Source organism: Gopherus flavomarginatus, chromosome 2 (assembly GCF_025201925.1).
Source record: "Gopherus flavomarginatus isolate rGopFla2 chromosome 2, rGopFla2.mat.asm, whole genome shotgun sequence".
NCBI lineage: Eukaryota > Metazoa > Chordata > Testudines > Testudinidae > Gopherus > Gopherus flavomarginatus.
This window is the reverse complement of record NC_066618.1, coordinates 165795721-165866012: the sequence shown is the minus strand read 5'-3', so window position 1 is coordinate 165866012 and position 70292 is coordinate 165795721. Positions and strand designations below refer to the sequence as shown.

Genomic DNA, 70292 nt, shown 5'->3' with positions numbered 1-70292 from the left:
TGCCTGGCCATGGTGTGGGCCCTTAAGAAGCTAGAGCCATATCTCTCTGGGCGACACTTCACCGTGTACACCGACCACTCTCCCCTGACCTGGCTGCACCAGATGAAAGGAGCCAACGCCAAGCTCCTGAGGTGGAGCCTGCTCCTGCAGGACTATGACATGGACGTGGTCCATGTGAAGGGAAGTGCCAACCTGATAGCGGACGCGTTGTCCCGGAGAGGGGGCCCTGAACTTCCCCAGGTCACTGGGCAGAGTGACCCCACTCAGTTCAGTATTGAAGAAGGGAGAGATGTGATTGGAGTAGGGGCTGTCTGTGTGGGGAGTGGGACAGCAGGGGAGGACTTTAGGGGATGGACGATACCGGAGCCTGTAACCTGAGCTAGGTAAGGGGGGGAAAGGTCAACACCTTTGCCCGGGAAGGGGGACAAAGGAAGGGAGTGGCAGGAGGGAAGCAGTTTGAGTTTGGGCTTGGGGCTGCGTAGGTGGAATTCAGGGTATCCTAGCTAGGATCCAAGCACCCTGAAAGCCCAGAAGGACTCGATGGAGGGGTCATAACTGTGCCTGCAAGCTCTGCTGTAACCTGGGTTCCTGTTGTCCAATAAACCTTCTGTTTTACTGGCTGGCTGCGAGTCACTGTGGGTCCCAGGAAAAGGGGTGCAGGGCCAGACTCCCCCACACTCCATGACACCTAGTTCCAAAATGACACAAGCCATGAGGCTCCATGTATTCCACAGTGTAACAGGTCTTGCCACTGGGAAATATTTCTGGACTCTTAGCCTCAATTGTCCCATTCTGGATAACAAGATTATCCATGAATAACAGGAATGGCCAGAGTTGGGAGAGTTAATGAAAACAGTTTTTGCAGAGATATGAAAGCTTCTGCTTCAGAGTTTAAGCTCATCTCTGTTAGAGACCCGGAGTGGGGAGACTATTCCACATCTGCTACTTTGGGGTTCTTACACCTTGAAGCACTTGGTGCTGGCCACTGTTGGAGACAGAGGACTGGTCTAGATGGGTCTCAGCTCTGATTGAGTCTGGCCATCCCTATGTCCCTGCTTAAGCTCCCTTGCAGCACCCAAACCCTGCCTCTCCAACTACCTTTGTGTCTTCACTCACTCAGTGCTTCTTTGTCATGGGTTCACCTGTCCCTCTGTCTCCTCCCTCTTAGCTATCTGCCCTGGCCTTCACCTGCCCCAAGCGGTTCTGCACAACAGCACTCCTGGCTATTCCAGCCCAGTTCCCAGATGAGACCACCCAATTCCTCTTCGCCGGTGACCCTAAGCACATATTTAATTTCTCTCAGAGGCAGTATCTCTCTGGGGGGCTCGCTATACTGCTGGAAGTATGTGATTGGTTCTCTTTCACCAACAGGCAATCCCATTCCTACCAGCAGGTTCCAGCAAACCCTGCCAAGCAAATGGTCTGATTCTCTGACAGCTTTGGATTTTTACAGAACTCATTTAGCCAGCTCCATTCCTAACACCTCGTGCCAAATGCCAGTGGCCCATGGGCGAGCAATCTCCCCACAACCAGGCAGTATTTACTTGTCCTATACCAGTCTTTGAGGCAGTAGCCTAAACCACAAGGGCCTCTAACACTGTTTCTTCCTGCTCCCACCTGGGCTGTGTCAACAGCTCTTTGGAATAAAAGCATTTTCACATAGTGCCTGTGTATTTTTTGCTGCGTGCTTTACATAGCAAATTGAAGTGAAAAGCTTTAATGGACTTTACCAGGGATTCAAGTCTCTGTGTCTCAGCAGCACCAGGGGAAATGCAAAGCATTCACCAGCTGGGAGGAAAAGCCCAAGATATTATCAGATTCCTAGGGTGTTTTTTTACTGTCAGAACTGTGTTTCTTCCACCACTGTGGGTGAATGAGCTCATCACCCGATCAGCTATCTTCAGAGAGTGAGACTGTAATGAAATAAACATCTCCTCCGGCGCCATGAGGAACCATTCCCATAGCCAAAGATTAACAGCCAGAGGTCTAGTTGAAGGGAAGAGGGACCCCCTTCTGCAGTCCATGCACTCAGCACAGACGCGTCTGCAGATTGGGCTGATTTCACATTTGTGTGTGTAGCTCCTGGACTGACGAAGCGAATTGACCCAACTGCAAGCCACGTGATGCGTGCCCAGATTCCACCACGGGGCAAGCCCTCCTGAATGGGCATTGCAGTAACAATAGTCTAGCGAGCCAAGGACCAGCAGGTGAACCCTTTACAGGCAGTGGTGAGCAGCTGCTCTCAGGACCAGTCCCATGTGAGTAGCATGCGCCACTGCCCAGCAATATCAGTAAGGGGATCTGACAACTTGACTGTGTGTGTTTGTGTGTGTGTGTAAAACATGTGGAAGAGGCTGGATCTGATTCTGTGCTCTGCCCTTTGGGGTGATTCCCACTTACACTAAGGGCACTGAAAAGGGGCCTTAGAGGGAGAGCAAATATAACTTACTCGCACTTGAAGGCCTCCTTGTGCTTTCAGAGCGATGTGTCAATGAGCAAAAATGTAAGGCCAGGCCTGCTGGAGGAGTGCTCTGCTGGCACAGCTATGCTGCCTACTGTGCCAGCACTGCATGCTGCGCAGGGACGGTGCTTATACCAGCCACATGGCGTTCGGCTGGCACTGCTAATTCCTGCCCCTCGGCGTGAAACAAGCCCAGTTTGGCTGACACAGCTGTGTCTGTGCTGGGGCATCTCCCGGCATAGCCACGAGGCTCACAAATTGCACCTTTTCGCACCCTTGACCAACAGAGCTGGGCCGGCAGACCCAGCCGACCTGCAAATCAGGCCCTTGTGTCTGCTCAATTAGACCAGTGCAAAGTGGGTGTAAAGTGCTGCCAGACTGATGCGGTAGCAGTTCACACCCACCTTGCACCAGTGTCCAGGGCCCACAAGAGTGTGGGTGAAGGCGGTACAAATTACTGGGGCCCGGTGGTCTGGAAGGGGGCCTGGGGCCCAGATTCCCCAGCTTTGTTGGCCCTATTTAGCCGGTCTGCCCTTGCTGGGGGGCCCGAACCCGCTCTCAGAGGCTCTGACGGTGTCAATGACCACACATGGTGCAGGGCAGTGGAGAATCATGGGGAGTTTGCCATGTGTGAGAGCGAGGGCTTGCATGGAAACTTGGGGGGAAGGGGAGAGAGTGAATTGTTTTGTTCTCTGTGCTTGCCGCCAGCAGCCCTTCAGCAGTGCTCTATACAGGAGGTGCAGTAGAACTGAATGTGCCGCACCGGGATTGCCCATCACCCTCACTTGTTACCCAGGTAGCAGGCAATGGTTAGTGACGTGCACAGACAGCTGATAGGATTTCACTTCTATGGACACAGGGCAAGCATCCCACAATTGAGCTATAACTGGCTAATGCTTTCCCAAGGTCTTGGATTTCTCTGTGAAACTGAGCAATGGTTAGAGACAGCATCATCAAATTGTGCCAATGTGCTTGTACCAAACCTGGCTAGCTGTCTGGGAAGTTTTACAACCTTTTTCATAGTTCTTGTTTGACGTGAAGGGGGGCAGACTTAAATTAAAAGTTTCTACTGCCTGCAGACCCAAGACAAAATGCCAGAACCCAAACCCTGAGATGTTGTGGTGTCCAAATCTAGCTCTGCTTCTGACTTTTATGACTTGAACGTATCCCCCGTTTTTACCATATGCTTTGTATTCATCAAAGATACTTGGATGTCCTAACCCAGCTGCCAACATATTAATTCCAGGTTCCCCGCAGTGCTAGCTTCCTATCAGAGGAGGGATGAGCTCGTGGTTAAGGCTCTGGCCTGTAACTAAGGATGTCTGGGTTTACTTCCATGCTTTAACATAAAGTTCCCATATGACCTTGGATAAATCATATACTCTCTCTCTGCTTCCATTCTCCATCTGTAAAATGGGATCATCCAGAGGTGTAGCGAGCGCCCTCCGTACCCTCCGACCAGAGGGGGCCCCGCTAGGAAGGGGGCCCCTAAAAGTGGCAAAAAAAATGTAAGGTATAACTAGGTAAGTGACATTTATTGATGCTATTGCACAATCCATGTCGGTTTTACTGACAAAACCTTGAAGTCATTATGATACATCATAATGCTATTGGCTACATCAGTTGTCTGTCGGTCAGTTTCGAATTTTAGTTGGACCCATTCAAAGAATGTGTATTTGCGTTCATAATGGCGGTTGGTGGATAAATGTTATTAATTTAGTTGTTTAGTTTTTTATCGTTTCCAATGCAGAAGCATGCTTTGTGATGTCTAAGAGAATGTATAAGAGCGGAGCTAATAAACGAAAGGCAGCAAAAGATGCCGAGAAGGAACTTGAGAAAATTCCAAAGTATTTTGCGCTGCAATCCAACGTACAGGTACAGGCACATGAAACGGACAGCGCTAGCAGCGACGAATTGTATCCAGAAGTGCTTCAAGTGAGGTCGAAGGTGAAGCCAGTTGCTCTACCAAACAAATTGTGACAGATATTCCAGCTGCTGCCGGGAAAGAAGTATCTGAATCTGAACCACTGACTGATGATCCAGGAGATTGGCAGTCTATAATATCGGACAGGCAAGTGTGTGACATTGTTGCACGTGGCCCACCGCAGCAGAATGAAAGTTACGAATTTCCATTTAACGAGGAAAGACGGAGGTTCACAAGTACTCATTTCTATCGAACCATGGCAAATGGCAAGAAAATAAGACGTTAATGGTTAATGTACTCAGTTCAGAAAGATGCCATTTTTTGTTTTTGTTGTAAATTATTTGGCACTGGTGACATACCGCTACGTCGTGGAACATCTGCTTGGAAAGCACTGTCAAAAAGACTTCAGCAGCATGAAACAGGCAAAGGTCATTGAGACTGTATGGTGAAATGGTTCGACCTTCGGTCAGGCATAGTAAACCGTACATCTATTGACCAACTCGAATTGCAGGCTTTTCTGAAAGAAAGAGATTTCTGGAGAAATGTTGTCAAATGCATGGTTGATATCATTATTTTCTTGTCCGAAAGAAACTTGGCATTTCGAGGAAGTAATGAAGAGCTCGGCGATCCTTCAAATGGCAACTTTTTGGGACTGTTTGAATTGCTTGCAAAGTATGATACTGTCCTCAGCGAACTTTTACAGAGGATTAAGAAGGCAGAGACACATGTTCAGTACCTCAGTCCACAGATCCAAAACGAGCTGATTCAACTTGTTACCAGTAACATTCAAGAGGCCAACATAGCGCAGCTTAAAAAAGCAAAATATTATTCAGTTATTTTGGACTGTACTCCCGACGTGTCACATGAAGAACAGATGTCTGTGGTATTACGCTTCGTTGAATGCAACGGTGAAGGTGGTGTCAATATTCCTGAAGAGTTTGTTGGTTTTCTTAATGTTCATGATACAACTGGCGAGGGCTTATTGGAAGCGTTTCTTGAAAAGGCAAACAACTTAGGAATAGACATTGCTGACATGAGAGGCCAAGGTTATGATAACTGCGCAAATATGAGAGGAAAGAATAAAGGAGTTCAAGCCTGCATGATAGAAATAAATGACCGTGCCTTGTATGTACCATGTGGAGCTCACACTTGGAATCTTGTGATCTCAGACGCGGCAAAGTCATCGAAATATGCCATTGACTTTTTCGGTCTGATTAACAGAATATACGTTATCTTTTCTTCTTCACCTTCATGTTGGGATATACTTCAAGAACATATGCCAATATCTGTTAAAGGGTTATCGGACACTCGTTGGGAGTTGAGAATTGATGCTGTGAAGCCATTGTGTTATCACCTTGAAGAATTGTGCAATGCTTTGTCATCTTTGCAAGAATATGCGCTCAAAAAGAAAGATGGCAAGACAGCAACAGAAGCCGATGCGCTTTTAGACCATGTTACTACGTGGCCTTTTGTTCTGACTGTGTACACGTGGTACGATATACTATTTCACGTCAATAAAACCAGCAAATTAATTCAGTCACCAGATGTGTCAATTGACGTACTGCAGGCAGAAGTCAGTGCTACAATGAAGTTTTTGGAAGACTATCGAAATACACGATATAACTCTGTGGTCACAAATGCATGTGAAATAGCAGAGCATATGGGTATTGAGCAGGTGTTTCCAGAAACCAGGGTGCTACGTAAGAAGAGAATGTTTGATTACGAATGTGCTGATGATTCGAGTCGTCTTTCTGCCGAAGAAAAATTCAAATCACAGTTCTTTCTTGTTCTCACTGATCAGGCCATATCTTCTGTTTCGTCGCGATTTGACCAACTCGTGGAGTGGTATAAGTTGTTTGGATTTCTGTACAACGCTAACAGCCTGAAGCAATGTCACAGAGAAAATGAACTGGAGAATCACAGCAAAAATTTTGAAAGAAAAATGGGAGACATTGATGCCAACGAACTCATAATGGAATTGAATTTTTTTATTTGTGTCATCGAGAAAGAGAGAGGACTTGTCAAGGCAAACAATTTTTTAACGTACATATACAAGAACAGCCTTCAGGAGATATATCCGAATCTTTGCATTTGCATCAGAATTCTTCTGACCACACCAGTTACTGTTGCTGGTGCTGAAAGGAGCTTCAGCAGAATGAAACTGATCAAGAATATCCTGCGCTCAACCATGACAGATGACAGGCTTTCTGCGCTTGCAGTTATCTCAATCGAAAACAAGATTGCCAGATCTCTGGACTATGACGTATTGATTAACCAATTTGCGGAGAACAAGGCTCGAAAGAAGCGCTTTGCGTAAATACGGAATACATGTACACTGTAGGCCTATGTATACATAATATGAACCCTGTATATTGTATAAAATAAATACCGCATTCCAGTTTCTGCATTGTAAGGGGCCCCGGACATATGTTCGGAGGGGGCCACGTTCTTTGTTGCTACGGCCCTGGGATCATCCTCCTTTCTTTGTCTATCTTGTCTAAGAGTGTCGACTCTTCATGGCAAGGACTGTCTCTTGCCATCTGTATGTGCAGCATCTAGCATGTTGGGGCCTCTCGAACCCGTGTCATGCAAAGCAGGATAACTAACGGCGTCATGCCCAGTGCTTAGATGTCATTGCTGGATGTAGTGCTCCTGCTTTCAGAAATAGCTCTGAAACATGGCACCAGGGGTGCTGGCTGTCCCGGAGGGGAGATAGCATATGCGGGAGCTGCGGCTCACTGCTTAGCGTGGGGTGTGGAAGGAGCGGGGAGTTCTTTGAGCCCTGGTCCATCATGAAGGTGTGAGATGACGAGACAAACATCTTCCACTTATATCCTTTCTTGAATTATTCTGAGAGTAAACTGCGAAGGAGCAAAAGGCAACTCTGCTGTCACTCCCTGAGGGTATCAACTTTTATCACTTGCTCTTAGTAGCAAATCTGAAAAGAACATGCCAAGAAGAAGGGTGGGGGAAGAGTTCCCAGCTATACAAAGCCTCTTTTTATCACAGCACAGCATCCCCCTCACACAGCTGCTGGAGGGATTTGAACATGGTGAGCTTGGCGATGCTGGAAATCAAGATACCACTTCCTCAGGAGTCCTCCACTCTTCCCTAGCAAAGCTTGGATGATTGTTCTTATCTTCCCCCAGCCTGGGATCCAGTACTGCAGCCAGTGACGGGGGGAATTCATGCTTTGCACACAAGACACAATTATAAATCACACATGGGGAAGCAGGATTAGAAGTCTGCTCCTTAACCGCCAATGTCACAGGCCCCTGTATTGCGTGGGCTACAGGAAAGCTCTGTTAGCAGGACCCTTATCCGCTCAGGGAGCCAGCATTACACACAAAGGGGTGTATTTCCAAAAGAAACGAAGCTCAGCCTCCATTTTGCAGTGGCAATTTGTACCAGCCAAATTTGGACCATCAGAATGAATTACAGGTGCAAACCAGAGAACTTGCACCTCTAACAGCAGCCCTGTCTACATGAAGGAAATTCAGACCGGGTATAACTACACCAATGTACCAGCAACAGTGCCAATTTCCTCAGTGCGGGGCCTAACTAGCTGACTTACACCTAGAATCTTGTAGCTAGAGGCACAAGCCTCAGGTTTATGAATCTCCAATTCACTTTGCAGGTGCAAAAGAGGCTGTGCTTTTCCAAATGTATCTCAAAGCCAACATCCTACTCAGCCAAGGAGGTTTAGGCTGAGCTCACCTTCCTAATCCATCAACCCTGTTTCTAATTGACCAGAGGGAAAACTGCTGAATGATGCAAATCCTGCTGGGAGAATGGATGGATGTGCAGATGCTGCAGCTGTCCCCAGCCCTGGCCAGTTCATTCAGCAGTTTACTCCCTGAGAGTTTATTCAAAGGATGATGTCCATGGCAAGGGAATGTACAGAGCAACAAATGGCGTCTGCAGCTTGTTGAATGCCAAAGCCAAGTCAAGGTGTATGATAACCAGTCAAGCCACCTCTTGCTGCCAAGATAACCCAGTACCATCAACACTGTTCTTGTTGAAGATGTGAGTAAAAACAAAGACATAGCAAATGAAAGAAGGGAACACAGTGGCTGCGGCCTACTCTGACTTTCGCATGAGGTCTCATGGTCTGATATTTTAAGCAGGATGGTTTATATTTCAAACCGGGGACCAGAAGCCAGGAATTCCTGGACGATAGGCCAGATGCGTGATCTGGGGGTTGGAGCTGCTTTCTGCTAAAGTAGAGCTAGTGAGGAATTTTCCATCGATATTTTTTTTGACAGGAAATGCAGTTTCTGCAAATCAAAATTTAGACTTTTTTCCCCAGTTTTTTTTCAGCTTTGTGTCTGGAGAATCAAAATTAATCATAGGAGATATAATTCTGCCAGTGAGCCCAGCCCATTAAAGGAAATGAGGGCATGAAGCACCCAAAACACAACTCCCATTAGGCACTGTAGCTCAGGTAGATGCAGTTTAATGCTGAACTGAGCCAAAAAGAAACCTTCAACATTTCCAATTCCAAATAGTGCAGAACTTTTGGTTTGATGAATAATTTCAATATTTTGATTTTTTCCCCATTCTGAATCAGGATGAAAATACATGTCAAGTCAGATTTTCCCAGCTGAGGATCTGGCTGAAGATTACTACTGGAAATGCTCGTTAGATAATTTCATCTTTTTATTAGTGATTCCTGTTGACAACTGGGTTTGGACCAGCTCATTGGCTCCTCGCAGTACACCTCTTCCATTCAGAGCTAACAGAGACCCATGGAAGGAACCAAAGGATTCTACCAGAACTTCATCTAGGAGGACCAATGGTCTGTTCTGGTGGCAAATCCTACATCCCTATGACTGATGCAGCCAAGAGAATTAGCAAAGAGATTTTCATTATTTACAAATAGGAGTTTCTTTCTCAAGGGTGGCTGCTAGCCTTATGAAGAGAAGTTGCACTGAAATCCCTCTGCTTCTGTATCGATATTTACGTATTCCCTGTATTTTGTTTCCCTCTTTTTTATTGCTAACTAGATGTGCTTAAAAACAGGGATGGGGGGCTTATTCCTTCCCATCATTTACACCTCTCCAGAGCGGGTGTAAAACGCCCACAAATCAGAATGAAGAATCAAACCCAAGATCTTTGATTCTTAAGAGTGAGCTGTCATTTAACCTTTTCTAATTGTCTAACAATCCCCTCTCCTAGATCCTGAGCCTTAACACAATATGTGTCAACTGGGAAATTAAATTACAGATCACAGTTGTGTTAAAACACAATGGGCCAAATTCTGCTCCCAGTTACACCTGTGTGAATGTGGAATTACTACGCTGAGTTCAGCGGAATTACTCCAGATTTTCAGTGCAATATACAAGACCAGAATTTATCTCGGTGCTTGAGAAATCAGTTTTTCCTTGTTACTAAGTTGCTGGTGACTCAGAGTCTGTGCACAGTATTAGAGAGGTAGAATTCTTTGGCCAAGATCCTTAGCTGGTGTACATCAGTGGAGCTGCACTGACTCTGTATTAACACCAGCTGTGGCTCTGGCCCTATATGCAATTGCCTGAGAGTTTCGAAGCAGGCACTGTAGGTTTCCACGTTTTTGTGGTCTCATCAGAACTACTTGAGCCCATGAGAAATTGTTTGAAGCCAGGGAGAGCTCAAGTGCCAGCTGAGCTTCCGCAACCCTCAGATGTTATGTTATTTCTGCTAAATGCCAGCAGCAGATTTATCTGCTTTACATCTCAGGTAATGCCTAATCCTAGGGTGCATTTGTTAAGGATTAATGGGAACAGAGCTGGATGTGTGAGCCCTACACACTTAATTAAGGTTCTTTTGCATGCATGAGTTGCCATCAGCCTGCATATGATGTATCAGGGCATGGGATAAGGATTAAACAGTTTATCACTTTTATATCAGCTTTACCAGCAGTACCACAGAGCTAATACTCCACATGGCTTGTAAGATCTACACAGGGTGATTTCCAGCTCACACTAGCCTGTCACAGCTCCTGCCAGCTGAGGGAAAGGTCCCTTTGCCTTCACCTGGGAGATCTGCCATCTGTGGACACCATAAGGATACCAACAGAAGTCTCCATTAAGCCCTGAACCAATGCCCCTTGAAGCCAATGGAAAGTCCCCCAGTGACTTAAATGAGTGCTGGATTAGATGAAAGTCTTTGCTAAAGAATAACCTCATCTCTAAAGCCTGGCTACCACTTAGCATGATGTTAGGAAGATTTACCATGGAGTCTGCAAAGAGGCCTTAAAAGCAAAGTGGTCACCATTCTGGTAACTGGGATGCTAAGGGGATCGGGGGAATGTTTTCATCCAGGTATTACCTGAACTGGCTTTTTTTTCCACCAAGGACCCAGGTGTTTATTTTGTTAGCTCTGTTTTGGTTTAAGGCACAGGTTGGGCTGAAATAGCTGAGGCTGAGATTCAGGAAAACACTTAAGCATATGCTTATCTTTCAGCATGTACTCAAGTCCCATTGATGTCGACGCAAGCAGGTGCTGAAGTGCTTTCCTGGCTCAGAGCCGGTGCCATGAGTTAGATGGAATACCTGGAAGGGAGGAAGGAAGACATGGGTGGAAAGAGCAAATGAGTGAGTTGGGGAGGGAGAGAGAGAGTGCATGTGTGCATAAAAAATATTTAACCCGACTAGCAAGTCCTCCATAGATGTGTGAATCCACCCACTGAGTAAGTTCAGTGTTTGTCCAGCAGCTTCGTGATTGCAACGCTCTCAAAAGCCAGCTTGTAAATGTGTCAAAGAGACTCCAGTGAATGAACTGTTGGAAAAAGATGCAAATTCCCTGCTGGCTCCCTGGAGGAACCCTCCAGACAGTCACATGGGCACACTGACAAAGCTCTTTCTTTATCCTCATCTGGCCCAAACTAACTTCCCTCACTTGCTGTCGGGACTGTACAGTATGTTAATTGGTTGAGTATGGGCCTGACGCTGCACTACAGAGAGGTTCTTGGACTGAGGAAGGACTGGCTATATTGTGCCCTATGGTTGTAGCCTTCATTGGTAATCACAAAGGGACACATCCTCGTGCCACTCAGATCAAGGAAGTTTTTGCCAGTGACTCCACTGGCACCAGGATTGGTCCATTTCTCTTTGCTCCCCTATTAGGGAGGCAAAATTTTGCAGCTGTGTCTGCATGTATGTTTGAAGTCTAGTGCCAATCGAGTGATTTTAAACAAAATGAAATTTCATCAAAATATGCTATTTCATCAAAGCCATAATGTTTGGTGGAGCTTTATCAGTTTTGAGGAAGTTTTCATCAAAGATTTTGGTCTGGGGCTCTCTGATCACTTCTGACCAGAGAGAGAAAATCCCCATTGAAAAGCTCAGGCTGTCAATCTGAAAACAGAGAGACAAGGTGGGGTAGGTAATATCTTGGATTGGACCAGCTTCGGTTGGTGAAAGAGACAAGCTTTCAGGTGAACACAGAGACGGGAAAGCTTGGCTGTTTCTCCAACAGAGGTTGGTCCAATAAAGGATATTGCCTCACCCTCCATGTCTCCCTAATACCTTTGGACCAACACGGCTCCGGCAACACTGCAAACAAGATCTGAAAACAGACATTGTCAATACAATTCCATTATGCAAAAATATTCAAAGGCTTTGGTGTTGCTTTATTGTGAAACAACTCTGGATTTTGAAACCTCAAAAGTTGCTGTGAAACAGAATGATCATCCTCTGGCCAGCTCTGATGAAGTCAACACTTTCAGCATGGATAAGTGCATATGTCAATGCTAATGGTTTAGAGGTTTCATGACGCTGTTTAATACATCAACATAGAATTATAGAAATATAGGACTAAAAGGGATCTTGAGATCCAGTCCAGCCCCCTGCACAGAGGTAGGGCCAAGTAAACCTGGGCCATCCCTGACAGGTGTTTGTCCAACCTGTTCTTAAACACCTTCAATGACAGCGATTCCACAATCTCCTTGGAAGCCTAATCCAGCTCTAGCTATTCTTAGAGTTAAAGTTTTTCCTAATATCTAACTTCATTCTCCCTGGCTGCAGGTTAAGACCATTACTTTTTGTCCTACCTCCAGTGGAGATGGCAAAGTTTTCATTTTTTTTAGTCTTTCAAATGTTACTGTCACCCATACTTTGAATGAATTTGTATCAGCAGGTGCAAAAGACTAGAAAGCGAAACAAGGTACCAAGTTTACCTTTGGGTTAAGTGGGTGTAACTCCAGGGAAGTGCATGGAGATGCACCCATTATGGCAGTGAGGAGTCTAGGTCATGGCTCATCGAGGTCAGTGATAGAATATACAATGTACATTGTGTGCCGAGGCAAGGCCAGAAGGCTATAGTAAAGTAATGGGAAACAGATATATTAGTCACAGGCTAAACAAATCCCTGTTAGCAGGATAAGCAAATGGCAACTGCTCCAGGTCAATTAAGACACCTAGGGCCAATTAATATCTTTCCAGAAGGCAGGGAAGACAGCTAGGTTGATTGGGACGCCTGAAACCAGTGAGGGAGTGGCTGAAACTAGTTAAAAGCCTCCGAGTTAGTCAGGTGGGTGTGTGTGTCAGGAGGTGTAGGAGGAAGCTGTGCTGTTGGAAAGACTGAGCAGGACACACCACATCAGGCACAAGGAAGGAGGCCCTGAGGTAAGGGTGAAGTTGATCTTGAGGAAGTGAGGGGCTGCTGTGGGGAAGTGGCCCAGGGAATTGTACATGTCCTCTTTTTAAAAAGTCAGCTACCATAGCTGATACTCTTAGGGTCCCTGGGCTGAAGCCCGGAAAAGAAGGTGGGCCTGGGCTCCTCCCTTTCCCCCTAATTAATCACTGAGACTGGGAGACAACAGAGATTGTGCAAGGGAGGGTTGCTTCTCCTCACTTCCCTTGCTGGCTTATGATGAAAATGGCTCAGTAAGCTGTGACCTTTGCCTCTAGAGAGAGAAGGGCTCCGTGAAGGGTCACATCGAGCCTCTGAGGCTAGTGAAATCCGCCAGGAAATGTGGAACACATGGAGACAAGGACCGAGCTTTGTCATAACAGGCAAATCTTGTCAGATAGCAACCATCTCCCACCTGGGTATTCAAACCAAGTACAGAAGGAAATGGCTTAATGGAGCCAGTGCTCTCTTTTTAGATCTAAATGGAGAGGGCGTGGTGGAATGCACCATTCCTTAGGGTTCTCTTCAGTAACAATCCCCGAGAAAGTAGGACTTGCAGTCATAAAGGAGCCTTAGAAAGCTCAGTTCCCCTATAGGTGAGTTTGGTATCGATAACTTGGGCCTCATCCTGTATCTAATCTGTACATCACAACAAATCATCTGTCAAATAATCTGTATTGTTCTTAGTCATGAAGTTTAGGGCATTATTTGCAAGGTTCCATGTATTAAGGAATGAGCCAATCCGGTTTTACAGTGGCAATTTTAAAGCCTGCACGTATCTGTGACTGATTTGGGATTCTAACTTGTTGCATGTGCTGCACATATCCCTTTGGCATGCTCTTGCTCTTCACTCTACCACTGTCAGACTCCTGGCACAGCTGTGCGGAGCAGCACTACGTATGTGTATTAAATCATTACTGGTGGGCTCTGAAAGAACATGTACAATGCTGTCAACTTCTTCAACTTCCTGTAACATGCTGGGGCTAGGCAGTCCAGCCGAATGGAACGTGAGTGTCTTGTACAGCATGTAATACACTGAGCTACATACAGGCGGTACTGCCTGTGCAGGACCTGGTCAGTGGGTAAACAGAGAGGACTCAACAGCACCTTTCTCCAGCACTAGTGTTCACTTTTGAACAATGTGAAATCATGGCCTTATTGAAGTTAATGGGAATTTTGCTTCAACGAGGCCAGGATTTCACCTTGTGTTTTCAAGGTTTCCATGAGGTTCTTTTCAGACCAAAGGATCTGTCTCTTCCTCCCTCTGATTCAGAGATGCTGCTGGACAAGGAATCTCAGGCACACGGTACACAGGAATAACTGAATGACGTTCCAGCTTCATCCTGGGCTCTCCTAGCAACACCTGGTAACATTGTAAATGTTCTAATGTAAAGAGCCCATATGAGAATAGCCTCATGACATATTCTACTACAGAGACATGGCTCCAAGGATTTGAATTTTTGTCTGTTTTGCATTTGGCAAGAGGGGAAAGGCCATCTGGGTCTCAACCCCAGTATGAAACACTTGGGCTTTCCCAACTGGCAAATAGATTTGGTATTTTTCCCTTCTGTTTTTGCAGAGAAAACAGGACATACTTTGCTCTTCTATCCAATGCAACCTTAATAGACGTGATGTCAGAAATCTCACCAGCCAGTTCCTCTATAGTGTTTAGACCCTAATTTTTCTGTTGTGTTTTCTATAATGGAAAACATATGTGCGGTGAGGCTACGTTCCCTGGATTTGCAGACATTTGTCTCACCCAGTCACCACAAGTGCCAGTTAGACAAGCTTTCTGCTTATCATAATGTATTGACACGTTTCCTTCTTCATGTAGAAAGAACACATCTTCCTTCCACAAATTTCTCTTGTTGCTGAGCTCTGACAATAGTCAGATCTCGCTAGAGAGCTCCTTCCCCATCAGAAATCAATCCCACTTCACTGGTCTAGGGATCTTTCACAAGCAGAGCTGGTCTGTTCAGAATTCAGTTGCAGAATCTAGACAGTATTAGTCTATAGGAAGGTAAGCTATTCAGGTGCTCAGAACCCACAACTAGAACCAAATTTTCAAGAGCTCAGCTCCTAGTGGAGCACCTTATTTTGGGTCTGCCTTATTTTGGTGCCTAAATGATTGCTGGATTCTTTTGAAAATGTGACTTACAGTGCTGTCTGCTACTCTGGGCATCTATGCCACACTCATCAGTTGTTTGTAATTAGCTGCTTCTCCCCTTGTATCTGTCTTACATTATCCAATTACAGACCTACAGCCTCAGGACAGATGCTGCAGTCTGAGTACTGCAATGTGGGATGCAGCTAGATGCACATGGCAGCTGGCTCCTGGAAAGTAATCTCAGCACCTGCCCTGGTCTAGGGAACTATTCTTGACTCTCACTTATATCCTAGGTAGGGATAACGGCCATGATTCTTTGATTGCATCAAACAAACATCTGTAGTGGGGTGTAATACTTGTGCCAAAGGCTGCTCACAAACTGGCTAGCTTTAGAGCATGTTGTAAACAAAACATTTGCATCAGCTTCCCATTCAGTACATCCTGCTGTCCCTAGTTGCCTTGTAATGCTGATGGAAAACATTGTTTTTTAATAATCAGATGGGCTGATCCCTGGAGGTGCTGCGTACTTTATCACTCAGCTCAGTGGTTCTAGAGCGCTAGCCCTGTTGTGTTGCTTCCAGTTACTTCGACCTACGACCATATCTCAGCCTCAGAGAAGAAGGGCTTATTTTCCCAAGTTCAGTGACCTCAGCTCATGCTGCTCCTACAAAGCTGCTCCCTGTTTCATCTCCCTTGGTCCTGTCCACAGATAGTCAGAAATTGACAAATGGGGTTAGGTAGGAGATACTTATCTAATGCACTGTCTGGTGAGGCAGAGATAGGGGTGGAGTCTGGAAGTGCAAAGCTCTATGCCCCAGCTCCATCGCAGACATAAGGGGTGTCCTGGGACAAGTCGCAGGAATTGCTCTGCTGGATATTGGAGCGGCACACAGAAGCCATTCTGCACAGGCTCACCCAAGCTAAGATTTGCCCAGGAACCTGTACCCCCTTGATGCTTGGAGGGGGGAAAAGCCTTTTGTTCCCCAATGACCAGAAGCTGCCTGTGCCCCCGCTTTGATGTCTCACTCCCAAAGACAGTACTACACTCACTTAGGGAGAAAGCCTGCACTGCAGAAAAAGCACCACTTGTGATTCACCCTTAGGCTTCCATCCAAGCATAGACCAGGCCCAACTCGGCTTAGTTTTTCAGAGCCTGCGATGAGGAATTAAGGTGCCATGATCTCACTCACAACAAGCACGAAGAAGGAAACACTCGATTAGGCTGGCGGACAGTTGCATGGTGCTTGCTGAACAGGAAAGAGTGCTGTGGCGATCCAAAATTCCGCAACGCTTGACAAGAGACATTGGCGTTAGCAGCAAACCAGCATCTGGTTACACTTACAGTATCATTGCTTTCCAGTGAGGAGCAAGAAACTAGTTTCCTTGGTTAATAATTTTCCTCTCCAGAAGTATGGAGCAGCAGAATCTGCATGGGAAGTGGAGCGTGTTTTCTCTAACAGGGTTTGTTGCTAGCAAGCAGAGTGATTAGGTATCATGGAAAGGAATGTGAAGCCATTGTAAAATATATAGGAAAGATAGTTAGTGTATGTGAAATAGCCTAAAAAATAATCTGAGGAGCTTGAGCTCATGGCATTGCTAGGCTCTGGGACTGGCAATGGGAACATCCTACGTCTGCATATCATGCTGAATGTGTCTCAGGTCTGCTTACTCCAGCCCTGTGCCCACCTAGGAAGATAGCTGATGGTGAGTGATGTGGTGACGCTGTATGCTAGAGGCTTGTAGGGGTAGCTTAGCAAGATGCTTTTAAAATAAGGGATTGGACAATACTAGCTTTCCTTGTGGTGCTGCAGGCTTTATGAAAGGGAGTTTCTGAAGGGAAGGGACGATTGTCCTGAAGCTATTCCAACAACAGGACTTTCAGTGACAGAACTAGTCCCCTGGCTCACTGGTGCTGGCTGAAAACTTCCCATCTAAAGTTTTGTTTTTATGGAAATCTTTTTTTGACAAAGCGGAGTTGTTTTTAGCTTTTGGGAAAACGCCTATTTTAATCCAAAATGATCTTTTTAAACAAAAACGCATTGTCAATTTTATTTTCTGTGAGAAGATATCTTTCCCCAATTGACGCTATAGACACCCCTAACTGCTCATATCATGGAACTGGTCTTCTGGCATGGAATCCATCACACTGCCTGCCTATGTAACTTTTCACTCTCTTGCTTACTCCCCTTACTAGAACTGCAAACACCATTATCCAATGAATATAGAAAGGCAGGAGCCCTACTGGCCAATCCCAGAGAGAGGCTAGGTGGGGAATGATGCACAATAGGGCAAGTGAATGTGTTTAGAAAACTCTGGGAAAATGTCTTTATGTCACGGATCATAGCATCTTCTCTGGCTGTGCCATGATGGATTTGTGGCTTTGTGCTGAGGAAGTGGTTCTGAAAGGGTGAATGCCACTGCTACAGAAAGTCAAAGAGCAGGCTAAAGGAATGACCTGCTCTGGTGTGCACAGTGAAATGTGCAGAGAGGAAAAGACTAGTAAAAGTGTGCTGGTTTTGTGAATTACACTGTACTGGGATGCAGGAGATCGGGCTTCAATTCTCCGTTTCCCCCACAGCTACTTGGGTGCCTGTAGGCAAGTCACTTTTTCTGTCTGCACCTTGTTTCATGGGAATAATCCTCCTTCATCTCTATCGCTTACTTAGATTGTCGGCTCTTCAAGCAGTGTCTCCTCCAGTGCGTTTGTACAGCACCTTGCACAACCGGATCCTGATCCCAGTTGGGTCCTCTGGGTGCTACTGTCATACAAACAGATGATATAACTGTCCAGAACTGGCAGGGTGCATCTGAGGCGAGAGTAGAGAACTTACTGTGAGGAAAATACAGACCCGCCCTGCTGTGAAGTGCCGGAGAAAACAAACTCTTGAAAGGCCACTGCCAAGGCAGTCTTGGGAGAATCAGACAGAAGGGCTTGATCCGCTTATAGAGCAATGCCTGCCTGGAAAAGAAAAACCTCCTCAGAAGAGAGATGTTTTGAGAGACATGGGAAAACCACAACCAGAACTCTGAGGCTCTGTAATGGGGATGCTGGCAGCTCTTCGGCCAGCTGGCCCCACACCATGGAATCTTTGGCTCCCATCTCAGCAAAATAGGAAAGAAGTTTGACTGAAATGCTTGTGGAGACTGTTGGTGTGATAAATGGGGCTATGAAGTGGAAGCACACGGGAGGCTGCTCTCCAGGTACTTTTCAGCACAGTCCCAGTGTAACGCTCCTGGCTGAGGAACAGGGCTTCCCTGTCCAGCTATCCAGGTGGCTGCAGTTTTCTATATAGGTTTTGATTTCAAACTGTAATGAGTTTTATGGAGCAGGGTGGATGGCTCTGGAGATAGAAGACCCTTGTATGTATAAGACAAGGGCAACCAGGCAAGCTGCCCCACTGTGCCCTGCTAATGTGCCTCAGTCCTGACAGGACATGTCTACAAACACGGCAATCACGTGCCAATGCACCTAAGCTAGCTTTGATCCATAGTGTGAGTGCTGACGGCAGTGGAGCCATGGTAACTTAGGCTACCTGCCTGAGTACTGACCCAGGGTCCTAGGCAGGCTTGGACACCCTTCACTTGCAGCCTATGTGGCCTCCCTCAGCTTCTCAGCTGTTGGTATACGTGCTCCCTAGATCAAACCAGCTCAGGTACATCTACCCAGGCTGCAATCACATACCTGATGGCAGTGTAGGAAAACCCTTAAAGAAGCCACCTCTAGAGTGTTCAGTTCTCAGTCTCTTTGCTGTGACTTCAGAAAGGGCCAACTGTGGTGGAGTTGGGCCCAGATCGCAAACATGTTTCATGTAAGCCACTGAGTAGCATCAGACAGTAACACGGCTTGGGCACTGCCAACTGATCTGAACCAGTCACTAAGCTCTGCATCTCATGTTCAGTCCCCAGGGCCATGCAGCATCCTCTGAAGCTCAGACACACAGCTACTAGCAGAGCAATGCCTTCTGTTCATTTTAGTGTCAATCATCAGCTGAGACCAAAACCTGCAGCCTTAAAAGCATAAAATCACTGGACGCTAAATGGAACTTTCAGACTGCTCATTCATTATAAATCCCATTTTTTCAGCAACTCAAGGGCATGCTTCTCACTAGCTCCCAGGGAGGTCTGTGCTAGCTAATAATGTACTTTATTGTGAAATTTACAAGTATCCCGTTAGATGACTTCATCAAAGTGCTTTTATTAAATACAGAAAAGAAATTCGAAGTGGTTATCTAGTCTAATCAGCCAAAACAGCAGTTCTGTCAGTCCAGTTCCATCTCTAAAGTAATTTATGAAATGCAGGTACAAGGTAGAACTTTAGTTGCAACACCGGTTACTGTTTTTCAGGCACTTCTAGCCAAGAGGAACTTTGCAACGCATTTGGATGCCATCTGTGATGCAGAAGGGACTGTCTGTGTGGGGGATGGGAGAGCCGGGGATGTCTTTAGGTGAGGGACGGGACCTAAGCCTGTAACCTGAGCCAGGTAGAGAGGGAGGGGATCAGCACCTTTGCCCGGGAAGCTGGACAAAAGGAATGGGCCGGCTGGAGGGAGTTAGTTCAGTTTCGATTTTGGGCTGGGTGGTTGGAATTCAGGGAATCCCTAGCTGGGGACTAAGCTTCCTGAACCCCCAGAAGGACTTGATTGAGGGGTCCTGGTTGTGCCTCCAAGCTCTGCTGTAACCTGCATTCCTGTTGTCCAATAAACCTTCTGTTTTACTGGCTGGCTGAGAGTCCATAAGAGTCCCAGGAAGAGGGTGCAGGGCCGGAATCCCCCATACTCCGTGATAACATCTTAGTCCATGAGCATACAATGTGAGCTACTTAACTAGTTAGTGACTGGATAATGATATCTAACAATATTATTTCTTACAGAGCCTGAGAGTCCCTGAGGGGAACTTGGTAGAAACCTTGTCATCTCTGGGGAATGGAGCTCAGACTACTAGTTAAGGGGAATAAGCTTCGACACTTTGGAGATTATTTTCTCCTCCAGGGTCATGTTAGTTTATTTGCAAAGATGGCAGGAGACGCTGGGTTTCATGTGTCTCTCCAGGAATTGCCTGAGCCTCTCAGACCAAACAGCTGCCTCTGCTTTTATCTCATTATTTATACTAAGATGAATGTCAAGCTCAGGATTGTTTTTGTGGGTCCCAGTTCATTGCTGGGTGGGCACTTTCTGCCTAGAAGCACTCATTAAACTGTAAAATGAGCTGTGAAACCATTAGCAGCCTCTCTTGGCTCTGATCTCTGCGATTCCTCCTTTAACCCTGCAGAGGCAGCATGTTGGAAGGTAGGGAGGAGTCCCTTCCGTCCAGGGTCAGCTCCAGGCACCAGCATTCCAAGCTGGTGCTTGGAGCAGCAATCTTCAAGGGGCAGAAATCCCTGTTGTTTTGCCCCCAGCAGCGCGCCGAATTGCCGCCACAGACCACAGGGGCAGTCGGTGTGCCCTTAGGGCGGCACATGCGTTTCCACACTGGTGGCAATTCAGCAGCAGCTTCTATATTTAGCTGTCCGTGGTGGCTTCAGCTAAACATAGAAGCTGCCGCTGAATTGCCACCACCACGGAAATGCGCCTGCCGCCCTAAGGGCACACGGACTGCTCCCGCCGCGGCGGCAATTTGGTGCGCTGCTTGGGGTGGCGAAAACTGTAGAGCCAGCCCTACTTCAGTCTCTAGTAACTGCAGGGGACAGAGAACCCAAACCCAGGGCAGAGACTTGTTCAGAAAAATATTTTCAAATGGATGGCACCAGATGTATCCCCTCCACCTTCTGCACCCACTTCCACTGGCAGAGGGGAGCAAAGATGGGAGAGAGTGAGGAGCCGGGGCTCAACTGCATACTCTTTCCTCCCTCGACACATGACGTGTAAGGGCAGGAGGAAAGATAGCAGGGCACTCTACAGCCAGTACAGATCTCTGGATGGCATAAACGTGGGAGTTCATGGTGCTTCCCACCACTGTGAGGGCACTTTCTGCACATGCAGAGAGCCTGGAATGTCCAGAGGCAGCAGGGCTTGTTCAGGAGCTGTTCTGATGGGGGAGGAGGAGAGGCAAGGCAGCAACAGGAAAGGGCTGGGGTCCCAGCACAGCCAGGGGTCAGCTTTGCAAGCAGCTGGAAACCCTCCGAAGAGGGGAGAAGGAGAAGGGAGCTCTGCAGGTGACCCTGTGGTACTGAAGTGAGTATTCACCCACGAAAGCTCATGCTCCAAAACGTCTGTTAATCTATAAGGTGCCACAGGATTCTTTGCTGCTTTTACAGATCCAGACTAACACGGCTACCCCTCTGATACCTGTGGTACTGCTTAATCTGTAATGCAAGAGGTGCCGGGGCTCAAGCACAGAGGTGCTGCGGCTCAAGCAATTTTTTTTACTTTCATAACTGAACCGCCAGGCCCGGAGGCGCCGGGGCTCTGAACCGCCAGGCGCGGAGGCGCCGGGGCTCTGAACCGCCAGGCCCGGAGGTGCTGGGGCTCTGAACTGCCAAGCCTAGGTAAGCTCTAGCACAAATTAAGCACTGCCCTGTGGACCTTTTCCCTCTTGGAGGTAGGTTTCCCCAGGGTTGGGGTGACCAGATCCTGGGCTCTGTATTTCCAGGGGCTACTTTGATGATTTTATTTTCCCCTTTGCCTCTCAAATTAAAAACATAGCGTCTTTTACATTGTTTTTCACTCTAGACAAGCCTACAGGGGTATTAAATGTTTATCAATCTGCCTGGATGGCAGCCAGTCCTGCACTGTGCCAAAGTCACACATATGGGAGCATTCCTGACAATTGCAACAGAATTGAAATGTTGCATTAGTAAGTTTCCAGGCTAAGCTATAAAACTAACCATCATCATTACAGGGTATAGGACGTAGCTGCCAGCCATCAGGCTACAGTCAGATGTGGCACATCTGTTCTGATCAGCTTCATTTCTGAAACATCCTCTGCCTGGGGGCTGAGATAGAGTGGGGCTCAAGGAGTGGAGCAGGGGACAGGGAATCTGGGTTCTGCTCCTTGCTCTTCCGTGCGTTCTGTATGGGACCTTGGGCAAGTCATTGCCCTGTAGTGCTTCAGGTTCTCCAGCTACAACAATTCCATTTCATAGCCTCTCCCACACAGCCGGCTGGAGAACAACACTTCCATTTCACGACAACTTTTGAGGGGCCAAAACTTGTTTTCGTTTTGCATTGGAATGAGATAAGATCTTTAAAACACTTTGCGAAATGGAATTGTGTTGTAAAGGTCAGGTATTGGATTCAGGTCTCTCTCTCTCTCTCTGGTAGTGACTTGAGACTTCAGAAATCTTCTTGATGAAGAACTTTATGGAAACTGATACATCCCTCTGAAACATTTCACCTTCGACACAATAGTATTTTTTTCTGCAAAGAAATGTTTAGCCTTGAAATAGTCCAACCACCTCTAGTGTGTGCGTGTGCGTGTTTAAAAGGCTAATTGCTGTCATATTACAGCACTGAGATTATTATTCTTAGTTTATTTGTATTACTGTGGTACATAGGAGCACCCGTCATGGATCAGGACTCCACTGTGCTGGGTGCTGTACAAACACAGAACAAAAAGGGTCCCTGCCCCAAAGACCTTCCAATCTAAGCATAAGACAAGAAACAACAGCTGGATACAGACAGACAGGGGATTGCAAGGAAACCATCAGATGATATCGATAGTTCCCCTGTGTTGCATAGCGGATGGAGGAAGATTACACTGTAAGACATTAGGATCCAAAGATTTTGTTCAGACTGAAACATCTGGTATTGAATACATACATGCAAGAATACATCCCAGACACATTCCATTTATCATGTGCTAATATTGCTAAAGATGATCCACAATGAAGTCAGCATTCAAGCAGTTCTTTGGTTGATTTGTAGCTGGTTTTGGTCTCTTAAGTACCCCCAAGAGCTTTTGTGAGGATGCGTGTGCAACCCTAAAGGGGAAATGATGATCTTATCTGGGTTCAGTGGAACTGGGGTTAGACCAACCACAGATATTTGCTGACATGAAACAGTTTTCTTAATCCAATCTGAGCGGGACAACCTCAGGGGAATGAAGAACTCTGTGCAAAAAGAAATTGCTCAGCTGCTAAAACTGAGCACAGGAGAAGGTGAGAGTTTTGATGATACCGGGGGATGTTAACTCAAAGCGTGTGGGACCTGAGTCTGAAATCAGGACTAAGGAGAGCTTTTATTATAGAGCACTCAAAATGTGTCAGCATCTATGTTTTGCTACTGTTGGAATAAACAGAGGGAGGGTGAAATCACTGGCAGCAGGAAGTTGCAGGAGAAAACAAGCAGCCAGTATTAGAGCTGTGAGAATATGTTCGGGAATGTTTGTACAGATACAAAAGAAGGATTCCCTTTTGCAATCCTTTTTTATTATTTAAATTACAGCATGTGAGAACAGGGCCCCATTGTGCTGGGCGCTGCACAGACAAATAGTGACAAACAATCCCTGCCCTGACGAACTCACCACGCTCCAAATAGACAATATAGACGCAGAATGGGAGGTGAAACAGAGGCACAGAGCCATAAGTTGCCCCTAATCATCCAGGTCAAATCCAGGAGTCAAATCAAAATTTCCTGACTCTTGCTCAGTGTCTCATCTGCTAACCCAGATGCCTTCAGTTTTATTTCCTATGAGCATTCCTACAAGTGCTTTTGGTTTGCAGAGAGTGAAAATCTTCTGAACTTGTTCACCAGAATTTTCAATCTAGAATTGTTTGCACATCTACTTTGAAAATGCTTTGATTTCTCTTTTCCTGTGTATGTTTCATTTATCCAATCAGAAAGCAGAAGCAACTTGCAGGGACTTAAATGGCCAACCACACCATGAATAAGAAGTCCAAGATTCAACTGAAGCAAATAATTTGAGGAAAAAAAAACAAGGACTGAAATGTGTCTGACTCAAATGTTCCTATGACTATTCTGAAAAACAAAAACAGTTGTTAAAATCAAAGTCTGTTTGTGGATAATTCATGAATTGATAAAAAAACTGTTAAATGAATAATGTATTATGAATAGTGAAAGCAGCAAAGAATCCTGTGGCACCTTATAGACTAACAGACATTTTGGAGCATGAGCTTTCGTGGGTGAATACCCACTTCGTCAGATGCGTGCCTCTGATGAAGTGGGTATTCACCCACGAAAGCTCATGCTCCAAAATGTCTGTTAGTCTATAAGGTGCCACAGGATTCTTTGCTGCTTTTACAGATCCAGACTAACAGGGCTACCCCTCTGATACTATGATTAGTGAGTAGTTTTTGTCTGTTGTCACATTACTCATAGACTCATAGACTCATAGGTCAGAAGGGACCAATATGATCATCTAGTCTGACCTCCTGCACAAGGCAGGCCACAGAACCCTATCCATCCACTTTTATAACAACCCCTAACCCAGGACTGAGTTATTGAAATCCTCAAAATTGGTTTGAAGACCTCAAGCTGCAGAGAATCCACCAGCCAGCACCCAAGAAGGAATTCTCTGCAGTAACTCAGTTCCCATCCCATCCAACAACTCCCCGCAGACCACTGAGCAGACGCATCTGGTGATAATCCAAGATCAGTTGTCCAAATTAAACTATCCTATCATAACATCCCCTCCATATATTTATCAAGCTTAGTCTTAAAGCCAGAAAAGTCTTTTGCCCCCACTACTTCCCTCGGAAGGCTGTTCCAGAACTTCACTCCCCTAATGGTTAGAAACCTTCGTCTAATTTCAAGTCTGAACTTCCTTATATCCAGTTTGTACCCATTCGTCCTCGTGCCTACATTAGTACTAAACTTAAATAATTCCTCTCCCTCCCTAACGTTGACCCCCCTGATATATTTATATAGAGCAAGCATTATTCCTACTTGCTGAATCTTCAGATTACCATGGGTGGAAGGCTCCTGTCTTCTAAATTCTGGTATCTGCATGAACAGCAGTGCAAAACCTACCTACTCAGGAAACTAACCAGGAGTGTTTCATAGGAGGAACAGAACCTTAGGCCTAGATCTGGCAAAATTCTTAAACACATACCTAGCTCTAAGCACGAGTGGCCCCTTTATTTCAATGGAACTACTCACATGCTTTAAGACTACTTCTCCATTTTTTCTGCACCCAGTGTAGTCATTTACACCAGTGAAAAGTGAGTGTCTCAAGTGCTACGAAATCAGAATCTGAACTGCTTGGAATTTTCAAAATATCGATGAAACTGAAAATTTTGAAATGAAAAAACATGTTGGATAAAATATTTGCAATTTTCACTCTTGATTTCCAACTAGCGACAGAGCTGGTAATATATATATATAATTTCAAAATTGTGACTATTTGAAATGCTGAATATTTTAATTTCAAAGGAAAAGAAAAATGTGACAATTTTCTTTGCAAAATGTCCCCCTTTTTGGACTAGTTCTGATCAGCATGTTTGTATTTCATGGCCACCCTTCCCCAGGGAGTGACTGCACTAGGAGCAAGGGCAGGGGGATTCACCAAACACGTGTGCTGAAGTGCTTTGCTGGATAAAGGCCGGAATGTCTACACTGCAAAGAAAAAAATGTGGTACCAAGTCTCAGAGCCTGGCTGGCAAGAGACTCGGGCTTGAGGGGCTTGGGATGCAGGGCTAAAAATAGCAGTGGAGATGTTTGGGCTTGGCCTGGAGCCTGGGCTCTGAGACCCTCCCCATGCACCAGATTTCACAGTCCCAGCTCTAGCCCAAGCCTGGATGTCTACACTGCTGTTTTTAGCCCCACACCAACCCAAGTCAGTGGATCCTGGCTCTGAGACTCTATGCTGCGGGCCTCTTATTGCCGGGTAGACATACAGTTGTCATATTTCCCAGATTTGGAGTGTTTTGGGGCACTCTGGTCCCCCCAAAAACCTTCCCTGTGGACCCCAAAGACCCAAATTCCTTGAGTCTTACAACAAAGGGGAATAAATCATTCCCCCCCCCCCTTCTCCCTTCCAGGTGTTCCCTCCCTGGGTTCCTGGAGAGATACACAGAAGCAAGCTCCGTGAATCTAAACAGAGGGACTCCACCCTCCCCGTTTCCAGTCCTGGAAACACAAGTACTTCCCTCTTCACTCAGAGGGTATGCAAAGTCAGGCTTAGTAAATCTAACACAAAGAGATTTTCCCCCTGACTTCTTCCTCCCACCAATTCCCTGGTGAGTTGCAGACTTAATTCCCTGGAATTCCCACTAAAGAAAAACTCCAACAGGTCTAAAAAAGAAAGCTTTATAAGAAGAAAGAAAAATACATAAAAATGGTCTTTCTGTATTAAGGTGACAAATACAGGGTCATTTGCTTAAAAGAAAAAAAATGAATAAATAGCCTTATCCAAAAAGAATACAATTTAACACATTCCAGCAACTATACACATGTAAATACAAAAAAACAAACCTATGGTCTTCCTATCTTTGTACTTACAACTTGGAAACAGAAGATTAGAAAGCTGGAGATAGAAAAATCACTCTCATAGCTGAGAGGGTCAGACACAAGACAAAGAACAAAGAACTCACACACAAACTTCCCTCCACCCAGATTTGAAAAAGTCTTGTTTCCTGATTGGTCCTCTGGTCAGGTGTTTCAGGTTACTGGTGTTACCCCTTTACAGGTAAAAGAACATTAACCCTTAGCTATCTGTTTATGACACGCCCCCCAAATTGCAGACAGTGGGGAACCTCACTGGCGGTGATTTCCTCCTACAACTTTAAAATAAACAGATTAATACAGCACATGCACCTGTACATATACCACTAAGTATATAACTAACAGACTTTTACATTTTAAGAACACTTTTTAACTACTGGATTATGGGAAACTCTCACGGGAGAGTGCATCAGCTACTTTGTTAGAAGCTCCTGAGATGTGCTGAATTTCAAAATCAAAATCTTGGAGAGCTAAACTCCAACGAAGAAGTTTCTTGTTGTTCCCCTTGGCAGTATGAAGCCACTTTAGCGCAGCATGGTCAGTTTGTAGCTGGAACTGCCATCCCCAAACATATGGGCGTAGCTTTTCCAGGGCGTACACAATGGCGTAGCATTCCTTTTCACTGACTGACCAGTGACTTTCCCTCTCAGACAGTTTCTTGCTGAGAAACACGACAGGATGGAAGTTGTGATCCGTTGCTTCCTGCATGAGAACTGCTCCTATACCACGCTCAGATGCATCCGTGGTTACTAGGAATGGCTTGTCAAAGTTCGGGGCCCTGAGCACAGGGTCAGACATGAGTGTTGCCTTAAGTTGGGTAAAGGCCTTTTGACACTCATCAGTCCACTTAACTGTAGTTGGCTAGGTCTTTTTGGTCAGGTCGGTCAGTGGGGCAGCGATTTGGCTGTAGTGTGGTACAAATCCCCTGTAGTATCCGGCCAAGCCTAAGAAGGATTGGACCTGTTTCTTTGACCTTGGGACAGGCCACTTTTGGATAGCATCCACTTTGGCCTGTAGGGGGTTTATGGTTCCTCAACCCAGATTTGAAAAAGTCTTGTTTCCTGATTGGTCCTCTGGTCAGGTGTTTCAGGTTACTGGTGTTACCCCTTTACAGGTAAAAGAACATTAACCCTTAGCTATCTGTTTATGACAACAGTAGAACCTCAGAGTTAGGAATACCAGAGTTATGAACTGACCGGTCAACCACACGGCTCATTTGGAACTGGAAGTATGCAATCAAGCAGCAGCAGAGACAAAAAATAAAATAAAAATAAAGCAAATACAGTACTGCACTGTGTTAAACATAAACTACTAAAAAAACAAAGCAAAAGCAGCATTTTTCTTCTGCAGAGTAAAGTTTCAAAGCTGTATTAAGTCAATGTTCAGTTGTAAACTTTTGAAAGAACAACCCTAATGTTTTGGGAACACTTCACTTATGAACAAACTCCATTCCCGAGGGGTTTGTAACTCTGAGGTTCTACTGTACTTGTCCCAGCTGCCAAAGCATGAGCATGCATGGGGCTTGCTTTGAGCAGCTCAGCAATGTTCCTAGCAAATTAATACCCGAGTAAGTAATCTGCACCTGATTACAGCACCCTGACCGTTAGGATGCTGCTGAGATGCAGCATCATTCAGCACATGTCTTGAGAGAAAACTGTCCAGAAAACTGTCCAGATCCCTGCTGGTGTAAGTCTCCAAGCCAGGGGTGCAACATCAAAGTATAATGGCCATGGATCTAGCCCAGAGTGCCCAGACAGGGATTGCACCCTGGAGTGTCTGGTATCAGAAACAACTAAACTGAGGGAAATTCTGAGGCCAGAGACCAGATCCTCAGCTAATATAAATTATGGAACTATGCCAATTTACCCCAGCTGGGGATCTGATAACATTCAGAACTCCAAACTAAATCCCAAAATCAGCCTCCAAAGGCTGGGTAGAATGCACCCTGCTAGGAGAAGAACCCAGGGGCTAGTGATCCTCAAATGTTTCTTGCTTCTTATTTTTGGGGCTTTCCAATTTTTGTGCTTCTGTTTCATTGAGTAGCTGGAGGTGCCAAGGAGCCAGCTCCTGCCCTGGTTGCAGTGTCCCATCATAGTTACTGTGCACAGACCATGTGGGTAGGGAGATGGTTCCCAGCACCAGAAGGTGAGCACTCTCATACACCTGGACCAGTGTGGCCCTGTGCTGAGATGGGAGATCCTGGGTTAGCAGGCCAGGGTAGGGTGGAGCCTGGAAAGGGACTGTGGAGAAGGGCAAGGGAAGCTCCAGAATGCCCCCAAAGCTGCCCCCCATAACTTTGGTACAGTCTCCAGCAACAGGGAGAGGGGCAGGGATGGCTCAGTGGTTTGAGCATTGGCCTGCTAAACTGAGGGTTGTGAGCTCAACCCTTGAGGGGGCCATTTGGGGAGTGGTCCTGCTTTGAGCAAGGGGTTGGACTCCATGATCTCTTGAGGTTCCTTCAAACTGTGATATTCAATGGGGAAGGGGCTTTCCATTGAGTCCTATGTGCTTTGGATCAGCCGCATCCGTCCCCTTCATAGTGTACCAAAGGACAGCATCTGGAGATGGTACCAAAGTTATGGGGGGCAGCTCTGGGGACATTCTGGAGCTTCCCTTGCTCTTTTCCAGGCTCCACCCTACCCTGGCCTGCTAACCCAGGATCTCCCATCTCAGTGGAGGGCCACACTGGCCCAGGTGTATGAGAGTGCTCACCTTCTGGTGCTGGGAACCATCCCCCTACTCACATGGTCTGTGCACAGTAACTATGATGGGTCACTGCAACCAGGGCAGGAGCTGACTCCTTAGCACCTCCAGCTACTCAAGGAAACATTGGCTCAGTTGGGCTTTACATGAAAGCCGGCGAGTGCACAATGATGAAGACAGAGGTCCAGTCCTAACGCCCTTGACTCAGGACCAGCCATGGCCTTGCACCTCTGACTGCCAGGCACAGAGCTCCTGACCCTGCATGGAAACATCTGCACCAAAAGGAGCGGGCCTTCCGTGGAACAAATGACACATTCCCGCTGCGGTGGCCTCCGCACCTAGGGCCAGTCCCTGTGTGGGGAAGAGCAGGGAACAGGCTGAAGCAGAGAGCGCAGCGCTGGAGCGGGCGCCCCGGGAACAGGCCATTCCCCGGGGCTGAGCAGCCTAAGAGCTGCCGCTGCCCGCCACGGGAATGAAGGGGCGTTTCCTTTCCCGCAAGGATAACAGCGAAACGCAGACGCGTGTCTCTACGAGCCAGGGCCCCCCTGTATAACACGGCCTGTGGGCTGGGGCTATCTGAGCGCAACTCCTGGAATAGTTTAATTCCTGCCAAGTGAAAAGCCCCCCACCCGGCAGAGGAGCGAACGGCCCCCGCCCCAGCCGGCCTCTGCCCCTTCCCCTTGCACACCTCGGAGGAACAATTCGCTTGCCCGCCGCGCCTCTCGGACGTGCGTAACGGGGGGAGTTTTGTCCTGAACTCTGCAGTTATTCGCCGTCTCGGACCTTCCCCGCGAAGTTCTAGCGCCCGGCCAAGTCGGCAGAGGCAGAGAAAAGGGATTCATGGGCCCGTTTGTCTGTCAGTGGAGCTGGCAGTGCACGTGGCCAAACGCCACGGACAGTGGGACGAGAGGTGAGGCGCAATGCCCTCTCGGTGCCCACGAGGCTGTGTGTGAAAACCGCTCCCGAGCGGCAGGGGAGAGCCGGGGAGCCAGCAGAAAGACACACACGCTTTCTTCCTAGGCAATGAGAATGTCGCTCTCCGGGGAGCAGTTTGCTGTCCCTGGCTCCCACCTTTTCGCCCTGGCGAGGGTTTGCGCTCAGCCGAGTTGTGTTCGATGGAGCGCTGGAGGAAATTGATACTTTCCGCCGATTAGAGGGGAATAAACGCCTCGAGCCAAATGCAGAAAAGTGTCGTTCTCGCTCGAGACAATCGTGTCACCTCCGCCCCAGTGTCTGTGCCTGGCGTCCTCGGGTTGTTCCCTCTTCTCTACATGTGCGATTTGCGTTGACAAGGCGGGAGCGTGTGTGTGTGTGTGTGTGTGTGTGTGTGTGTGTGTGTGTGTGTGTGTGTGTGTGTGTTTGACCGGCAGACGGTTGCAGTTTATGTGATGGGCTGTAGTTGCCGCGGTAACCCACCGGGAAAAGGGAGTTTGCTTGTTTTGCAGCTGTTGTGGTGCTGAGCAGATCTGCCAGGCGCAAAGTACCCGCGGAGAAAGTCTGCTCTTGTGCTGGCACACGGGTTCTTCTCCTGCCTGAAAGTGTCCTCTCTGCAATGGGCAGACAGCGGGGCAGCAGAGGAAAGGCACGGGGCTGTGGAGAGAGGAAGGGACGCAGGAGCAGGAGAGTTAAATTCTCAGCCCCAGGAGAAAGGTGCAGGGGAAGGAAGGGGCAAATGCTGGACTCCAATATTTAAAATCCCCGCGGGGCAGCAGAGAAAGGAGGGAAGGGAACAGACCCGGAAAGACAGATGCAAATGGGCGTGTTCCGGGCTGCTTTTCTTTTTTTCAACGACCCTACGAGTGGGGCAGCCCAGCTGTGTCCTGTGCCTTTAAGGGCTCCTCCTCTGAGCAGTGCCACCGGGGTGTGTGTAGGGGGGAGCCCATCCCCTGCTGCAGCCTTTTCAGTGCTCCCGGAGAGATGACCCAGGCTCAAGAAGCCGCTCACACACCCTGTATGGAGCCGAAACTCCGAGCGCTGCGGGGAGTTTGCAATTAAAAGCTGGCGCCCCGCGGAGACAGGGGCGCACGGAGAGGCGCGCACGGAGCTCTCCAGCGGAGATGGCTCCTTGGCCCGAGAGCAACGCCACCTCCTGGGGGGACGCAACCACCAACTGCACGGGGGCCGGCAGCCTGAGCCAGCAGTGGGCCGTCGGGGCCGCCCTGAGCCTCACGGTGCTGGTGATCGCGGCCGGCAACCTGCTGGTGATCCTGGCCATCGCCAAGACGCCGCGCCTGCAGACCATGACCAACGTGTTCGTCACCTCGCTGGCCTGCGCCGACCTGATCATGGGCTTGCTGGTGGTGCCGCCGGGGGCCACCATCGTGCTGAGCGGCCACTGGCCCTACGGCACCACCGTGTGCGAGCTGTGGACCTCGCTGGACGTGCTGTGCGTCACCGCCAGCATCGAGACCCTGTGCGCCATCGCCGTGGACCGGTACCTGGCCATCACCTCGCCGCTGCAGTACGAGGCGCTGGTGACCAAGGGCCGGGCGCGGGCCGTGGTGTGTCTGGTCTGGGCCATCTCCGCCTTCGTCTCCTTCCTGCCCATCATGAACCACTGGTGGCGGGACGGGGCGGACGAGGAAGCGCTGCGCTGCTACCAGAACCCGCGCTGCTGCGACTTCGTCACCAACATGCCCTACGCCATCCTCTCCTCCATCATCTCCTTCTACGTGCCGCTGCTGGTCATGCTCTTCGTCTACGCGCGGGTCTTCGCCGTGGCCAGCAGGCAGATCAGCCTCATCGAGCGGGACAAGGTCCGCTTCCTCCAGGAGCCCCCCAGCCCCGGCGCCAAGGGCCCCCGCCGGAGGAGACCCTCCCGCCTCATGGCCATGAGGGAGCACAAGGCGCTCAAGACCCTGGGCATCATCATGGGCACCTTCACCCTCTGCTGGCTGCCCTTCTTCGTGGCCAACATCGTCAAGGTCTTCTACAGGTCCCTCGTCCCCGGCCAGGTCTTCCTCTTCCTCAACTGGCTGGGCTACGTCAACTCCGCCTTCAACCCCATCATCTACTGCCGCAGCCCCGACTTCAGGAGCGCCTTCAAGAAGCTGCTCTGCTGCCCGCGGAGCGCGGACCGCCGGCTGCACGCCGTCTCCAGGGACCTCCGCCGGTGCCCCTGCGCCTTCGCTTCCCAGGAGGCCTCCCCTGCGGACAGCAAGCCGCTGGAGCAGGGGCAGCAGCCCGGGCAGGCGGCGGAGGAGGACGGGGGAACCAGCAGCAGCAGCAGCCGCTCGAGTAGCAGGACTGAGAACAACCTCTCCTACCGCCAAAGCAATGGGCATGGCAATGCCCAGCGCCCTCTTAGGGAGGCCCAGCTGCAGGGGACTCAGATCACGCTGTGTCTGCAGCTGGAAGAGTAGGTATCAGAGCCTGCAAAGGGGGGACGGTTAGAGCTGGGCTGGGGCGAGCTTCTGGCTTCGCAGGAGGTCAGTGCAAAGTACTGGGAGCTGATGCTTGGAGCAGAGCAGTGTGTGTGTGTGTGGCGGGGCGGTTCAGACAGAACTGGCTCCACTCCTGGAAGAGTTTAAGCCAGGGGTAGTTGGTTATTTTTTGTCAAGGTCCAAATTTCTTGGCCAAGGTATAGTCAAGGTCCAGATTGCAGAGAAAATAAAAAAACCCACAAAGATAATAAGTAAATAAAAAGATTTCTGTTCAAAAGGCTCTAATGGGTCCAGATTTGGCCTGTTGTCTGACCCCTGGTGTAAGCAGTCACTCTGGCTGCAAAGCCCTGGTTGTAGAGGCTCTGCCACCCTTCCAGACCAGCGCAGTGTCACTGGCTGTTTTAAAGCAGGCTGAGATTTCCATTTCACGCTGGGGATGCCTTTCCCTAGCTAATCCAAGTGTCTGCTGGGACAATGCAAACAGCAGGCTATCCAGGAGATTGTTTATCCATCGGTTGGAAAGGGTGTTTTCCGCCAGCAACAGATGAGCTGGCAGAGATGCCTGGACCAGCAACTGGTGCTGTTGTAGTGACCTTGCTCTTTGGAAAGAGGCACCTTCGGAAAACCACATCTAAAATCCAGTTAGTCACTTCCAAATTTAATTTGTTATGGGAAATCCCTGATATTAGCTAGTATCTGGAAGGGAATGAAGGCCAGATTTGTAAAGGTTTTAAAGGCAAATGGTACCTAGGGGGCTTTTCAAAAGTACCTGTCTTTAAAATTCCTGCATTTGATCTATATTTCCCTGCTTCCAGTTTGATTTGCGTAGTTGTTGTTTTTCAGTCTAATCTAATCTAACGTAGCCTAATTATTTCTAAATTTTGAATGCCCCCATTTTATCTTAAAATTAGAGCTTTTGGGAGATTGATCAGGTAAATAAAATGTCAGTGATAACAAAAAAAATCACATTTTTCTGTGTTTTTCCAACAAACTTTACTAAAAGTGAAATTAGCTGTGTAAACACACAAAAATCAGGATTGTCCTTCAGAAAGAACAGAAGAAATTGGAGTTTGGTCACTTTTATACATAAATAACATCCAGTAACTTCTTGCAGAGAACAGGAACTTCAATTGTATATTTGCTCAGTTCTGGCACTGTCTCTGGAATAAGCTTTTAGTTTCACTCTGATGTGAGGGTTGGGTTTCTCGTGTGTTTTCCGAAGCACCATGTTCTCTGGGAGTGCACTGCCATTCACAGGCTAGCTATCCCTTTCTGATCAGTGACCTAAAAAAACACAGGTGCTTTGAAAGCATAAGTTCATAGGGATTGTTGACAATTACTTTTATTATTTATTAATAATACTAATTATTTCCAGGACAAACCATGAAGTCCCGACTGAGTCCTAGAACTAGTTTAAAATGCTTCCATGGGATTTTCTGGAAAACTTTGACTGAGTTTGCAACATTTTGAAATTTCATCAGAATGTTTCAATTGTCAAATGTTTTCATGCAACTTTATAGGAAGTCAACCTGCTCCCTGCACATGCACACACTTGTCAATTATTATTTAATTGGAAAAAATAGGTGGGAGGAGGGTTGTTGATCAATAATAGAACTTTCAATGGCATGTTTTGCCTAACTCAAAATTCAGGAAATGTTGATAACTCTATTTAGTCCTTAGTGAAGCAGAACTGCAGTTGGCTGTAATGGGAGATCTCTCTGTGTATGGACTGACTAGGGGCTTCAGGATTCTGTCTTGTGTTGGCAGTGCACCACTAGAGAACACAGTGCTTTGGGAAACACCCTAGAAATACAGGGCACCTGCTGGAAGGCTTTGCAGTGTAAAGCACACAACTGAAATACAAGGGGCATCATTTCAAGGGCACGAAGGCATAGAGGCACTGTGAATGAAGAGATGAGTGAAGCCATAATGCAGAGTCCTCACAGAAGAAGTGGGTTTTAAGGAGGGATTAATCCATTACATACTCCCTGATTAATTTATCATAGAAGCAGTCAGTTTCATGCATGTGAGTAAAGCAGAGAGACTGTAGCTGTGATAGATTTAATAGGTGAAAGAAAGCTGAGTGCTTGTTAGTTTGAAGACATGGTGTGTCTGTTTTGGAGCACAAATGTGCACAAATGAAGCAGAGTTACTCTGAAGAACACATCACACCAAATGCAATTTCTCAAGGTTTTCAAGACAGGGGTGAAATCTTGGTCCCATTAAAATCAGTGGCAAAACTCCCAGTGACTTCAGGATTCCATCTAGACTCTTTTGCATCTTGAAGCAAATGACACCATACATCATACTTGTTTGTCTGGCTATTCCCTTGATGTGGCCATTATAAACATGCACAAGTAAATGCTAGAAATTACGTGTAAAAGATCTGATTATTAATTTATTGTCTTTTTTTTTTTAAGATTTACCTGCAATGAAGCAAAAGCAGGTCCTTGAGTGTGCTTGAAAGGGAAGGAAAAAGAGAAGAGTGTAAGTATAGATTTTTAATCACCTGGAAAATGTTGTGATATTCCAACTACTAGCAGCATCAAATTTTCAGAAGAGCTCAGAGCTAGATTTCCAAGTGCACCTGCACTCAACATCAGGTTTTCAATAGAGCTCAGTACCAAACGTACACCCAATGTGCTGAGCTCATTTGAAAATCCGGTCACCAATTTAAGCTTTGTGAATGGAATTTAACATCTTTAAACATGATTTAGACAAGGAAGCCACAGCCCTGAATTTCCTTTTGAAGTTGTTTATCCTAGTGAGATATGATTCTAATCCATGGTCACTGGTTTACACTTTCATGTGGAATTATCACACCATTATCTAATAATGCTTAGTACATAAAGATAATAGAGAAAATAAGAAGGGATGGGCAAAGGCCTAGATCCTCGAAGTTATTTAGCTGCCTAACTTCACTGAAATCTGTGGAAGTCAGGAGCCTTAATACCTTTGAGGCTCTGGGCCAAAATTCTTTGGCACCCTTTGGGATAGGAGGCACTGCAGAAGTGTTTATTTCTGTAAGTCAGTTTGGATAAAACCAGCACCAGTGACTGGGAAATGTCTGGAGTTCATAGTTTGGGTTTGGATAATGTCAAAAAATTCCCATGCTTCTTTCTCCAAATTGCCTGAGTGTGTAAAATGGGGCTTCTGAACAGACTTCTCCAGGAGAGTGCTGGGACCTCTGCTTGTATTCCTGGCTGGAAACTAGGAAAAAAAAATATCAGAAACAAACATTTCAGAACCTTGAAGATCATTCAGTCCAAATGTTACACTAATAGTTGAAGGTACAGAGGGCTTCTTATCTGATCATTATTGATTCCCTAAGCTCTCAGGAAAACCACCCCAAACATTTGCCCCAAAGTGACCTGGAGGAGAAACTTTTCTGAGACTTGAAGAAATTCTCTTCACTTTTTTGGTTGATTTGTTTGTGCTGCCCCCTGTGTCTCCTGGAGTGTGTCTGGGCTGAGAGTAGAGATAGTGAAATGTCACCAGAATGTAGAAAGGTATCTTGGTCCATCTGAAGTTGGGAAGTACCAGGAAGCTTTCGGGAAAAACCTGCTCCGATTATATTTCCAGAATAGAAGTGCAGAAACCAAGGTGCCAAGCCATTTGAGGTTTGCCCATCCTATCTTAGCAGCAGCTACAAGCTTACTAGGCTCAATGGAAGTGAAGGTCCCCACTGTGTCAATACAGCTCTTCATGCTCCTGTGTAGGGTATGGATCCTGATCCAACAAAGCACTTAAGCACATGCTTAACTTTAAGTGTGTGAGTAGTTCCAGTGATTGCTATGTTACTCTATATATTACTAACACATTTGAGTTACTATATTGTATATGCTTTTGCTTCCACATGATGCATTTATTTGAACTTCAATGGGACTTAAGCCTGGGCTTAAAGTTAAGCATGTGTTTAAGATCTTTGTTATGTCAGGGCCTAGGATGCTGACACCTTGAGAGTGGTTTATATTATAAATCATTTTTGTTCAGAATTCATTCACTATTCTTCTTTCAAACCACAGTCAATTCTTTCTCTTCCTTTCTTCCAGGAATGTGTCAAAGCCCTCTACTGGGCTGTTGATCTTGGCTTGTGTGCCAGCTACTATCCACCTGAAAAAAGGAATTAGACATGTAGATCCATAGTCTTTTTACTTTTGATGTTGACTCAGGTATTTTGAACGCACATACTTTAATTTCCTTACTGTTTCTCCAGGCTTGGACATAGTGTAGAGGAAACTGTGCCTTATAGAAAAATGATACATAGGAGAGGCATGTCTTAAAACAATTTTTCCTGTATGCATGGCAAAAGTGTAGGAAAGAGGTGGCCTTTTGCTGTCATTAGTTGTTTTCAGCAAAAGCCCTTGACAAGTGTTGGAATTATATCAGGGTCCCAGTGGGCTAAGCCTAGATAATTTACTATGACCTCAATATCTCTAGTGATGGCTAGCTAGAGTCAGGTCTAGAAACAGCCCCAGTGCCTCTTGTGATGTGAAGTTGGACTCAATATAAGAGACCTCCCTCTCCAGGGCTAGGCAGCTGAATTCCAGTACTGCTCAGGACACTAATTAGATGAAGAACTGACCGACCTAAATGTGAACAGTGTGTGTAATCTTCAAAGATGTTCCAAGGGAAGAAGGCATGAAGATGTTTCCTGAATAGATTGCAAGAGAAATTACTACCTCAGAAGCAGTACTTCAGAATGCAGCTGGAGTTTGACTTTGGTAGCCAGACGTGGATTCACACGTGCTAGGGTTTTGATACACTGGGCCTGATTCTCCCCTGTGCTTTGTGCTGTCATTTACAACTATGCGCAGTGGATGTAAAATGCTACCAAAGAAGAATACACAGGTGTAAATGACTACACAAGGTGTAAGGCTGGGCAGAATTGGGCCCAGGATGCTGAGGTAATGGACTGTGTGAACATTTATAGCCTAGAAGCATAAACTTGGTGCATCAAATGTGACTGAACTGTTGATGGAACTTTTATTTTCCTTTTCTGATCCAAATGTTGCTGAAGATGCGTGCACAGAACATGGCTGAACCCACTCACTGCAGGGGCCCTGGCAGAAGGGAAGAAGGGCCTCTCACAAACAAGAGACCTTTCCACAATCTTCTATCCAATTTCAATCTCCGAATCGGTGCTAGTTTGGGCAGAGTCAGAGCTGGGCCTGGGGAAAAACATAGGGTGTGTCTACACTGCAATTACAAACCCGCCGCTGGCCCAGGCCAGCTGACCCGACTCATGGGGTTTGGGCTTAGGTCTGTTTAATTGTAGAGTAGAAGTGCAGGTGCAGACTGGAGCCCAGGCTCTAGGACCCTGCAAGGTGGAAGGGTCCCTGAGCTAAGGCTGCAGCCAGAGCCTGAACATCTACACCACAATTAAACGAGCCCCTTAACCCGAGTCAGCCAGCATGGGCCAGCTGGGAGTTTTTAATTGCAGTGTAGTCAGACCTTTAAAGGCCTGAATGCTACAGCGTGAGCTTGCAGTAATACATTTAGCAAATAGTAATGCAAAGAAGAGAAAACTAGAGGAGGGGACTTGGAAAGTCATTAAATATTTACCCGCAGCTCCTCAAAGGTACTTAGGCAGCTAACTCCCATTAATTTCAATGGGAGTTGGGCACCTAAATATAGGATCTGTTCCTTAGCGTCAGGAGAAAATGAGTTCTGAATGGGTGGGGATCCTCTGAGCACAGGAAGGATATGGACAAAAATGCTAATTCAAATATTTTAAACAATATTCTTATGTCACAAAGGAAACTGATTAGTAAATTGGATTGGCTGTAGATGGTTAAAAAACATCAACACTTTGCTACAACCAGTGCTGGAGGGGAGAACAATGTGGTGTTAGCGTCAGGTTCGAAATGCCTGAACTTCCTAGAATGTCATGTGTGACTCTTGCAAGGGAGCTCTAGCCCTGTGCCTGCTAAAGGGGTTACATAGAAATTCCATGGAGGTCTTTTTAGATGAACCCTTACAAGACAAGATTCTCTTTGCTCTGCCTGGGCATAAAACTTCCCTTGGCACTTTTTGTGAGAGTCAGAGGTTGGCCAAACTCCTCCACCTCCTCCATCTGTGCAGTGTGATATGTACATGTTGGCTGTAGCCCTCCCCTCCAGAGGCAGCTGCACTTTAGCTGTGCTGGGTGTATATGGTTAGCAAAACGTTTTAGGATTCTCCAGGATAAAAGGTATTATTCTTGCTAGTACACACTCAGCAAGGGAGATATTAACTTGGACAGGAAACAACCATCCAGCTAATCTCTGGGCCCCTGACACAACCCCACAATAAAGTAGTAACTACATTATGTTCTGTGCACCTGGGGCTGGACCCTGCCAGGCATGGAGCACTTGGGAGAGAGCACCTTGTAGGACTGGACCAATAGGGCTCCTCATATTGCTCTTGGTTTCTGAGATGGGTCCTGCAATCTCTAAGGCTCAGATCCCCAAAGGGATTTAGTCATCTAACTTCTACTGAAACCAGTGGGAGTTAGGAGCCTAAAAACCTTTGTGGAGCTGGGCCTAAGGGCCTTTCTTTAGAGGCTCTGTGTGCCCACAACTCCCAGCCAGTTGAGTGGGAGCTGCAGATACTCAGCACTTCTGAAAATCAGGGCACCAGGGCCTATTCCAGCTCCCATGGAGGCCACAGTGCAGGCCCTAAGGCAGAGAAGCTGAATCCTAGCTCTGTCTTCAGGCCCAAGCCCCAAATGGTGATTGCAGGTCTCCATGAATAGCCGTACAGATACTAATCTTACATCTGAATGTGAATCCAGTAGAACCTCAGAATTACAAACTGACTGACCAACCACACACCTCATTTGGAACTGGAAGTACACAGTCAGGGAGCAGCAGAGAGAAAAAAAGCAAATACAGTACAGCGCTGTTTTAAACGTAAACTACTAATAAAACAAAGCGAAAGCAGCATTTTTCTTCTGCATAGTAAAGTTTCAAAGCTGTATGAAGTCAATGTTCCATTGCAAATTTTTGAAAGAACAACCCTAACATTTTGTTCAGTTACAAATGTTTCAGAGTTACAAACAACCTCCATTCCCGAGGTGTTCATAACTCTGAGGTTCTACTGTACAGGCCAAAATCACAGTGCTGGAAGGTCTGCAGCTCCTTGAAGCAATAGCAGTGTATGCATTTGAGGCCTGAGTCTTATTTTGCCCATGGTACAACGCTGGAATCATGGAAAGGAGCCCCAGAGTGGCTAATTTACTCTCACTTGAAGGCAACTTTGCACTGCTGGAGTGGTGAAAAGTGGTCTTAGTGTAAATGAGACTCAAACCCTTGGACTCCATCCTGCATGAGAGCTACATAGACATTGTACACATTATCCAATGTAAATAGCATTACGTACAAATATGCCCTTGTATTTATGGTGGTGTGCATATACCCTGCTAGCTTGTTATATCTTTCTCTGGGATGTTTTTGGTTGTAAATATGATGGTGATTGTCATTTTCCCCTCTTGTGAAATAAGCTTTCAAAAATTCCCAACAGTCACTTGTAAATAAATATGTATACCTAAAAACATGTGTATCGAGGTGTTTCTTTTATACAGGAAGAACCGTCTGCGGTTCTTCTCAGACCTGGCTTTGGAGCAGTCTACGCTTTGGGAACAACATAGCTCCAGTGGTCAGATTCCACTGAAGTAGCACAATTTCTGTCTCCTACGGTGGCTTCGCTGATATCAGATATGGGATTCAACAGGTAAGCACAGAGGTGATTAGTGTAGCTGTCCAGTGCAAGAGGACACAAATGCCAGCCCTGGAAAAGGGAGATTTTCCAAGGCATAAAGGGCAGTTCGACACCCAACTCTCAGGGCTGGTTTACACTGGGAATTTACAGGGGCATAACAACATTGTTCTGAAGTGAGAATTCTGTCAACCTAACTACCACCTCTTGGGGAGGTGGAGTACCTATGCCAAGGGGAGAACCCCTTCAGTAGGTAGTGTCTACACTGAAGCATGACAGCAGTGCTGCTGTAGCATTTCAAGTGTAGACGAGCCCTCATCGGCTTTCAGTGGGAACTGGGCACCTAACTCATTTATACCTTTGAAACCAGCTCCCCATTTTGCAGTAAAGGAGGTGCTTTTTCCAGGAACTCAGTGTTATTTAATGTAATTCACCCTTCAGGGCAGGCAACCCCTTTTGGCCCAGAGAGATTTCCTTGAGCAGTGGTTGCAACTCCAGGAGGCTCCGTAGTAAAGCAGTCTAGAGAGATCTATGCTTTCCACTAGAGAGCAGGATCCTTGGGCTCATGTGAAATCAACAGAGCTTTGTGCATGGATTTACTTCCAGGCCAGAGACCACCGTTTCTCATTAAGCTTTAAGATTTCGACAAGTGCTTAAACTTGTTCTTGAGACCCCAGATTAAAGCTTACTTTGCCTTCGTTAGCCAGGGTTGGTAGTGCAGATCCATAGAGTATGTATGATTGGCACAACTTTAACAAACTGCCTCGCTGGGCCTGACATTCTGGGTTTGATATCAGAGTTTTTCTTCTCTTGGGACCTCAGAGCAGCCCAAGCACAATAAACACTTTAGAGTGCTAAGAGAGAACAGGCAGTTATAACGATTTCCACAGTAACTGGAAGCAATGCCACAAACAAAAGATTATTGAGATATCAGATTGGGGAAAACCTGAGGAGCAGATGTTGAATAGGCAGAAGAAACCTTGGCCAATATGCATGGAACTGAGGTGATAAGCTCTCTCCTGCTGGGGCCAAGATGAAAGGAGACCCTTAAAAATGAAACTTGCCAAAAATCCTGCAGCCTCCAGCAATCAAAGCATGCAGAGTTTGAAGTTATTGTTGGGTGAGCCTGCCCTGAAAAACAATGAGCTTGTTAGCAGTAAAAATCCTCTTGCCATACAAATGTTCTAAGCAATTAATAAAAAAAGGGGAGAGATGTCCACAGCAGAGATGGATAAGGGCCAGTTCATCAGGGAAGTTCTTTAGCATGCTGCTTCTAGCAGGTGTTCAGAAGGCATTAGCTGGACAACGTTTGTCATTCAAGACATTGTTGGTAGCTTCCATGGGGCTGTATTTTGCCTGGTCTCCATGTCCACCAGGGGTAAGTCAAGTAGCAATCAGCTTAATCTGCAGCAAGGAGATTGAGGTTAGAGTTTAGGAAAAACTTGCTAACTCCAAAGATAATGAAATGCTGGAATCAGTTACTAAGGGAGGTTGTGGAATCCCCTCATTGGAGGTTTTTAAGAACAGGTGAGACAGACACCTGTCAGGGGTGGGCTAGGTATACTTGGCCTTGCCTCCATGCAAGGAGGTGGACTAGGTAACCTCTTGAGGTCTGAGCCCTGTAGTAAAATGAGGCCCAGAAACAAACTTTTGTCAGAGGCCCAGTCTGAGGCCTAAAGCCTAAACCAAAGTACTTCCAGGCGCTGCTAAGCAAAAGCTGGGCTGTGAGCCAGAGGCAGGCCTCACTCACAGAAGTTGGCAAGAAGAGGGCTGCTAGAAGCAAGTGCATCTTAAAGACAGGGTCAAAAGGACAGCATGATGGATAGATGTGTTTGAAACAACATGATCAAAGAAGAATACAGCCCCAATAAGTCCAGAGGCTGTACTTCAATATGTCAGTAGGGATGAGTAATCTGTCCTGTAACTGTATAAAAGTAGGTCCTGGAGTGCGCATCTTTGTCCAGCCTAGGGGCAGTGGAGTGTCCCACCACTGACTTAGCTGTGTCTGTTGCCAGGGAGCACATATTCGTAGTATGCCCTGTAGAGTCTATAGGAAACTATTACAGTGCTTTGTTTGACAATAAACCCGGCTTGGTTTCCTTCGTACCTTACTAGAGTCTGTGGTCTTTGGGGGTTCTCTTAGGGTTTGTTGTGTCAGCTATCTGTGCAGAACCAGGGCAGCACACAGAGGGAACATGTGCGCAGCCGACTGTTGTCACTGAACAAGAGCAGAGCACCACATCGGTAGCTACTGAGAACAAGCCCTTCATTTTTTTGATTCTATAGTTAGTCTAGGCAGCTCAAAAGGAACATCTCCCCTTTTAAGAAAGCAATGCAGAGATTCCCAGCACCACCTAATGGCACAAGGGAAGAACGCCAACACACCAAACATGGGAGTTTTAATAGAGAACCAACTGGACTGATCTGTGAATTCTAATGTGGATAATGAGGGGTGTTTGTTTTTTTAAAATTGTCATTGTTTCTTGGCATATTTTATTTTTAATATTTTGTGAGTTTGAAATTGGCAAACAACAAATACAAAGAATTAGAACAGGTTCAATTTTATTTTTAGTTTTAAGCTCAAATATTCAGATTCACCTGTTTTTCCCTCTTTACTCAATTCAATGGATCTGCAGAGTTCCTGAGGTGTTATTAAGAATCACCTTTACTGACTCATTTAGAAACAGCTGCTAATAATTTATCCCCTAAACCTGATCATGAGCTTCAGAATGTAAGAAACCTCACCAGCTCTCTAAGGGCCTAATCCTCAACCTGTGTCCCTCGGTGTCACTCCACTGAAACCAATGAAGTGATGCTGATTGACACCAGCTGAGGATCTGAACCTATCACAACTGCAATAATAAAACTTCTTAGCAAGCCCCCAAGGATCAAAGCAATGCCTGTGAATTTCTGGCATCAGAATGAGGAGGCTGAGAAAGCTCTTTAGAGACATAGGTGAAATAAATCACCCTGCAATGTGTGTCAGTTCTGTTCATTATTTATTATAATAGAGATGTTCTAGCTGTTTTAGAAGCTGCTGCTGGGATCTGATCCAAAGCCTAAGGAAGTCAGTGGAAAGATTACCATTGACTTCAGTGGGGTTTGTGTCGGGCCCCTGTGTCATTGCAAACATTTATGCATATGCTTAACTTTATGTACTCTGAGCTGTTCCATTTACTTCAGTCGAATGACTTGGCTGTGTGCAGCTAATCATGCGCATAAGCATTTGCAGGAGCCAGGCCTCAGTTTCTAATCAAAATACACATACTGGGAGGGGCTAGGGTATAGGGTGACCATATGTCCTGTTTTGGCTGGGATAGTCCCTTTTAAGGCCTGTCCCGGCCATCCCAGCTCTTTTGGCAAAAGTGGGCATTCCTCCCATTTGCTCTTGCCAACTTGATCAGCTGGTAAAAGCAAATGGGAGAAATGCCCACTTTTGTCAAAGTGGTGTGTGGGGAGTGAGTGGCAGAGCTGGGGCAGGGGGCAGGCACACAGCAACACCAGCCCCAGCCTCGTGGGGGAGGGGGGCCGGCTGTGCTCAGGGGAGCAACCCAGGCCAACCCTGCATGAGGATGGGGGGCCCTTGAGGGAGGTCTTAGGCTAGCCCCACACAGTGCCCCATTTTTCCTTTGGGAAATATAGTCACCCTACTGCCCTAAAGTCTCTAATTTTAATTACTGTTTGCTAGTTCTCAATCATCACCTAGATGTGGTGAGAATCTCCTCCTGCTGCACTAGAGTAAGGAATGCTGGTGAGCTACGTATAATGAATTTCACCCTTGGACAGGTGCACTCACAGAGGGTGTGTTTTTCATCTGCATTTCCTGTTGCTCTTCTGTTTGGAGAGCTCCCCATCTCACCTACCCTTCATTTGTAAGTGGCACAGGACAGGCCTGCTCTTTCCCCCCCCTTACTTTACAGCTTAAGAGGGGAGCTAATCTTGATTGTGAGCATATTGCTGGTGCAAGTCTTTTACAAACTCAGGGTTTAGAGAATACTTTCCATCCTAATTCTGACTTAATGTCAGAGGATGAAATCCATGTGGTTATATGTGTCTGATATTCTCAATTTGTCCTAGTTTTTCTCTTCCTTTAGTAGTTGAATTTCCAGCACCTGAACTGGGCTTCCCCCTAGTCAGTTAGAGTAACTTGGATTCACTAGCTCTGGCTAGTGTCATGATGGGAGGGTGTAAAGTGCAATGTAAGTGCTGAGCAGTATTCTAGAGGCTGTAGAAATGCTCATAGGTTCTGGGCATGTGAGTCCATGTTAAGAAAGTGAACCCAACCTCTTCTGTTAAATCTGTTGCCTTTAGTTCCCCTGAAGATCTCCATTACCAATCTGGCCTGTGAAAGGGAGGAGTTGTTCTCTTCAGTGTCCTTACTTTTCAGATCTCCCTGCTTAATACAGGTTTGTAAAATCATGATGAAAGCTTTACTAGCCCAAGCAGAGCAAACTACTTGTTCATCCTGACCAAGGTGATTGGGATGGGGACTGGGAGGGGATTTTATTATTAGAAAAATATAAAATGGTAAGAATAGTGTCTCAAGCTGAATCTTTATTACAGAAGCATAAGCAAACTATTTCTTAAAAACATTCTAATGTAAAAAAAAATCTCTGTCCTACTCCTCACTGGCTCTGTGACTTCAGTGCAATATAATAAACTCGAAGAGGTTCAGTTGCTTATTTTTCTTCTTTCTTTCCTTCCTGCTCTTGGTTTGGTAACAAAAAGATGCATTTTGCTCCCTCTGCCATGTTTATTCCTGCAGGATCTGTTTGTTGCCCAGGTGGAGTGAGTTCTTGAGCAGAATGAGTTCATCTCTCCTGCTCTCTAGTCCGCGTTCTGAAGAAGAGAAACCCATTGCTGTCTTGTGGGGTAAGAAGACAACTGCTGAGGGGTGAACAAGATAACATATTCCCTGGTTCACAAAGCCATTTGTGTGGCTGGTATCTGCTAGCAAAAGGGATGATGTATTGATGGACAGCAGATGGGCTTACTTGTGAAGGGCTTGCAGAAATCCTGCTACAGGATGATATAATAGAAGGGATGGGTGTGAATTTTCCCCACCATAAGGGCAGTGGATAATTTCCATATAATAGCATAGACTGCATTTCCCTCTTCTAAGAGGGGCCTGGGCCCTACCATGCCACTTTGTGATCAGAGTGGGACATGCCTTCCCCTCTAGCCTCTAAGCAAACTACCCATCTGTGCTGAAGAAAAGAGCGCCAGCCCCTGCGATTAGACGTGAGCAGTGCATGTGCAGTCATGCTACCAATATAAGTCATTTTCTCCCTCCCTGCTCTCCCACATCGCATTTCCTTTCTTCAAGTCTCCAAGCAGTGTGCTGTATTGGCTTGGTGTCTCTTGTTGACTTACTGTCTAAGTACGTGTTTAGCTGCTCCTTGAACTGTACTGGCCTCCTGAGGATTCAGTTTTAGCCCTGCCTCTAACTGCTGTACAGTGCTTCTGGCATCCAGAGCACTTAGCTTCCCAGGATCAGTGCTGCTAATTTCATTCCAGCTTCTTAAATACAGCCTTAAATCTTACTTGTTTTCTTTGGCTTCAGCTGAATGAAATGAGGAAAACCAAAGCACTGGGTGTGCATGATGTCCTCATTAAGCTCTTGACTTGCATTTCTATGTATGACGATCCATTAGGATTGCAACCACTAGGGAGCAGAATACAAAGAGCTACTGAATATTTCCAATACCTCAGCTTCTATTTTGCAAGCTGGGGTATTGGGAGTACAGCCCCATACAGAGTCCATAACCTTTCACAGCAGAGTTAGAGGCGAACCTCATGCCACACGACAAAATATCTGCTGATAGGCTCCAGTCCAGCCAAACCATAGTGCTGGATGCAGGGGTTATTGGGCGGATTTCTCTGGTCTGTGTTCTGCATAAGGTCAAGTTAGATGAACACAATGGTTCCTTCTGGCCTTAAAGTTTCTGCCCATGGGAAATGCCTGTGTATGTGTCCAACCTGTGGCACGTGTGCATTCTGGTACTAGAGGGGTTTCTTTGCTCTAGAATTTCCATTGGCAGTTGCAATTTTTCTTCTTGCATCTTGCAGGGTTTGTTTGGGGCAGTAATGCCCCCACAAATCCAGCTGTGTTTTTCCCATAGGCTGTGAGCTGAACACCAGCACCAGGAGGTGCGTGGTGATGGAAGAAGATGACTTCTTGGAACACCTGGTCTTATTGAAAACAGTAAGCAATGTAACTTGTTGGGGATCCCTCTGACAGATAGGGCTTGTCTGCACACCAACTTGCACCAGTTTGGTTAAATCAATTTACTTAAACTGGTGCAAACCCCTGAGTGGATGCTCTCATCTCAGATAGAGGGGTTTATTTTTGTTTAATTTAAGCCTGTTCCCAGCTATTTAGCTAAACTAAGAAGTCGCTCTCATACTGAGATTGGAGAGGCCACCTGGGGATTGGTTGCATCAGTTTAACGACATTGGTTGAAATTCCTGCCTTGGGTTAAACTCTCCCGTGTAGACAAGGCTTTAGGGTCACTCTGAAAGGAGCAGCGCTGGGTGGGGAGCTCTGCTGACCTCTCAAGCATTCATGGCCTTGATCCTAAGTCCGGCAAAGGTGTTATGCTCTGAAAGGTGTCATCCCTTTCCTGGGTCTCTTCAGGTCAGGGTGAAAGCATCCTGGGGAGGTAGCAATCCTGGGGGAGATGTGTTCCCACTGCCCAGGCTGAAGAGAGGGTGTCAGTCCCCAGGACTGTTGATCTGGCATCTTTAATCACCCTCAAATCCCAAGCAAATGTTTAAATAACTTGAAACACTGCCTGGGTGTGGCATGTTGGAGGGGGACTGGCTCAGTGAATGTGGGGGTCGGTGCAGCCTTTTGCCAGTTGGCAGATGGGGGATGGCACTGACCCTGCTCAGAGCACACTGAAGCTGGCAGGGAGGCAGGCTCTTTGCATGGAGATTAGTCCACAGCAAACCCAGCTCATGAGGATCTGTTTTGTTCCGTCACTGCAGATCTGTCTCAGTGCAGAGGCCAAGGATGAACCGCATGTGGTGGCAGTAGCTTCAAAAAACACCTACGGTGACAACAGGCCAGTGCCCATCGCTTCACTGAGGCTCTCTGTCCTACCCATGGTAACTCCCCAGGGAAACCTGCTGCATTAAACCAAGAGATTGACAAGGCAACCCCCAGAACAGTCTCTGCTCAGCAAGCAACTAATCTGGGGGAATTAGTGTGTGCACGTGACCTCTCGGATGAAAGAGTGGGTTGCTTCTCTCTCCATTGCCTGGCATAGCTTTCCACTGTATACGTTATGGCCCATCCATCCTCAGACAAAATGTTATCAACCCAGCTATAGTGATTGAGAGCCAGTGGGGCATGGTGGTTAGCACTCAGGCTAGGAGCATCTCAGCTCTAGTGGTGATTCCCTGTAGCCCTGGTCAAGTCACTTAGTCCGCATTTGGGACTGAGCATCCTACGGGAGCTACCACCTCTGAAAGTCAGGCTCTGAGCAAGCTTTCCCCATGTGCAAAGCAAAGAAGTTACTTGTCCCACAAAGTTGCTGTGCAGGTTAATTTGTGAATGTTCCTCTCCCATTGTGCAGACCAACATGCATGGTAGAGACAATCTCTGGTCTGTTATGCAGGAGGTCAGACCAGAGGCTCACAAATAGTCTCTTCAGGCCTCAGGATTTAAAACCACCCAGAGAGTAGAAAGAGAGAAATCCAGAGACAAATCAAAGCTTAAAATTAAGAAGTGCATCCCTGTAAATAGGACACAGCCTGATCTGGACTAGAAACACCAGTTTTTGTTTTACTCATGGACACAAAGGCAACGCTGGCCCTGATATAACAAAGGCCTGGGCTAGTGTTCAGAGAAAGTCCCAAAGAAGAGCAGAGTTACTATCTCCCATCCTCTTGTCCTGCTTCGCTTCTCTGATCAGTCTCTGAAATCGGATGTATTGTAGTTGGCTGGCTGGGTTGTATTTGGAAATCACTAGAGATTTTCCCAGCCCATGATGAGAGTAAGGAGCTATAGACATTTTGCTGTCTAACGAGACCCAAAGTACCAAGCAGATGCTTGGAACTTTGCACAAAGTTCAGTGAAAGGTAATTTTGTTTTTGGAATAAAAACATCTCTGCGCAATAAGTTACTTGATTGTTTAGCAACCACTCAAATACACATCTGCTACAAGCTGTCACCCATGGACCGGAGTCCTTATGCTAAAGAGTTACACTGGAATTCAGAGAACACCTGGCCAGGAGAAAAAGCAGGTCTGCAATCCCACGTCTTCCTGCCCTGCTCCCCATATCTGCCCTTGACGAGTTAAATACGTGTAACTTATCTGTGTTCTTATGAAGACAAAAATTAATACATTGACTAACTCAGCCAGGAAAACAAACTCTGAGCCTGATCCAGTCACCTGGCAGTATCTGTGGGGTTCTGAAAGCGTAGTCTCTGTGCTGTGCATTTTTAGTGACGTGTGTGGCATCAGTGCATCATCCGCACCTAATGTGCTGTGTTTGTGTGTGAGTGGGGAGCGGAAGGGTCTGCCTCCAAACTTTGCCCTCGGTTACACCTGTGCAACCCCACTGATGTCAGTGCAGCTGTGGGTGTAACTGATGGCAGAGCATGGCTTGAGCATCTGCAGGTGCTTCTTAAAGAATGTGTTCTGAGCTGGGGGGTGTCCATGCAAAGTCCATCTGCTCTGGAATGCCCCCACCACCTGGCTTTGCTTCCACTCACAGGGAGGCTGTAGGCTTCATGTGTCGCTCTTTAGCCAGATTCTTTCTTCTCAATATTTCAGTGATTCTGGTTTTTTTTTTTAAATTGTTTGGTTTCAGATCAGTCTTGATGGCTTTGAATTTATCCCTCCTGTTGCCTTTGAATTAAAGTCTGGGACTGGGCCGGTTTATCTTAATGGACAACATCTAATCTGTGAGTAAAACTGGTCCTCTGGTATCTGTAATGAACTGAAGTGACAGCACTGCTTAAATGGAGGGAGTGTTTGTTTGGGGAGTCAAATCACAGCACTGGGAGCCAGGCCTCCTGGAATCTAGTCTCACCTCTGACACTGACTTGGTCTGTGGCCTTGGGGAAGTCACTGTGTCTCCCTGAGCTTTGTAATCTGTGATGCAGAGAGAAGAATGGCCTAGCAGAGGTGTTGAGACTTGATCTGTTCATCTTTGTGAAGTGCTCTGGAGGTACCATGAAAAGGAAATGATCCATGAAAGTCTGCAGCTCTCCCCACTCTTCTGCTGCTATCCTCTTTCGTTGGCTGTAGCTTTCCCTTTTCCTCTTCCTCCACTGTCCATCTTCCTGGCACAGAATTCTCAGTGTGGTTCTCTGTGGGGGGTACACAATGTATTGCTTGAGCTGCAAATGTTGCAACCAAACCTAAGGTCTCCTTGTGTGCATAATAGGGGATTGGCTACATTCACCCGCTTTTTGTGAATGACCTGAAGTACTTTAGTGTGCTGTGCATGGGAGAAGCCAAAGAAACAACGGACATTGGCGGTGGAGGTTTTTGTTGCCTATAACCTTGCAATTCTCCCTTCTTTCCAGTGGAAGATGATGCGGAATACGAAGCCAGAGGAGGATGGCTAGCAGAGGAGTCATTATCTTCAGCTGTTGAAGAAAATACAGTAACAAAATTTAATTCTAGCCAACTTTTGTTATTTTTTCCTCTTATTTACACCAATATCCCAGCTTTTCAAAGTAGTTGTAACCTCTTTCCAAGAACTTGCTGTTTGTTCTCATTCCAATCTGCGACACTCTGATCAACACTTTTTTTTTTCTTCTTTTTCTTTTTTCATGCAACAGCACTAAGGAGAAGCTGTAAATCTCTTGGATTCCATGGACAGGTCATCAAAATGACAGACTTCTGCTCTAGCAACAGCTTCTAACATTGTGCAATATGTTGCTTTTAGATGGCTAACCTCTTTGGTCTCTTTCCTGTTTGGTTGCATGCTGTTAGGTCTCTGAAATGTTTGCTCCAGGTGTAATGGTCCAGTCAAGCCTCTCTCCAGTGTGTTTAATGCCTTTCTACTACGGCAGCAATAGATCCATGGGACAGGATGTGCCAGTGATTCATGGAAATCTAAGATTGGGGAAGGGTCAACTAGGTTCCATCTAATACAGGATTATTCCTATAACAGCTTCTCATGCTGTGTCCAGTCCACTTCTTAACTATCCCAAATGACTGGACGTCCAGCACTGGGCTTAGGAGAGATCTCATGGTGGGGGGAAACACTCTGCATTTCCCCTTGCCTCCTAGTTGTGCCCCTTTGTACCCTCTAAACAATGGGCCATGGCTAGTCATTCTACTGGAACCGCTCACCATTTTGGAACGCTCCAGCTACGTTGTCCTACCAGCTGCTGGCTTCCTTTGGGTGCTGATTGGAATGTTAGAAGAGCCATGCCTGACTTTTCCAAAGTTCCCATTTATTCCTCAAAATAAGCTGCTGTCTTTCCAAAAGGTCTCAGCAAAGCAGGCACGCATTGGGTGCTGAGCTCCTCCTGAGAATCTGGCCCTTCAATCAGGGCAGGTTCTAGAGGAGGTGTTAAATGGTTAGGGCAGGGCAAAGAGCCCAGCGTGGTGGGAGGCACTCCTGCATTGGTCTGGGCAGGCACCCAACCCAACGGTCCTCTTCTAGCTCTCCCATTTTGGGGGTCGTGTGGCTGGAGGCCTGGATGCATCAGTATCCTTCGCCTGCCTTGCTTCTGAGCTGGCTCATGTGTCATGGCCTTGCTGAAGAGCAAGTTCTGCCTTAATGCTCTGCTTTCTTCCCAGGACAGGTCTGCTGAAGCAGTCCAGCCCCCTGCTGCAGTGTGTGTGGAGTGTACCAGCAGGACTCTGCCCCTGGAAACTTCAGACTCTAAGCCAGGCTGAACCACCCTGGCATAGTTTAACTCTGTTGTGGTAAAACTGCTACATCTCCTCACCTCCAGTGGCCTCTTCTTTCATTTATTAAACTTCCTTTGTTCCTTAAATGGCTCTGTTTTGGAATGTGTCCCACTGTGCTACCACCCAGCAACCTTCAATTGCCTGGACCTTCCCTTAGTCAGCAGCAAGGAGACTGTACCCCTCCAAGACCCAGTGAGGAGGATGGGATCTGCAAGGCGCTAGGTGTGGCTGGGATGGGGTAGAATCCTCCTTAAACTGCAAGAACGTCATACTGCATCTCCGCTAGGGGTGTGAGAGGAGCTGGGTCCAGTAGGGAAGAAAGTTTCTTGCTTCCCCTGGTCATATGTTGAAAGGAGACCCTGATGCTCTGTCATCACCCCCTCTCCCTTCTGTTCCAGGGGCACTCAGCAGCACTCCTGCTTTACATGCCTTTCTTCATGGCCAGGCCCAATTTCCAGTGATACCATAGCCACTGTGACTTAAATGCACCGTCAATACTTCAGCTGCCTAATGCCTCTCCTTCGAACTTGTGCTTTCTTTAATATCTGCTTCCCTATTCAGAATAGTCCAGAGGCCAGTGGATGGGACACTCACTTGAAAGGTGACAGAGCCCATTCAAATCCCTTCTCCCCCACAGGAGAAGGGGGGACTTGAACTGGGGGTCTCCCATAGCCTGGTGGATAGGGGACTCACCCATACTAACAGTTATAGGGAGCTGTACCTCCTCCCTTCCCTGGCTGTTTCGTCTGAACTTGTCTGAGGGTCCAGATCTGGTAGGCGGCCGAACACCCATTTTCCTGGCTTGTGACTTGCTTTGGGGCGGAGGTGGGAGGCAGGAGTCTGGCACCTAGCAGGCTGCAGCGGCGCACACGCTCAAAGGGAAAAACATAGGTGCTGCGTGAGTTGATGCAGCAGTCGAGCAGATCGGTGGATCACAGAGGTACCTAACACTGGGACTTCGGGGGCAGGATCGCACCCGCAACGCTTACCGGGCAGCTGTTTCCTGGGCAACGCCTGTGTCAACATTCCATTCCCTGGCAGAGCCTGGGGATCTCCTGGGGGCAGCTGAGAGGCCCTTTGGGTGCAAGCAAAGGATCAGAGTGAACCCTGCAGGGTCCTCCTGCCTATGCTGGGCCATGGCCACTCTCTCTCTCTTCCTTGACGTCCCACTCACCAGGGAAGTGAACTGGCTCCTGGATGCCTACCGGGAGGATCCATCCCCTGACAAAGTGTACCTTGACCACAGGGGTAGGTCCTGCTGGTTGGGTGCCATGCACTCTGGGCTGCACTCTTTTCCCCACCAGGGACAGGATGTTGTCTGACTGCAGGGGAGCCTAAAACGTGGGTCTGTGTTCAACATTCACCACTCCAGTCCTCTTTCAAGGGCATTGTAAATTCCAGCTCAAGAAGGCATAACCATGCTAGCTATGATCAAGCTGCTATGCACAGCAGTGTGACCGGCAGCAGGGGTGAGCTGCCCCTCATCTTATGCTTGGGCCAACTAGCCTCTCATGCTGCTGTGGCCACGTTCTTTTTTTAACACGTTAGCTTGAGAGCTAGGAACTACCCAGCTCGCAGGGTAGACAGACCTTGAGTAAGAATTCCAGCCCCTTACAGCTGGAAATAAATCCTGTCGTGGAAGTCTGGGTTTATTTTCTCTTTGCTGGGGCTGGATCACTTTTTCTCACTTTACCAAACAAAAGGGGTGAAAACCTGACCCTGTTGAAATCAGTGGGAGTTTTGCTGTTGACTTTAAGGAGATTCAGGATTTCGTGCATGGTATGTTAACAACCAAAGTGACAAACCTCCCCAGGGGGTGTCGCCCTTCTCACCATCACCAGACAGAATGACAGTAAAGAGGAGTCATGAAGTGAAATAGATCCCATCTCACACTCAGCAAAGCAGTACAGAGTGAAGGCAGCAGCGATGAAGCAAAGGTACAGATGGGGTAGAGAGGCAGTGCAGGAAGGTGACTTCTTGTACAGCCCCTTGTGTGACTACCACTAGGCTGTAAGGATTGCAAATGTCTCTGGCAGGTAGAGTGGTCACAGCTGGTTTTCTTCTGTTAAAGAAAAAGCCCCCTTAAAAATGCAATGAAATAAGTTATTGCTTGTAGAGCTGTGGAGTCCTGCATGTGAGGAGCCACCAGGCACCTGCTGCTGGTCATGTCTTCTGCTGTGGGTACCTTCAGGGCCAGCTTTATGCCTATTCCACCAATTCCCTTGAACCAGGCCCTGTGCCTAAGAGGGCCACACCCAATGAAAATCCCTTCCCTGGCTAGAGGGATTCCCTTTTTAATTTTTACTCACCCAGCGGCGCTCCGGGTCTTTGGTGGCACTTAGGCGGCAGGTCCTTCAGTGCTGCCGAAGACCCGGAGTGAGTGAAGAACCCACTGCCAAAATGGCACCGAAGACTCGGAGCACCACTCGGTAAGTACAAGCCCCATGTGTTTTTTTACATCTTTTTTTTTTTTTGTCATCCTTTCTGGGGCCCCGGCGAAACTGCTCGAATTAGGCCCCTCACTTCCTAAAGCCGGCCTTGGGTACCTGGTCCTGCTGTCTCTGCAGCCACTGCCAGTTGGCTACTACTAGTGCAATCAGGCATTAGCCAGGGGTGCCTGGGCACACAAAGCATGGTACCTGCAGGTTGGGAGTTGAGGTTCCTTAGTACATCTCTGGGGAAAAAGAGAAGCTGGAACCGCTGCTGTCTCCGTACCTTCTCAAGGGCTACGCAAAGGCCATGAGTCTCCTGTGCTGCAGACATGCACCTCCCAGCAGCAGTCGTGTCACATAGAATTTGACTTAAAGGAAAGGATTTCTTAAAAACTAGCAAACAGTGTGTGTCTGGGACAAAGGTGACACCATGGGTGCTGAGGTCAGGGAGCTGGGGTGTAGCACAGATGATATGGGCCTTTGTATCCCTAGGTAGGTCACCAGCAGTTTGAACCAGGGCTTTTTGTGTCACACCATCCTCGGTAACTGGCAGTAACAGCAAGAGGCTGTTCTCCTCCCAGGGCCTGGCCATTAGAAGGGATGGTGATGCACATGTCACCCCTGGGCAGCTTGGCCCACTCTTTCTTCTTGCAGACTGCCAGACTGAAATGGGCAAAGCGTGGGTCTGCCCAACCGTGAGACAGACCCTGCTGCAGATCGTCAACGACCCAACCCTGGACCATGAGTACCTTCCAGTGCTGGGGTTCCCCGAGTTCACCAGGGCAGCTACCGAGCTGGCGCTTGGCAGGGAGAGCCGTGCTGTGATTGAGAACAGGGTATGGACTCTGTAAGCTGCTGCTGGATGCTGAAATCTTTGAGTTTGGAAAGACCCCACCCCCAAGAGAAACCACACAGCTCTCCCCTACCCTCAACAGGCAGGCAAATCCCATGGATCCCTATTACACCTCCTGAGCCCCTGCTCAGTGCTTCTCATGGTAACTTGTGGCTACTTCAAGCCTTTAGGAACCAGTCTGCCCTATCTATCCCTGTCCCCTCTCTCTTAGGGCCAGTCCATGCACAGTTTTTGTACCACTCTAATTCTCAGTGAGTAACCAATACGGTTACAGCCCTACAGCTCCCTAGACTGGGTGCAGTTATACTGTGCAATGGCAGATCTGGCTGGAGCTACCATAGAGCATGGCAACAAATCTGCTGGTGAGCATTGCCTGTTCCCACTACTAGCTGCATACCTGTGCCTTAGACACCAGCCCCAGTAACCCAGATGCGACCCTTTAATACAACTGTTGGTTTCCTGATTCCTAAGCCCTCTGTCTAGCCAATAGCCAAGTTGCCTCCAGGAAAATAGCCACTGAGCTGTCATCTCCAGGTGGCTTTCCATGGACTTTAAAGACCCCAGGGCATTTTTTGTAAGACCTGGGGAGCGGGGAGTGCCAGTGTGCAATTGGACAGAATGTCCACTTTCTAACTGTGGTCTATGTAGCTATCATCCTTGAAGGCTGGCCTTCTGGTGGTGATGCTGGCCTAGCCCTCCAGCGATCTGGGTTTGATTTCCAGCTCTGTCCCAGACTACCTGAGAAAAGTTATTGCATCATTCTGTGCCTTAATTCCCAGTCTGTAAAATGGGCCGGTAATCCTGCTGTATCTGTGTAGACTGTAAGGTCTGCAGAGGCAGGTCTGTCTCTTGTACCTAGCACAATGGGGCTTTCAGGCACTACCAGACTGCCCTTGCTAAGGAAAAGGTCTCTGTGTTTCAATGGTGTATAAAAATGATTATTCTGAGTTATCTACTGTTTTAAGAACACCTCTCCTAGACTCTAGGCCCATTGACACAATTCGAAAACTCATAGAGTTACTCATAGACTCTAGGACTGGAAGGGACCTCGAGAGGTCATCGAGTTCAGTCCCCTGCCCTCATGGCAGGACTAAATACTGTCTAGACCATCCCTCATAGATATTTATCTAACCTACTCTTAAATATCTCCAGAGATGGAGATTCCACAACCTCCCTAGGCAATTTATTCCAGTGTTTAACTACCCTGACAGTTAGGAACTTTTTCCTAATGTCCAACCTAAATCTCCCTTGCTGCAGTTTAAGCCCATTGCTTCTTATCCTATCCTTAGAAGCTAAAGTGAACAAGTTTTCTCCCTCCTCCTAATGACACCCTTTTAGATACCTGAAAACTGCTATCATATCCCCTCTCAGTCTTCTCTTTTCCAAACTAAACAAACCCAATTCTTTCAGCCTTCCTTCATAGGTCATGTTCTCAAGACCTTTAATCATTCTTGTTGCTCTTCTCTGGACCTTCTCCAATTTCTCCACATCTTTCTTGAAATGCGGTGCCCAGAACTGGACACAATACTCCAGTTGAGGCCTAACCAGCGCAGAGTAGAGCGGAAGATTGACTTCTTGTGTCTTGTTTACAACACACCTGTTAATGCATCCCAGAATGACGTTTGCTTTTTTTTGAAACAGTATCACACCGTTGACTCATATTTAGCTTGTGGTCCACTATAACCCCTAGATTTCTTTCTGCCATACTCCTTCCTAGACAGTCTCTTCCCATTGTGTATGTGTGAAACTGATTGTTCCTTCCTAAGTGGAGCACTTTGCATTTGTCTTTATTAAACTTCATCCGGTTTACCTCAGACCAGTTCTCCAATTTGTCCAGATCATTTTGAATTTTGACCCTGTCCTCCAAAGCAGTTGCAATCCCTCCCAATTTGGTATCGTCTGCAAACTTAAAAAGCGTACTTTCTATGCCAACATCTAAGTTGTTGATGAAGATATTGAACAGAGCCAGTCCCAAAACAGACCCCTGCGGAACCCCACTTGTTATACCTTTCCAGCAGGATTGGGAACCATTAATAACTACTCTCTGAGTACAGTTATCCAGCCAGTTATGCACCCACCTTATAGTAGCCCCATCTAAATTGTATTTGCCTAGTTAATCGATAAGGATATCATGTGAGACTGTATTAAATGCCTTACTAAAGTCTAGGTATACCACATCCACCGCTTCTCCCTTATCCACATGACTCGTTATCCTATTAAAGAAAGCTATCAGATTGGTTTGACACGATTTGTTTTTTACAAATCCATGCTGGCTATTCCCTATCACCTTACCACCTTCCAAGTGTTTGCAGATGATTTCCTTAATTACTTGTTCCATTATCTTCCCTGGCACAGAAGTTAAACTAACTGGTCTGTAGTTTCCTGGGTTGTTTTTATTTCCCTTTTTATAGATGGGCACTATATTTGCCCTTTTCCAGTCTTCTGGAATCTCTTCCGTCTCCCATGACATTCCAAAGATAATAGCTAGAGGCTCAGATACCTCCTCTATTAACTCCTTGAGTATTCTAGGATGCATTTCATCAGGCCCTGGTGACTTGCAGGCATCTAACTTTTCTAAGTGATTTTTAACTTGCTCTTTTTTTATTTTATCTTCTAAACCTACACCCTTCCCATAAGCATTCACTATGTTAGACATTCCTTCAGACTTCTCAGTGAAGACCGAAACAAAGAAGTCATTAAGCATCTCTGCCATTTCCAAGTTTCCTGTTACTGTTTCTCCCTCCTCACTGAGCAGTGGGCCTACTCTGTCCTTGGTCTTCCTCTTGCTTCTAATGTATTGATAAAAAGTCTTCTTGTTTCCCTTTATTCCCATAGCTATTCCCATGAGTTTGAGCTCATTTTGTGCCTTTGCCTTTCTAATCTTGCCCCTGCATTCCTGTGTTGTTTGCCTATAGTCATCCTCTGTAATCTGACCTAGTTTCCATTTTTTATATGACTTCTTTTTATTTTGTAGGTCACGCAAGATCTCGTGGTTAAGCCAAGGTGGTCTTTTGCCACATTTTCTATCTTTCCTACCCAGCGGAATAGCTTGCTTTTGGGCCCTTAATAGTGTCCCTTTGAAAAACTGCCAACTCTCCTCAGTTGTTTTTCCCCTCAGTCTTGATTCCCATGGAACCTTACCTATCAGCTCTCTGAGCTTACCAAAATCCACCTTCCTGAAAACCATTGTCTCTATTTTGCTGTATTCCCTTCTACCCTTCCTTAGAATTGCAAACTCTGTGATTTCATGATCACTTTCATCCAAGCTGCCTTCTACTTTCAAATTATCAATGAGTTCCTCCCTATTTGTTAAAATCAAGTCTAGAACAGCTTCCCCCCAGTAGCTTTTTCAGCCTTCTGAAATAAAAAGTTGTCTGCAATGCAGTCCAAGAACTTATTGGATAGTCTGTGCCCCACAGTGTTATTTTCCCAACATATATCTGGCTAGTTGAAGTCCCCCATCACCACCAAGTCTTGGGCTTTGGATGATTTTGTTAGTTGTTTAAAAAAAGCCTCATCCACCTCTTCCACCTGGTTAGGTGGCCTGTAGTAGACTCCTAGCACGACATCACCCTTGTTTTTTACCCCTTTTAGCCTAACCTAGAGACTCTCAACACTTCCGTCTCCTATGTCCATCTCCACCTCAGTCCAAGTGTGTACATTTTTAATATATAAGGCAACGCCTCCTCCCTTTTTCCCCTGTCTGTCATTCCTGAGCAAACTATACCCATCCACACCAACATTCCAATCGTGTATTATCCCACCAAGTTTCAGTGATGCCAACAATGTCATAGTTGTGCTTATTTATTAGCACTTCCAGTTCTTCCTGCTTATTACCCATACTTCTCGCATTTGTATATAGGCATCTAAGATACTGGTTTGATCTTGACTCCCAATTTTGTCCTGACCTTCCTTTCTCTCTGCCATTATAGCCCACGCGCCCTCTTGTTTCCGACTCATCTCCCAGGTCTTCATGTTCCCCACTTACCTGTGGGCTTTGCTCACCTGTCCCCGTCGAACCTAGTTTAAAGCCCTCCTCGCTAGGTTAGCCAGTCTGTGTGCAAATAGGGTCTTTCCCCTCTTCGAAAGGTGAACGCCATCTCTGCCTAGCAGTCCTTCCTCGAATAGCACACAGATTCCTACAAAATCAGTTCTCATTGGAAAATCTCACTCCAATGGAGAGGAAAAATAACATTGAAAATCATGGAAAATTTTGTGACACTATTTCTCCCCCTTTCTGCTGTCTGTCTCCTTTGTGAAGGGGCCTCGGGGTGAGAGATGCTCTAAGGACAGAAGCTGCCAGCCAGGGTAGGGCTTTTCTGTCTAGTTTGGCTTTCTGGTGGAGGATTTACATTGTCCCTGATGAATTGCAGAAACAGGGTTCGGTGTACTGTGTGAGGTGGAGGTAGTGTCCAGAGTAGGCTAGTTTGAATGCGGGGGCCCATGTACAAAGGGATATTCTTCCAAGCCCTTTGCAGCACTGCAGCCTCACAGGTGCTGTCATTATAGCTCGTCTCTTGCAGGTATTTCCAACAATGCCTTGTTCTGGGGGGACCATGTTCTAGTTTACTAGAGTTGCAGCAGCCCTGAGATGTTGGCCTGGCAGCAGATGTTAAAGATGACTCTCTCTTGTCTCCATGCAAGTCAGGCAGGTGGCATTCACACAGTAGGAGGGACGGGAGCTGTTCGAATTGGAGCCGAATTCCTATGGCGCTGGTACAACACAAGTAGTCCGACTCCCATAGCAGTTTATATTGCCTTCCCGCAGTGGGGTAAGTGATGTGTGCTTGAGCACTGGTTTCAGTATTGCTCTATATGTGATACAGGGAGGCGGCAGCACCTTGATGGGAAAGGCCAGTTCAGTAACAGGGTGAGCACAGGGTGGTCGTGTGATAAAGGAAAACCAAAGGGCATTTAACTGCAACAGCAGCTCTGAAATGCAACAGAACTCTCAGTGTGTCTAACGACCAGGTACAGTGTGGGCAGCCTCATGCCTCTCTGCTGAGCCTGCTGGTGGGTTAGTCGTGGTTTGTAACCCCCAAGATGTGGGGTGTAGCTCGGACAATCCCAAGGGGTACTGCTCTCCCAGCTGTTTTAAGCCTGGGAGCGGGTGATATTTTGGTGTGTACAGCAATCCTGCTCAGCATTAAGCATTTGGCTGGGATCCCCCTGATTTTCCCACACCTATTGCTTTTCTCCACCTTGCTCACCAGCAGTTTGAATGGAGCCCCTGGGGGCGTTAGCTCTTCACATGAGAACGACACTATGAAGAAATCACAGGGTCACTGCTGTGTTCCGGGTAACAGCTTCTAACTCTTGGAGTACAGTTAGCACCATGAGAGATCTCATCAACTATTTCCAGGGCTAGTACCCAATTCCTGTCCACTACCCCCCTGCTCACCTGCATGGTTTATGTCCCCGCAGACAGCCTCCGGTGTATATTCCAAGATGTTGGCTTTACAGAGATCCAGCCCTACCATTACTGGGACACTGTGAAGCTGGCTGTAGCCGTAGAAGGATTCCTGGAGGTGCTGGAGGTATGGAGCTGGCTGGAGCTTTGCCAGGTGCCTCTTGTCTTAAACCCAAGTCTATTCATGTCTCACAGCTGACCAATGGCTGCCCGGCCAGACTGCTAACAGCAGGCAGCCCGTGCTGGCAGCTCAGGCTTTCTCTTGATTTCAGAGTGCCCCGGGCTGCTCCATAGTTGTGCTGCATGCTCCTGAGGAAACCGGCCTGACTCCCAAGCAGTGGGAAAAAGTTGCCAGGGTCATGGGGGTAAGTCTGAGAGCAAAGGCTTTTCTCCAGCTCCTGTTGCCACTGGCCCTGCCTGCCACGCTGGACAGAGTCTCACTGTGTGCTCCATTCCCTGCTATGTCCCCAGAGGAAGCGCCTCTTTCCCTTCTTTGATGTCCCGGCTCAGGGGCTGGCCTCTGGAGACCTGGACAGAGACGCCTGGGCTCTGCGACACTTTGTGGCCCAAGGGTTTGAGCTCTTCTGTGCCCAGTCCTTCTCGAAAACCTTTGGCTTATACGGTGAGTCCCTGGGCTCACCGCCTCATGTGTAGAGGGTCCGAGGGAGAGCTGGGAGGGGAGGCGGAAGGGAAACCTTGACTTTCTGAAGCAGAGTGTTTAATTTGGGCGGCTTCTCCCTGCCACTCTCCTTGTGTGGCCTCAGCCACCTGCTAAGAGCTTCCTGAGGCCAGGGTTCAGGAACACAGGATGGTCCCGGGGGGCTCGCATCTCCTGTCCCTCAGGGTGATGCCAGCAAGGGCCAGCCTCATCCTGTTCGAAGGGCGCAGCTACAACATAGCTGGGAGGGTGGATGGCAGTGGATGGCAACATACCCTGGCCGGCTGCACAAGCCAGTGCGCCCCCGAAAGGGTCAGGGTGGGCCTGTGCAGCCCAGGCGGCAGTGTGCTCACCGTAGCTGGAATACACCTAGTCCCGGTAGGTGGGTACCTGCCCTAAGATAATGCCGGACCCCCGAGCAGGCACTAGGTGTTTGCTGCAGGAAGTGGAAAGGACACCTGGAGACTGCAGGGAACAAAACTCAATGAACTGGCTCCCTCCCCACAGCAGGGGTGGTGGGAGTGGGAAGGGCAAAGCCTGGGGTAGAGCTGGCTCAGGGGATAAAAAGGGGCCCTTTGCATGTAGGGGGATGTCCGTCCGTCCTGCCATACTGCTCTTGTCGCCTGGGCAGATGAGCGGGTGGGGAACCTGATCGTGGTGGCGAGGGACAATGAGACGCTGGTGAGAATCCGTTCCCAGCTGGAGAAGCAAGTGATGGGAACTTGGGCCACTCCTGCCAGTTTGGGAGCCCGGGTCATCGCCACGGTGCTGAACAACCCGACCTTGTTGAACAAGTGGTAAGGGGGAGAGTGAGTGACTGCTGCGGCGCTGTGTGCACTAGGCCGGATAATCCACACATGGTTAACACTTTCCGGCAGGACACGAGGGTTACAGCCTTAGGCGCGCCCAGGGCCCCTTTCATTCTAGAGCAGCCCACAGTGCTTTTCAAATTGCAGCCAGCTCTGGGGTGCGGGGGAGGAGACACTGGGGGAAAAACCCTCAAAGGGCAAGCCTGATCTGCAGTGCCCCCTCTGGCCAAGTATGGTGCAGATAAAATCTGCCTCAGTTTCCCCTTCACTCAGGCTCCCTTAAAAAGCCCACACAGCTCAGATATTCAAGGCATGCCCCCTACTGGGGTCCAGTTTATTACATGCTATACAAAGCCTTTCAAAATAGAATGCAGTGCCCAGCTGGCCATCTCCTCCTCCTGGAGCGTCTGCCTTCCTTCCGCCATCTCGTGCTTCAAGCCCGGGCTTCCCTCCTGGCACCTTTTCCCTGCTGCCACAGGGCCCTTCTGGGGACTTCTTACTTTCTACAGGGTCTGCAGGCATATGCACCCTCCTTTGCAGCTGTCTCCCCCTTTATAAGACTCAGGTACCTTCCTTAAGCCCCATTGGGCTGCTGGTAATCAGTCTGGGTGCCTGAACCCTGCTTCCTTTCTTGCAGGGGCCAGTCACTCTGTGACAAACCCCTTCTGTGACTAAAAGGGCCATGTGATCATTGCTGTCTACCCAGAGCAGCCAGGACCTGCCTCACTGGACCCAGACAGGTCATGTGAGCTGGGGTTGGGGAGCTCAGGAAGGGCCCCCCTAGCCCAGTGAAGCCATTAGCCCCTTGGAAGGGGAAGTGAGATCCCCATAACCGTCCCACTGCTCTCTGCAGGAAACAGAGTCTCCGGATGCTGGCGGAGAAGATCATGCTGATACGGGAGAAGCTGAAGGAGAAGCTGCGGATCCTGGGTACGCCTGGCTGCTGGGACCACCTCACAGCCCAGTCAGGGACGCGCAGCTTCACCGGGCTGCTCTGTAAGTACCCGTCCTGCCCCTCCTCCACGCTGCGCCTGGAAAGCCAGAGTCCTGGGCAACAATTTGAACCTTGCTGCTGTGGCAGTGAGCCAGGGCACTGGAAAGGCATTTCATCCTCAGAAGCTGGGCAGCAGCTTGTCCTTGCTCCTGGTGGGCCATGACTCAGTCCAGCTTTTGCCCTTCTGTCACCTTTTGATTGGGGTGTAAGGGAGAGGTAATACCTTTGAGTGATTTGAACTGCTGCACTCCTTGAGTGGTTTCAGAGTAGAAGCCGTGTTAGAGGAGTACTTGTGCCACCTTAGAGACTAACACATTTAATTGAGCATAAGCTTTTGTGCATCCCACTTCATCGCATGGTTCTTTTGCTCTCTGGTCCTCACTGGACACCCAGCTCTCACCTGTGGCTCCAAATAGCTGTAAGTATGCGACAGCGGCCACACCCCGGTAAGCTGCGTCGGCAGGTGGGCTAAACCAGGGGAGGGTAACCAGAAGTGTGGAAACTGACGGTGATTTAGGGATTGCCCTCCAAAGTATACGAAGACTGTTCTGGTAGCCAAGGTGAAGGAGACCATATATTGGTCCAACGGTGTGAAAAGCAATGTCTTGTAGAAGGCTAAATGGGGCACTACAGAAGTCATGGCTATCCACTGCAGCTAATGCCTCACATCTGCAATGGTTGCCCACACCCACTCTCCATGCCCCTGGGAAGGAGGGCAGTATTTCTAGTCCCATTTAACAGGGAAACTGAGGCACCAGGACTTGCCTAGAACCCTTGACTCCTGTCTCCTGTCCTGTTCTTAGATCACTCGGCCCCATCCCTGCTTTGGGCTCGGGATTGTAGGTGACTGATGAGTCTTGTGTCTTCTGCTAGCATCCCAGGTGGCTTTCCTAGAGAAGCACAAACACATCTATCTTCTCGGGAACGGCCAGGTCAGTGTCTGCAGCATCAACTCACACAACCTGGACTACGTGGCCCAGAGCATCAACGAGGCTGTAAGCAGCACGGAGGGCAGGGCACAGGGCCTGAGCTGGGCGGAGATGGAGTGAGAGCGTCGTGACTCGCACAGCCACATGTGGTTTTCAGTACTGAAAGTGCTTGGTGCGCAGACAGCCCTGGGAGCACAGTGCCTGCCTGCCGTGGCTCTGCTCCCAGGGGAGCTATGCTGATTGAATAAAGACGAGTGAGAATATTGACTCTTTGCCTTGTTCCAGCCCTACTGTCCTCGCCTCTCAGAGAACTTCCCAGGCATTAACAGGGGGGCCAGAGGCATCGAGACAGGAAGTCACTTGCCCAGAGTCACCCAGCAGCTCAGTGCCAGGCCTGAGAAAAGAGCCCGAGTCCTGCCCTCTGAGTCGGTGGATGGGTGTAATGAGGGGCTGGTTTGTTACTCCATCCCTCCTCCTGTGCTCGGGCTCCCTGGGCAGCTCTGCCCACCCTCACCTGAATTATTCTGTCCCTTTGTTCGCTGCAGCCCCCCATGCTAATCCCCAAACCAAAAGGAATCTCTGCTTCCCTTGCCCAGTCAGCTGGCGAAGAGCACGTAGCCAGGCAGATGCACAAGAGAGGAGAGGTAATTCAGGCACTTCCAGCCGCACTCCAAAAGGTAGCAGTTACTGCTGGATAGGGTTATTAGCAGTGATTAATGTCTCACTGGGAAGTGTCGCTGCCTTGTGATTAGCACAGGCAGCGCAGAGACTGGCTCCTCAGGAAGCAGCCCAGCCTCCTCACCAATCCCCGCAGCTGTTCAGAGAGTGTGGCTGGATCGGTCCTCTTCCCTCGCTGAGGACTTGCGGGTGAGACCAGACGAGACCGGAGGTATCATAAACAGATAAGAAAAGTTAATAGCACAGAAGTACTTTATATCTCTTTGACTGTAAAGGGTTAACAAGTTCAGTAAGCCTGTCTGTCACCTGACCAGAGGACCAATCAGGGGACAGGATACTTTCAAATCTTGAGGGAGGGAAGTTTGTGCTGTGCTGTTAGTTTTGGTGGTTGTTCACTCTGGGGGCTCAGAGGGAGCAGACGTGCAACCAGGTTTCTCTCCAATCTCCCTGATACAGTTTCTTATAGATCCAGAATAGTGAGTACTAGGTAGATAAGGCGAGTTAGGCTTATGTTTGTTTTCTTTATTTGCAAATGTGTATTTGGTTGGAAGAAGTTCAAATGTGTATTTGGCTGGGAGGAGTTCAAATTGGTATTTTGCTGAAAAGATTTTAATTTGTACTTGTATACTTAGGCTGGGAGGGTATTCCCAGTGTCTATAGCTGAAAGACCCTGTACCTATTCCATTTTTTTTTAATTTACAAAGATAATTTTTACTGTTTGTTTTTCTTTCTTTAATTAAAAGCTTTTCTTGTTTAAGAACGTGATTGTTCTTTTATTCTGGTGAGACCCCAGGGGACTGGGTCTGGATTCACCAGGGAATTGGTGGGGAGAAAGGAGGGAAGGGGGAGAGAGAGGCTAAATTCTCTCTGTGTTAGGATTACTGTTTCTCTCAAGGAGAATCTGGGAGGGGAAGAGAGAAGGAGGGGGGAAGGTGCATTTTCCTCTCTGTTTCAGGATTCAAGGGGTTTGAATCACAGTGATCTTCCAGGGTAACCCAGGGAGGGGAAGTCTGGGAGAGGCAACGGTGAGGGAAAGGGTTTACTTTCCTTGTGTTAAGATCCAGAGGGTCTGGGTCTTGGGGGTCCCCGGGCCAGGTTTTGGGGGGACCAGAGTGTACCAGGCACTATAATTCCTGGTTGGTGGCAGCACTACAGGTTCTAAGATGGTAATTAAGCTTAGAGAAATTCATGCTGGTACCCCATCTTTTTGGACGCTAAGGTTCAGAGTGGAGATTATACCATGACAGGAGGCCTGGCCTTTTCTGCAGAATCCTCAGCCGTACTGATGCCCTGCAGCAGGCATTTTCATCAGCCCCCTTGGCCAGCCTACGGAGTGTCCCAGTGTGGGGGACAAACTCCCACTGTAGGTGGGGTTTCTGATGACCCACTTGGCCAGGAGGTTGCTCCGTGAATGAGTGCTCTCTGCCCCTTGCTAGCTAAAGGTTGTGTCTCCCACCCATCGTCCTAGAGCACGGCTCCAAGGAGGCTGAACGCCCATCAGAGTCCTAGCTGTGGGCCCTCCAGCTCAGTGCTCATTAACCTCTCTCCTTAGTGGGGCAAAGATCTACGTTCCCCTAGCATGGATTACACTTGCTCTTCCTTTGCCTGTGTTCTGTGGTTTCAGCCTCCAGGACCTGCTGGCCCAGCTCCCTGCCCCCGTACAGAGTGTCTGTCACAAGCCCTGTGCAGAATATGCCACGAGAGAGACCAGTAGATTCAGATCGACCCCCTGAGCAGCAAATGAGCATTACCAGGTGGCTCTAATCAAGAAGCATCAGTAGGAGAACGAAAAGCAAAGAATGATCTGCTCCTCCCTGCTGTGTTTGCAATTAGACAAAAATGAACATTTCACAGTGGCAAGAACATTTGTCAAAATATTCCAGATTTTTCTGCCAAAAAAATGGGGTTGAAAACAAAGCCTGAATCTCCACGTTGTAGAAAAGCCATTTTGCTGCCGACAAGAAGTCGTGATGAAATGTGCGTGACCAGCTGCCGTGGACATGAAGAGCTCATCCGCAGCCCACTGCAGTTCCTGGGAGTCTTGGGGCTGGGGTCAACCGTCTCTCAGCTTCTCAGGTTACCAAAGCACCAGGCACCCCATCTGGAGCCAGTGTGGTGTGGGTGTCCCCAGCCTGGCTCGGGAGCCCAGTGCGCTGCCAACTGCCTGCGTTGTTACTGTGGGTCTGTAACCATTCCCTGCACAGCAGCTTCCCTCCCTCCATCCCAGAGCCTGCTAGTGAGGAACCTCATCTGAGTCTGATTACGCAGCCCTGCCTTTGGTTGTAATGGCTTCCGCTGAATGTAATTTCAAGGCAACAAATTGCTTTGGCTCGAAGCCAGAGGATAAGTTGGGGGGAGACAGGGCAGGAGTGAATGGCCCTGCCACCACACTGCACAAAGGCAAAGCAAGAGCCTTAACTTGCTGCAATCTGCCTCCTGCCGAGGCGCAGATCGCTGGAGACTCTATCAAAGGAAAGTGAGGGCAGGAGTCACTCTAACTCCACAATAAACTTCAGGGAACTCCCGGGAGCTGAGATTCAAACCCCCAGGGCTGGAGGGTCACAGTCTTCCACACCTGAAGCTCAGGTCACTGTCCTCTCTGCTTGTTACGCGTCTCTTCCCTGTAATGAATCCTGGTTGCACTAGGTGTGTGTCATCTTATGCTGTGTGAGGCCCTCTCTAGAGTGCTCAGCAAACCTGCTCTGGGGCATGGTCTCATGCTACACGCAGTGCAGCTATTCATTATGTTCTATTTATTGGGACAAAATGTTTCAATAATGTAATTTTCCAGATTGGGGTGGGGTTTGTTGGTTGGTTGTTTTTTTTTTTGGACTTTCCATTCTGCAAAAATTTTCAAAATGTCACAGTTTCTCCCAGGATGGAAATTCCATTTTCTCACCAGCTCTAGTCTTCTATCACACACGTGTCTTACACACGTGATTTGATGTGTGTCTGTTCTCGCACGGCTGACATCCCATGTGTCCGCTCTCAAGTCCATTGTCTAGCCCATCCATAACGTCAGGTGGGCCGGCTGTCAGATGTGTCGGACAATGGTGCCCTCAGATGCTGAATTGCAAAAGAGGAAGATACCAAAAGACTTTTTTTTGGAGAGAGGAAAAGAAAAGAAACAAATGTAAGAGAGGCAGACGAGTGTGTTTGGGGACAGGGAGATTTAAGGAAAGTCCATTATGCCAATAAACCCTGAGCATTAGGGGGCACTTGTGTGGAATATTCTACAGCTGCTGGGGGAGATCATGGCATGGAGCCCATTTGGAAACTTTTATGTCCCCTTCTTGTTCACTCAGCTCTAGAGGGCCTTCTGCCAAGGCAGGAGGGGCACAGTGAAGGTGAGGCTGGGGAGAGAAGCCTGCACTGCAACTGCCCATGATGTGCCCTTTTTGGAGATCAAGAGAAGCCTGGTCCCCAGGGCCCTCAGGCCAGCACTTACCCCCCAGAACTAAAATCACTTGATAAGAAGGAGGTGGCTCGAGTGGGGCCGTAGCCTGGCTGGAATAGAGGTAAGGTCCTGTCTACATGCAAGGTAGTTGGGGATCGGTCCTGCAGGAGGTTGGACTAGATACCTCCTGAGGTCCCTTCCAACCCTGATATTCCGTGATTCTATGATTCTAGGACTATGTTTCCAGCGGGCACTGTAGCCCTAAGTGTGGCTGTATTTGTCAGGCAAGGGGACCTCACGCTTCAAGTGCTTATGATCCAGAGGAGGTTAGGACATGCCATGTCCTGCAACCCAGATCAGTTCTGCTCTGAAGGCCCTGGCTCCATTCCTGCATTCAGGACCTTATCAATCAAACACCAGCAGCTGCCTTTCCCTGGCTCCGAAATGACTGGCGGTTCTCTATGGGAAACATTTACATAATACAGGCTGAAATGCCCACTCAGCTGATGGAAATGCCTTCTGTCCGCGCCTACACGCTCTGCGTACTCAGAGCAGGTGTGATTTAGGGTTTGTTGCCATCTTCCATGTCAGGCGTGTAAGTCACACTAGTTAACTGGCGCCTTCTCTGACACTGGCAATCTGTGATGCAGCATGAGGCGGGAACGCCTGCTGACAGCCAGGCATTGGTGGACAGATACAAGAGGAGGAGAGCCTGGGAGGGGGAAAATTCCAAACCCACGGGGCAATCAGAGCAGATAGCTGCATGCTCTGACCTGGTGCAGGTATGAATGTTTCTTGTCAGCGCATCACAGGCAGCTGGAGAGATGGCAAGAGTGTGCCAGTCAAAGGACCTCTTCCAGGGTGCCCGGATTGCTCAGGAGGTTTGAGGAGGGGATACAGACTTGCCCACTTCTAAAGGCCGATCTACATTGCACTCAGAGGTGACACTGCACTCAGAGGTATCTGCACTCAGATGTCACTGCACTGCACTCAGAGGTGTATTATACCCACGCTAGCTTTGATCTAGCTCGCTTGCATAAGAGCAGAGGTGAAGCTGCAGCAGCAGGGGCTAGCTTGTATATGTCTACACCTGCTGCAGTTGCACCTCTCTGGTGGCCGTGTAGACGTACCCTTAGTCGCTAGGCTAAATTCTGCTCTTGGCTGCACTGGTGAGAATGCAGAGTAACTCTGGAGATGGCAGTGATTACCCAAGATTTGCCCTGGTGTGCCTGTCAGCACCCTCTGGGAGAACCCTAGAGAGCTGTGTGTTGGGAGCCACCCTGTAGAACTGAATAGAGAATGCCGTCCAGGCTATAGCATGGAACAGAATGGGTCAAACACGCGTGCCAAGGAGCTCATTCTCTCTTAAAGCCTATGGGCCTGATTTTCCCCTGCCCTGCACCTTGTGCAGTCACATGTGCCAGTGCAAAGTAGGGGCAGTGCAGGTGTAACATGCTCCCAGATCAGAATAGGAGGTCAGATCACGCTTCCTTTGCACAGGTATAAACGGCCACACAAGGCACAGGCTGCAGAAATTCAGGCCCTGTGGGGTTTTACAGTGACAGCTATGAAGCCCTGTTGGTTTCATCACCATTAATCTCTACAGGTCTCTTCAAAAAGACAGAGTTAGACCCTGTCCCTAGACTCACAGGCAGAGGGGATATGCTACATGCATCCATCCCTGGCCACAGAGCAGGGAGGACAGCCACCTCTTCTGCACTGATCCATTCCACTCCAGATGCTGCAGAAGGAGCTCTGCAAGGCCAGCGATCTGCAGCCAGCCAATGGGGAGGATGGCAAGGGATACGGCAACATGACAGGAGCCCAAACAATGAAAAAGCCAGGAGGAGAGAGGAGAGACCAGGAATTAAAATGCATGAGTCCTGTGGCTGCCCACAACTGGACATGAAGAGGAGGATGAATGCCCCCTTGTGCCTCTGTTCAGGTTATGTCTATGCACAAGGACTGTTACACACATCATAGATTCATAGACTCTAGGACAGCAAGGGACCTCAAGAAGTCATGGAGTCCAGTCCCCTGCCCTCATGGCAGGACCAAATACTGTATAGACTATCCCTGATAGACATTTATCTAACCTACTCTTAAATAACTCCAGAGATGGAGATTCCACAACCTCTCTAGACAATTTATTCCAGTGTTTAACTACCCTGACAGTTAGGAACTTTTCCCTAATGTCCAACCTAAATCACCCTTGCTGCAGTTTAAGCCCATTGCTTCTTATCCTGTCCTTAGAAGCTAAAGTGAACAAGTTTTCTGCCTCCTCCGGACACCCTTTTAGATACCTGAATACTGCTATCATGTCCCTTCTCAGTCTTCTCTTTTCCAAACTAAACAAACCATATTCTTTCAGCCTTCCTTCATAGGTCATGTTCTCAAGACCTTTAATCATTCTTGTTGCTCTTCTCTGGACCTTCTCCAATTTCTCCACATCCTTCTTGAAATGCAGTGCCCAGAACTGGACACAATACTTCAGCTGAGGCCTAAGCAGCACAGAGCAGAGCGGAAGAATGACTTCTTGTTGTCTTGCTCACAACACACCTGTTAATGCATCCCAGAATCACATTTACTTTTTTTGCAACAGCTTCACACTGTTGACTCATATTTAGCTTGTGGTCCACTATAACCCCTAGATCCCTTTCTGCTGTACTCCTTCCTAGACAGTCCATTCCCATTCTGTATGTGTGAAACTGATTGTTCCTTCCTAAGTGGAGCACTTTGCATTTGTCTTTATTAAACTTCATCCGGTTTACCTCAGACCATTTCTCCAATTTGTCCAGATCATTCTGAATTATGACCCTGTCCTCCAAAGCAGTTGCAATCCCTCCCAGTTCGATATCATCTGCAAACTTTATAAGCATACTTTCTAAGCCAATGTCTAAGTTGTTGATGAAGATATTGAACAGAGCCAGTCCCAAAACAGACCCCTGCGGAACCCCACTT

General features: G+C 47.6%; 3 protein-coding genes across 3 annotated transcripts; all 3 read left to right on the top strand.

Moving 5' to 3' along the window:
* Positions 1 to 30560: 30560 nt before the first annotated feature.
* Positions 30561 to 37329, top strand: ADRB3 (adrenoceptor beta 3). Its single transcript, XM_050940107.1, has 3 exons — positions 30561 to 32565; positions 35011 to 35077; positions 36643 to 37329. The coding sequence occupies exons 1-2, from the start codon at positions 31265 to 31267 to the stop codon at positions 35042 to 35044; spliced, it is 1335 nt and encodes a 444-aa protein (XP_050796064.1). The 5' UTR covers positions 30561 to 31264; the 3' UTR covers positions 35045 to 35077; positions 36643 to 37329.
* A 7764-nt stretch (positions 37330 to 45093) lies between these two features.
* Positions 45094 to 51156, top strand: LOC127044682 (nucleoplasmin-like). Its single transcript, XM_050939758.1, has 6 exons — positions 45094 to 45160; positions 46411 to 46493; positions 47279 to 47398; positions 49109 to 49202; positions 49830 to 49909; positions 51058 to 51156. Exons 1-6 carry the CDS (start codon positions 45094 to 45096, stop codon positions 51154 to 51156), a joined length of 543 nt encoding a protein of 180 aa, XP_050795715.1.
* A 1151-nt stretch (positions 51157 to 52307) lies between these two features.
* Positions 52308 to 63376, top strand: GOT1L1 (glutamic-oxaloacetic transaminase 1 like 1). Its single transcript, XM_050940201.1, has 9 exons — positions 52308 to 52419; positions 54258 to 54439; positions 59105 to 59228; positions 59881 to 59993; positions 60139 to 60231; positions 60338 to 60488; positions 61156 to 61321; positions 62187 to 62329; positions 63201 to 63376. Exons 1-9 carry the CDS (start codon positions 52308 to 52310, stop codon positions 63374 to 63376), a joined length of 1260 nt encoding a protein of 419 aa, XP_050796158.1.
* Positions 63377 to 70292: the final 6916 nt, after the last annotated feature.

What these genes read in the sequence shown, in the direction of transcription:
- LOC127044682 (XM_050939758.1), top strand. Translation starts at nt 45,094, where the DNA reads ATGAGTTCATCTCTCCTGCTCTCTAGTCCGCGTTCTGAAGAAGAGAAA. An exon ending in GGCTCTCTGTCCTACCCATG is followed by an intron (nt 47,399 to 49,108) that starts GTAACTCCCCAG and finishes GTTTGGTTTCAG; the next exon opens with ATCAGTCTTGATGGCTTTGA. An exon ending in CAGCTGTTGAAGAAAATACA is followed by an intron (nt 49,910 to 51,057) that starts GTAACAAAATTT and finishes CTTTCTTCCCAG; the next exon opens with GACAGGTCTGCTGAAGCAGT.
- GOT1L1 (XM_050940201.1), top strand. Translation starts at nt 52,308, where the DNA reads ATGGCCACTCTCTCTCTCTTCCTTGACGTCCCACTCACCAGGGAAGTG. An exon ending in TATTGCCTTCCCGCAGTGGG is followed by an intron (nt 59,229 to 59,880) that starts GTAAGTGATGTG and finishes ATGTCCCCGCAG; the next exon opens with ACAGCCTCCGGTGTATATTC. An exon ending in GATTCCTGGAGGTGCTGGAG is followed by an intron (nt 59,994 to 60,138) that starts GTATGGAGCTGG and finishes TCTTGATTTCAG; the next exon opens with AGTGCCCCGGGCTGCTCCAT.
- ADRB3 (XM_050940107.1), top strand. Translation starts at nt 31,265, where the DNA reads ATGGCTCCTTGGCCCGAGAGCAACGCCACCTCCTGGGGGGACGCAACC. An exon ending in CTGTGTCTGCAGCTGGAAGA is followed by an intron (nt 32,566 to 35,010) that starts GTAGGTATCAGA and finishes TTTTTTTTTAAG; the next exon opens with ATTTACCTGCAATGAAGCAA.